Source organism: Ziziphus jujuba, chromosome 12 (genome assembly GCF_031755915.1).
Source record: "Ziziphus jujuba cultivar Dongzao chromosome 12, ASM3175591v1".
Classification (NCBI taxonomy): domain Eukaryota; kingdom Viridiplantae; phylum Streptophyta; class Magnoliopsida; order Rosales; family Rhamnaceae; genus Ziziphus; species Ziziphus jujuba.
In genome coordinates, this window is record NC_083390.1 from 14,241,889 (window position 1) to 14,302,836 (window position 60,948).

The window sequence follows — 60,948 nt, forward strand, 5'->3', positions numbered from 1 at the left end:
AAAAATGTCGTATATTAAGTCTTAAAAAAAAAACAAAAACAAAATGTAATATAACTTAAAATAAGTGAAAATAAGTGATAAGTGAAAAAAAAAAAAAAAAAAAAAAAACAAGCCCTTAGCCACCAAATAACTGGGCTTTTGGTTTAGGATCCCATCAACTGCTGAACTGACCCTTTGTCTTTTGGACTGACACTTTACTCATTTTAAGTCCTAGCGCATATAATAATGATATTGGGACTGGTGGATTCTTCAATCTAAACTTCAATGAAATTCATGTTCAAATCTCTAAGTTTCAAAAATATAATGCAGATATTCTAACTTCAAGTAAATGCTGGTGTTGATCCCTTTATACTACAAAAAGGAAATTTCATGCAAACGTTATCTTATGTGTTCAGAAAATTCTCCAACAAGAATCACTGAAAATTTTCTTCAGTAACTCAAGATATAATCTGATGGAATTTGGTGTAGGTTTATGTTGTTGTACCCTAGAGCACAATCATTCAAGGTGTTAGTCAAGAATGATTGTTGTTGGTTCTTGGTTCTTGATTTTGTTTTTGGGTTTGTTAAGGTTTTGTTTCTGGTTTTAATGGAGGTTTGGGGTTCTTGAGAAGGTTGTTAGCTTTTGGGAAGAAGAAGAAACCAAAAATGTAGTAGTTGAGAGAGAGAGAGCCAAAAATGTTGTTTTTCAAAATCTGTTTTTTTTTAATATTTTCTTTCTCAACGTTTTTCATTACAATTTTCATACTTTTAAATACATCAAAAATACAATAAGGCATGCTGCCATATTGAGCAATAAATACAAAAGCATTAAAAGTAACCAACCAAGCCAAACTACATCAACTAACTCTAATCAATGTGCTAGGCATGTAAGAAACCTTCTTTAATGGGCAGTTCAGCTTGTCTAAGGCATTTGAATTTGAAAACCAGCTCCATTTGACTTGAAAATTGGAGGGAAGCCTTTTTTAATATTAAACTATATTGTAGCCAAAAACCAGATAAAACAAAGTCCATTTACCCATTCAAAAGTAATCAAACCCGAGGCAGTTTTGCCCAGTTTTCTGGGCAACAAAACTGCACAAGGGTCAGCTTGTTTTGGGCTTAACTCAGCCTTCCCAGCTCCAAATTGGGACATTCTTTTTGCTGCTGCTTACTCTGCATATCTAGTTTATCATATCCAAAAATTCAGGTCCAAATCCCAAACCTACTTCAAACGGCATCCAAGGAAGTGGACTTATGTTGCTGGAAATACAATTTCAGCAACTAGACAAAAAAAGGCCTTAAGCTAGATAATGAGCTTAGGGCATTACAAAAAGGATATTTTTCTTAAACATTACAAGATAAAATAAAATGCATAAACATAAATAATGTTTGGTCTTTGATGTTGCAAAACAAAGAGTGCAAGTGTAACCGAACTACCTTGCACATTGTGGCAAGATCACCACATTTCAACACTCCTCCTTGGTGTTCTTGCTTGAAATATTTAGAAGCTTCCTCAAGGTCTCAAATCTTGCTTTTAGAAGTGGCTTGGTGAAAAAATTTGCAAGATTATCTTCGATCTTGATATATTCCAAGCTTACTTCTCCATTTTCTTCAAACTCCCTCAAAGAGTGATACTTCACCAGTATGTGTTTTATCCTTCCATGTTGAACGGGGTTCTTGGCTATTGATATGGCTGAAGTGTTGTCACATTTGATGATGGTTGAACCCTCTTGAGGATAACCAAGGTCCTCCATTAATTTTCTAATCCAAATGCATTGATTTGCACATGAAGAGCAAGCAATGTATTCGGCTTCGGCGGTGCTTTGAGCAGTTGTTGCTTGCTTCTTTGCATTCCATGAGAATGGTCCATTACCAAGTGAGAAAAGATACCCCGAAGTGCTCTTCATATCATCCAAGCATCCAGCCCAATCACTATCCGAGTAGGCCATTAATCTCATCACATCTTGCCTATCATACCAAACTCCAAAGTCTTGTGTTCCTTTTAAGTATCTAAGAATTCTTTTGGCACCTACAAAATGGTTTTGGGATGGTGCTTGCATATATCTAGACAAAACACATGTGGCATGCATAATATCCGGTCTTGATGAACATACATAGAGCAAACTTCCTATCATGCTTCTATATAAGGTCGGGTTTACCTTTGGTGTGCCATCCTCCTTCTTGTATTTGTCTCCTTGGCTCATTGGTGTTGATATTGGCTTGCATTCATCAAGGTTGAACTTTTTCAAAAGATCTTTGATGTATTTCTCTTGAGATATGAAAATACCCCTAGAGCATTGCATCACTTCCACTCCAAGAAAGTAATTCATTTCACCAAGGCTGGACATGTCAAACTCCTTTTCAAGTTCATTTTTCAAAACTTCCACATTTTTTTCATTTGCACCCGTGACCAACAAATCATCCACATAGAGTGAGATAACAATCATGCCTTCTTCATTCCTTATGTATAATGTTGGCTCATTTGGACTCCTCCTAAAGCCTTGGTAGGTCAAGTAACCATCAATCTTGCCATACCAAGCCCTAGGTGCTTGCTTTAACCTGTAAAGTGTCTTGTGTAGATGGTAGACTTTGTCCTCATGTCCTTGAACAATGAAGCCCTCGGGTTGCTTGACATAAACCTCCTCTTGAAGCACACCATTCAAGAAAGCCAACTTTACATCAAGGTGGTACAGCTTCCATGACATTGAGGCCGAGATGGATAGGATGAGCCTTATGGTCTCCATTCTTGCAACCGGTGCAAACGTCTCTCCATAATCTACACCCGCTTGTTGTGCATAGCCTTTTGCCACAAGCCTTGCCTTGTGCTTGCATATTGTTCCATCCGGGTTGAACTTGGTCCTAAATATCCATTTTACACCAATTGGTTTCTTGTTTTTAGGTTTAGAAACCAAAGACCAAGTTTCATTCTTTTCTATCATATCCATTTCGGTTTGCATGGCCTCCATCCACTCTTTCTTTTGCATAGCTTCTTGAGCATTGGTAGGATCACTCAAGGCAACATTGCACCTTTCATATATTTCGGACAATGGCCTTTCTCCTCTAACACCATCTCCAATCTCCAATTCGGCTCCAATGGTCTCAAGTGCATCCTCCTCATCATCTTCATTTTCTTCATTGTCATTGTCATTGGTTTCTTCTTCTTCATCATCCAACCGAGCATTATCTTCATGGACAAGAAGCTCCTCCTTTGTCCAATCCCAAACAGCATCTTCATCAATCCTCACATCCCTTGTTACCACAAGTTTCTTGGTTTCCAAGTTGAAAACCCTAAAACCTTTGGTAACCTCACTAAAGCCGACCAAGATGCCCACATTTGCCCTTTTGTGAAGCTTGTCTCTCATGTGTGGATGAACATGGAGAAAACAAACACTTCCAAAGATTTTTATGTTGTCCAAAGATGGTTTTTCTCCATACCATATCTCATAGGGTGTCTTGGACTCATTGGCTTTGGTGTATGCTCGGTTTTGGATGTAGCTAGCCGTGTATATGGCTTCGGCCCAAAACTTCTTTGGCATGTTCTTCTCATGTATCATGCACTTTGCCATCTCCATCAAGGTCCTATTTTTCCTCTCACAAACACCATTTTGTTGTGGTGTGTATGGTGTTGTGAATTGATGCACCATTCCATTTTCTTTGCAAAAATCTTCCATAGCCAAGCTTGTATATTCTCCACCATTGTCGGTTCTCAAACACTTCATCTTTGCATTGCTTTGGGTTTCCACCATCTTTTTGAATTCCATGAACTTCTCAAGCACTTGTGACTTGGTTGTTAGAAAATATACCCAACACATCCTTGAGTAGTCATCAATGAAGGTTAGGAAGTACTTACATCCTCCAATTGATGACAAACTCATCGGTCCACACACATCCGAATGGACTAGCTCAAGCTTCTCCTTAGCTCTCCATGAACCGGCTTTAGGGAATGGAAGCCGTGTGGATTTCCCTAGTTGGCATACATCACATAGGCTTTTCATCTCCTCAATCTTTGGCATGTCCTTCACAATGGCATTGGTGTTTTTCATGGCACCATAGCTAGAATGCCCAAGCCTTTTATGCCAAAGTTGAGAAATGGACTCCACTTTGGTTTTTAAGGCTTGTTCATTCTTAACTAGGTCCAATCTATAGCTTTTGTCCTTCAATGGTACCTTAAACAGCTTATTACCACAAGCATCATATATGATACATCCATCTTTTGCAAAATTTAAAGCAAAGCCTCTTTCTACCAATTGTGCTACACTAAGCAAGTTTTGACACAAACTAGGAACATATAGCACATCTTTTATAATTTTGGTACCTTCCTTGGTGTTCAAGCACACATCTCCTTTGCCTTCTACTTTTATGAACCGGCCATCACCAATCTTCACTTTGGTTTTGTAGTTTCGGTCAAGCTCCATAAAGCCATCCTTTTGGAAACTCATGTGGTGTGAGCAACCACTATCCACAAGCCAACCGTTCTCGGCTTCTTCATTAACCACATTGGCTTGTTGTCTCCTTTGCTTGCATACTTTGGCAATGTGGCCTTTTCCTCCACATCTTTCACAAGATGCATCTGGCCTCCAAAAACACTTGGATGGTGGATGTCCAAGCTTCTTGCAATGAAGGCAAGGTGGATGCCCTCCTCGGTTTTGATGGCTTTGTTGTTGTTGTTGTTGATTCCATCCACTTTTGTTGTTGTTTGTGTTGTTGTTGGTTGTAAAACCAGTTTGGTTGGTGTTGTTGCTTTTCCTTCCTTTATTCTTCTTTTTGTTGCCGTGGCCACTATAGAATGCACTCTCTATGGTCTCCTCCTTTCTAATGGCTCTCCTTTGTTCGGTTGCTTGAAGAGTATTGATGAGCTCACTCAAGGTTATTTCACTAAGATTTCTAGATTCTTCAAGGGAGGAAATCTTAGCTTCAAACCTTTCGGGTAAGCTTACCAATACTTTTTCTACTACCCTTTGATCGGTCAATTGCTCACCAAGGATCCGAATTTGATTTACCACTTTGAGCATCCTTTCTGTGAAATCCTTGACGAGCTCATTCTCCTTCATCTTCAAGGTCTCAAACTCTCTTTTTAGGTTTAAAACTTGCATTTGTAGAGTTCTAGTATTTCCATGGAACTCCTATTGAAGCTTTATCCAAACCTCTTTAGCACTTGTGCATAACATTATCCTTGTAAAAATGGAATCACTCATGGAGAAGTGCAAGGCAGTGAGGGCCTTGAACCCCTTGGCAACTTCGGCCTCATGTGCATTTCTTTGTGCTTGGGTTGCATTAGCTCTCAACTCTTCCACTACATAACCTTGTTCTATGACTTCCCATAAACCAAAGGCTTGAAGGTAGGCTTTTATTTTTATACTCCAAATGGAATAGTTTTGGCCTTCAAACTTAGGTGGCGTTGGGGTTGTAAAGCATTGTGAGGCCATTTGAAAAAATGATTTTTGAAAAGTTTTGAAAAATGGACACAAGAACAAGCTCTTGGGTGGTGGTGTTTTGGTGAGTTTCAACTAGTCTTTTTGGGAGGTTTTAGTTTCAGTTGGAAGGCTTTAGGTGGGGGATCCTCTCACAAATAAAATGGTCTAGGTTGAAAGCTCACAAGGTCCTAAGAAATTACACTATGCTCTGATACCATGATGGAATTTGGTGTAGGTTTATGTTGTTGTACCCTAGAGCACAATCATTCAAGGTGTTAGTCAAGAATGGTTGTTGTTGGTTCTTGGTTCTTGATTTTGTTTTTGGGTTTGTTAAAGTTTTGTTTCTGGTTTTAATGGAGGTTTTGGGTTCTTGAGAAGGTTGTTAGCTTTTGGGAAGAAGAAGAAACCAAAAATGTAGTAGTTGAGAGAGAGAGAGCCAAAAATGTTGTTTTTCAAAATCTATTTTTTTTTAATATTTTCTTTCTCAACGTTTTTCATTACAATTTTTATACTTTTAAATACATCAAAAATACAATAAGGCATGCTGCCATATTGAGTAATAAATACAAAAGCGTTAAAAGTAACCAACCAAGCCAAACTACCTCAACTAACTCTAATCAATGTGCTGGGCATGCAAGAAACCTTCTTTAATGGGCAGTTCAGCTTGTCTAAGGCATTTGAATTTGAAAACCAGCTCCATTTGACTTGAAAATTGGAGGGAAGCCTTTTTGAATATTAAACTATATTGTAGCCAAAAACCAGATAAAACAAAGTCCATTTACCCATTCAAAAGTAATCAAACCCGAGGCAGTTTTGCCCAGTTTTCTGGGCAACAAAACTGCACAAGGGTCAGATTGTTTTGGGCTTAACTCAGCCTTCCTAACTCCAAATTGGGCCATTCTTTTTGCCACTGCTTCCTCTGCATATCCAGTTTATCATAGCCAAAATTCAGGTCCAAATCCCAAACCTACTTCAAACGGAATCCAAGGAAGTGGACTTATGTTGCTGGAAATACAATTTCAGCAACTAGACAAAAAAAGGCCTTAAGCTAGATAATGAGCTTAGGGCATTACAAAAAGGATATTGTTTTTAAACATTACAAGATAAAATAAAATGCATAAACATAAATAATGTTTGGTCTTTGATGTTGTAAAATAAAGAGTGCAAGTGTAACCGAACTACCTTGCACATTGTGGCAAGATCACCACATTTCAACATAATCAAAATACTGAATTTTGCGCCAAAAACCAACTTTTCCAATGTAATAAAATATAGTAGAGACATAAATCTTCAAAATTTAAAATAAATCTCCAAACTTTTGAAAATCATGTTTGAAATAGATAATCAGCAATTTAATTCCATTAAATCTCCATCAAATGTATCTCTCAATATTTCTTCTAAAAAGAATGCAAAATACTATCAAAACCTCATCTTTAAGTCTTTTTACCTAAAATTAAGAAAATAATCAAATCAATAAAAATTCATCCCAATTAAACACAATTCACTAAGAAAATAGAAAATAATAAACATAAATAAGGGCCATAAAATAGTAATATTTGACACTCATCAACAAGATTTGATACTAATTGAAAACTACAACGACATGCCCCTAAAAAACAACTGGAATTTGAAATTTTTGGTGGTTTAACCAAAATTATCCAAGTTTGACCAAATTAGATTTTTAAGTGGGATCAAATTTGACTTTTTTAAAGCATGGATTTTGAGTTTGGCTCTTATATCATTTCATAGAGGTTATTGACACGATTTTGTAGACTAGTAGAATGCCTAATTTCGAGATACGATTAAAAAAGTTACAGTTCTGAGAAATTTTGATCATCAATATTATATCACTGTCCAAACTAGTCCTAGATTTTTTGCATATTAGTGAACTAAGGGTCTATATATACATGAAAAATTGTGCCTTCATTAAACAACTGAGAAAAATACCTAAAAAGTCTAAAACCCTTCTTAGACTCAACGAGTACCTAAGACCCATTTCCTCACCAAACCGGATCAAGCCAGTTTTGGCCAAATTCTTAGCAGAACAAGCTACACATCATAGCCACATTAAGAGCCCACTTTGCAAAGATCTTGGCTACGAAATTTCATGCCCAGCCACCACCGGAAAAGTCAGGATTAGAACGCCCAAATTCGGTAATGACAAGTCAAAAGTTTTTTTTAGCCATTCCAACTCGACCCATACACCTTTCTCCCTTAATTTGAACCTTTTAAGATCATATTCGACCTTCATTTGTTGAAATTCCTCATGGTTTGAGAGATTCATCAATATTAATTTTGACCATATTTTCCGCTGTGTTTCTGGCCATCCATGAGACTTTTAGATCAAGATGAGTACACCAACACATTTTTTATCGATATAAAGTTTATAAATTTTGAACGTATTTTGATAATTTTTTTTTCTATTTTTAGGTCAATAAGTTAAATATCAGATAAAATTGGATTGTATTTGGACAAAATTGGATAAATTGAGGTTGAATTTGTGTAATTAGGTATTAATAGGACCCATTAGAAGGTTTAATTTCATAAAATTGGCCTTCGAATGAAAATCTAAATTTTGGATACCAGGTCCTAATGGTTCACAGTATAAGTGGACCCTTTAATGTCCAAGTTTTATGATTAAGAGTTATATAAAGTATCATAGGACATTTTGTACGTATCAATGTTTGGATTTGATATAAATGCTTATCATAAACATATGTTTTTATATATATGTGCTATCATAAAAATATATATTTTTATATATATGTGTTATCATTTTAGATGACTTTTGACGAATTTTTAAATCATTTTAAATTCTAATGAGTTCATGATGAACTTGGAAATCTTGGTATTTGAATTGATATTTCAATTTTTTTGGAAAATATTTGGTTTTAAGAAAGAAAGTTGGAACTTGTATATTTTGATGCATATGTAATTTTTTTATATTTCAAAGTGCTTAAAAATGATGGTAAGTTGTATTTTACCATTGGTATTTATGTTATAACATGGAATAAGATTTTGAAACATTTACATAAATGGTTGGGATTGAACATTAAATTTTGGAGTATTAATCTTGAAAGAATTGTTTATGAATAGTGCAATGCTGTTTTAAAGGGTGTACAATATAGCGCCAATGGTTATGCTTTATGTTATTAGCTCCGAGAAATCTTAGCCATCTTATGTATAGTCATGAGATGAGAGAATGATGATTAAATTATGTGTTATTCTTTCACAGTGATGATGAGTTATGTGCTACTCCCTCGCGACCATAGGATGACAGGTTGTCATAATATAAAAAAATAATGATTGAGTTCTATTCTCTCGGAGTGATGATGAGCTGTGTGCTACTTTCTCATTATGTTGGATTCCTTATATTCCTTTACTGTATGGTGGTGTTTTGGGACGCCTTACACAACTAGTAGCATTAGGTATATGGTATGGTTACTTGAATGTTCTTTTTTTTTTTTTTTTCTGATTACATATTGATGGTTTTACTACATTTTCATTATTGCTTCTATGATTTTAATTAATGGGTTATTGTCTTATATTTTAGTTAGTTAATAATATCTTAAATTCTTTAATTATGAAATGCCTATTTTATGATATTTATTTGGAGTACAAGTTGGATTTTGTGAAATAGTTTTAAAAAGGGGGACTTTTCAAAAAAGTGAAAGTAAAATCATAAGTGAAAGATTTTGAAGTAAATGACTATTTTCTTATTATTATTTATTCCATTTATTGAGCTTATTTCATAATTTTATATTTTTAAATTTTTTCCCTAGGCATCGATTGACAAGTTTCGTACATCATTTCGAGGTATGTTCATTGTTCATATGTCATTCCAATGCTGATTTACTATTTTCTCCTTTAATTATGATTATAGTAAATATTATTTTGCTGATTCTAATGTATATAATATATTGACCATTTATGATATTTTACATTTATTCATTTGTACTCTTCAGATGTGCTCTAATGGATTACCTAAAATGTATGACTCTTGTATTATCTTTAATTATTTGATATTTTATCTATATTGTTAGGTTATATTCAAATTGCAAGAAGGTTTCACTAGATTTTTGATAAAAAATTTGGTAGAGTTACCCTAGACAGGACTACTTCAGATGTCCGAGAAGGAGCTGGGAGTAGTCTTGTCACCTAGAAAATACCTAGAAGGGGGGATTGAATAAGTTTTTCAAAGATTGATATCATTTTTGGCAACTGTATCAATCGAAACTTGCAAGAGCTTATGCCTAATTCATAGCGTATCTCTAGACCACATATTACAGTTTCAGATTCAAAATAATGTAGCAATAGTCAAGGACTTAGCTTTTCCATTGCAAATAATTAAGAAACCGTAAGTTATAATAAACGAGTACTTAATCCTCCAATAGCAGATATATAAAGCAAGAAAAATAGAAATCTAAATAATAATAAATTAAAAATTTAACAAACAAATTTTAAAGTGGAAACACTCGATAGGAAAAACCATGGGTGTCAATTACCACATCTAGTCTAAAAATCTACTAAGAAATTAAAATCATATAACTCATAATTTAAGTGTAAAAGATGATACCTAGCACCCCTAGCCATTAATCTAATGAGTGACATGATTTTCAATCCTAGCGTCTATGATTGTGCTTCTAGTATGTCACAACAAATGCTCCTCCCAAAGATGAGCATCGCATTAACTCTCTTCTAGACCTCCCTTACAAAGGCCAAAACTCTAACACTGTTGCAATAATCTTTCTTGTAAAGGTACAGGTCCAACGTCATAGTATTGGTTTTCTTTGTAAGAAAACTCCTATTCCAAAACTTTATTACAAGAAATCTCAAAGAATATCAGCACGAGTGTGGTAAAGCAATTGAATTTAAAAGGATCTAATGGGAAACGACATATGAATTTCTCTCACTAAGTGTGAATGTTAAAAACAAGAAAACAAGATGAAAATCTACAAACAAAACTCACAGAAATGTGGAAAGGATCAAATTAAGACTAAGATAATGAATTAAAAAACTATTTTTGATTTGATTTATAAGGTCCTAACTCACAAAACTAGTGAAAAGCTTTTTCTAGCCAACTAGGGAGTTTTAAGAACTCTCTCTCTCCAAATTTCCAGAGTGAAAATAGGGTTTTGACACAATTAGGGCGTATTGTTTGAACCACTACAAGAAAATGATCATTTAGCGACGAAATTTTTACTGATGAAAATCCATTTTGTCTTGACAGAGATCATTTACCGGCAAAAAAACCATTTCTTGGTAAAATTATTCTTTTAGCGATGAAAAATAAAAATCATCGGCAAATTTTACATTTTTACCAACGAAAACACAAATTTTTCAGTAATGGACTAACTTTTACCGACGACCCCTTAATATTGTCGGCAAAAACATAACTATTACTGACGAAATTACAATTCGTCGGTAAAAGTTAGAAATTTTACCGACAACTTAAAATATTGTCCGTAAAAAGATAACATTTAGTTGGCCAAAATGAACCTTCTAGCGACGATTTGAAATTTTCTCGACAAACAGTTAACATTTGCCTGCAAACATAAATTTCGTTAGGAAAAGTTATACCTTTTATTGACGATTTAAAATTTCTTTGGCAAATGTGACTTTTGCCATTGAATTTTACAATTTTGTCAGCAAAAGTTGTGGATTTTTATTTCAAAAAATGCATTTTTTTGGAAAAAAAAATTCACATATTTAATTTTTTCATCTTTTACATAGGGTTTCTGTGACATATATGTGTAAATCTTTTTATGTTAAAACATATTAAATGCACTACTTATTAGTTACTATTATAATTATATGTAACTATGTATATGTATATATATATTATTATTAGTAGTAGTAGTAGTATTTCAGAATTTATAAGGTATAAATTAAATTGAAGAGCATACATACAAGTTAGTTTATATCTTAACTTACAATTGATTTGTTATATTCTAAATATTTTATTTTTTTATTGGTAATGGAATACATTTGCTAGCAAAATTAGAAATGTCCTCTCCAAATGAGACTTTTGGCAATGAAATTTTAAATTTTGTTGGCAAAAGTTGTGGCCTTTTAATTTCAAAAAATGTATTTCTTGGGGAAAAAAATCCCACATATTATTTTTTCATTTTTGTTTTGGGTTCTTGCTACATGTATGTGTAAATTTTTTATGTTAGAAAAAAATTATATACACTGCTTACCGGTTAGTATTATAATTATATGTAACTATATATATATACATACATTTATAGTATTATTAGTAGTTAGTAGTAGTAGTAGTAGTATTATTCAAAAATGTGTAAGATTTAAATTCAATTGAATGTGCACATGTACAAGCTACTTTCCATCTTAACTTGCAATTTATTGTTAGTGTACCTTATATTTTTGCTGACAAATGTATAAATTTCCTCAGCAAAAGTTGTGGATTTTTTTTTTTTCCAAAAATTGAATCATTTGGAAAAATCTTGTATATTTAATATGTCCATCTTCTCCATAGGATTTTTATGACATATGTGTACATTTTTATATTAAAAACAAATAAACACAATGCTTATTAGTTACTATCATAGTAATATGTAACTATATATATAGTATTATTATCATTATTATTAATAGGAGTATTATTTTAGAATTCGTAAACTATAAATTAAATTGAATCAACATATTTATAAATTACTTTTTATCTTAGCTTAAAATTAATTTTCTAAATTACTTACATCTTATGCTACATGGTAGTGGTGGAGAGCACCTATATTTGTTTCATTGTATGTATATCATTTTTTAAAACACTAGTAAACATTTGTTGATGAAATTTATATTTTATTTACTTGGCAAAGTATTGCTTTTTTTATGTTGTTATTTACATTCTTCTATTACAGAGAAATCCAACAAAGATGTTGTTGGTTCAAAGAGAGATGCAATAAAGGGCATATATATATATATATAGAACATAAATTCAGAGAAAAAAAAAAAAAAAAAAAAAAGGGCTATGTTTGCCGACGAAATATGCCTTTCCTCGGTAAAATTACTATTTGCCACGAAACTAATTTCCTCGGTAAATAGGCTATACCAACAAAATTATAAAATTCCTCGGTAAATAGTGCAATTTTTGGGGAGAATTTGAACAAATTCGTCTGCACCAGTTTTGGCACCCCCAATCCCGCCACACTGTCCTGCCAGTCCTCAAATGGGAAAATAAATAAAAATACAATTATATTTCTCCTTTCTCTTCATTTTTCATCTCTTTATTTTATCTCTTTATTTTTCTTTTGCAATACTTTGGGGTTTTCGACTTTCTCGGTGACCTTTCTCTTCACCTTTATGGGTTTGCATCTGCTTCACCTTTCTCTTTATTTCCACCGCAAGTCAAAACAGCAGCTCTCTGCATCTCCAAAGGTTGAAGCAAATCATTGCTCTCTTTAAATTTCTCTTCGAATTTCTCTTTGATTTTCTTTCTTTTTTCTGCAGGTAGCCAATCTTCTGGACATTTGTGCTGTTCTGGTTGTTGCCGTTCGGGTTGCCCCTTTTTTTTTTTTTTTTGCCCTTCTTTTTTTTTTACCGATCAGGTTCGGGTTGCCGATGAATTTTTTTTTTGACCGTAAATGTTTTACCGACTAATTTTATGTTTTTGCCAGCAAAACAATTTTTGTCGGTAAAAGGTAAATTTTTTGTAGTGAACAAGCTAACAAATTTAGATTTGACATGTGTCCAAAGCATTGTTTGAACAATACTAGATGCACTAGTCTCGAAGTAACACATGACAGCTTGTTTGAACAACACTAAGCATTGTTTGCACAACACTAGATCCACTAGTATTTGAATGGCACGTAGAAGTCTACTGTTCAAACAACATGGTTCATTGTTCGAATAATAAGTCAAACTTTTGCCAAATAAAGTATTTTGCATTCAAAAACTTTGTAAAAATTATTTTAAACCAATGTTAAAATACCCTCAGCATAAATCGCATGAATCTAAGTAATATGATTTAAAAACAATAAAAAACATACTTGAATTTATCAATTAAAAACTATATAAAAAAGTATATGTCTAACCACTTGATAATGTATATCTAACCACCTAATGATCGTGAAATATGGTTTTTAAGTCACTTTTCATTTATAAGTGAAATTTATTTTTAATGCTATGATACAGAATGAAATCGATACACTGAAAATAAGCATTTTCAACCATAAAAAATTGTCGATATATAAAAATTGACTTGACCATATATTGTTCTTCAATTTAATAAATTTATGTTTTTTTTTTTAAATAAATAATAATTGTAGATAAAGGTTTATATTATTATAAAGAGTATGTACTTTTCACCCTTGAAGAGACGAATCAAAGGCAAATTTTACATAGTTGCCCAACCTGAACTACTATAAATGATTCCACCAAGTTTTTTACTATTATTATTATTATTATTGAGAAGGATTAAAAAAAAAAAAAAAAAAAACACAACAATACAAATTAATCGATTAATTATGGACATTGAAATCTAAAACGTTTGCCGAGTAAGAATCATAATGGGCATAAGATTTTACCCAAAAAATTAATAATAATAATGGTGGACATAAGATTGGCCTAAAAAAACACGTATTTCTTTTCTTTTCATATATTTTGGCCCAGGATAAAAAAAGAAAAAAAAAAAGTTTGACCGACTTCCGAGTTACGTGTTTAGCCGAATCACAGATAACCACGTGTCAACTTTTCACTTAGCTGGCGGCGTCATTAGTTTGTCCAATCAAGTCTGATTGGTTAAGGACGTACGAGCCGAGCGTGAACCTCTCCGACTGTTCTCCGCTTTTTCCCGGAACTTATATTTCTCTCCGATAGTAACGAAGGAATCTTCTCTCTCTCTACCCTTCTGCTTCCTACTTCTTAAAGTGAGCCTCTTCAATATAGCAATGGTGGAATCACGGCTAGCAGTATTTCTTTTGGTCGTGGGGTTTCTATCATTTACATCTGAGTCCCTTCGGTTCGACCTGAAATCTGGCCTCACCAAATGCATTTCAGAAGATATAAACAGCAATTCGATGACGGTGGGCAAGTACAGCATCGTCAACCCCAACGAGGGTCATCCTCTTCCCGATTCCCACAAGCTCACAGTCCGGGTATGCTTAAATTCTGAATTTTATTATTTCTTTATTTCGAAAAATTTTTCCCCATTTTTTTTTAATGAAATTTCGTCAACTGGGTGTTGGATAATTTGTTTGGTTGATTGAAATTTATAGGTAACTTCGCAATATGGGAATACCCTTCACTCTGCGGACCACCAGGATTCAGGGCAGTTCTCATTTGCGGCTGCGGAGGCCGGAAGTTACATGACTTGCTTCTTTGCCCCTGATCACAAGCCCGAGACCACGTTGACTGTTGATTTTGATTGGAGGACTGGGGTTTCTACTAAAGATTGGTCCAATGTTGCTAAGAAAGGCTCTGTTGAGGTAAAGTTTTTCTTCTCTGATTTCTGTTTTCCGCAATTGGGTTTGATTTATTGATAGAATTTATATTTGCAATACCCAAAAGGTAAATGCTTTTTATATGTGGGAGCATAAGTTCAAGGCAAAAGAACGGGTTTCCTTAGGCATTTTATATTTTCTTAAGTTATTGGTTTTGTTGTGGGGTTATCAAATTTATTCATGGTTAATAACTGAGGTTTTTGACAAACCCATTTTGTGGTATTTTCATATGATAATTGGGACTGAAAGAGAAAAAGAAAGGTAAAAAGAAAGATTGGAACTTGGCTGTTCTATGTGAAAAATCTTGGGTCCGATGTTATTGTAAGCATTAAGAAATGGTGCAAGTTATCGACATCATGTTTGTCAGTTAGCTGAAGCACTCCGCTATGCCTATTGGTAGAGTGGTAGGTTGGTGATCAACCTTATCCATCTCTCCAAATCAGAATGGACAAATATGGCCATGGCAATCACTGTAATAAACTAGATTTCTAAGGTCTAAAGACAAAAAACATAAGCTTTGCTGCTTGGTCAGAGATAACTGTATATCTTCAGCTAAGGAAATGTGCTAGCATTAGGAAAGGATGATGACAAGCTAGCGAAATCTCCTCAGAGCACTTTTTCTATTATTAAATTATCCTAATTTTGCATAGTTTTGTGCTAGTTAAATAATTTGTTTACTACTGTAACTATGTTAGCTTGTCATATTTCATTTACCAATTACCATACCTTTTAAGAGATATCTTTACTGTCATTAGACAATCTTTACTGTGAAAATCTTCGGAGTACAAAAAGAGCATGCTGCAATTTTTTTTTTTTTTTCCTTCTTTTCGACTATACTTTGGTTAGTGTTGAAACGGTTGAGTGTATGATAACTTGTGAGCTAAGAACAAACCATCCTTTCTTTTGCCTTATTAAGAGTCGCTGTAACTGAGTATGATTTTTAACATAGTTGATATATTTATGATTAATCCTATATGCATTAAATCATTATGTTAGATAAAGAATAAGGAAAATTAGTTCTCAACTTCCCTAAATTCAATTGCTTTGAGAGTTTGAGGTATACTATTTCTCCTCAAGTTGTGTCATTGAATTAAATGCTTCACAAATTTTGCAAGTGGCAAGATGTTGAAACATTCTTATGATTTTATTTTATTTCTTTTGAATGTCAGCTAATGGAATTGGAGCTGAAGAAAATGTTAGATACTGTTACTACCATTCATGAGGAAATGTTCTATCTTCGTTTAAAGTAAGCTATTATTTTTCTTAGCAATTTTTTTAAAAAAAAAAAAAAAATGAGAATTCATTTAAAACTGTTCTTGATGCTCAACGTCTTTCAGAGAGGAAGAAATGCAGGAGCTCAACAAATCAACTAGCACCAAGATGACCGTGTTTACTCTTCTCTCAATTGTTATTTGCTTATCGGTGGCAGGAATGCAGTTATGGCACTTGAAGACCTTTTTTGAGAAAAAGAAGCTCATTTAAATTTGAGTGGGTTTCAAGTTTCATGTCATTTATCTTGTGCTCTTGTAAATTATTTCAGAAGTAAATGTTGTTTGAATACTATATTCCATTGTTAGGTTACATGTGTGTTTCAAAGGGCAACAGTTATAGCCATAAGAATTTCATTGAGGTCTATAAAGCTTTCTCGATCAACTCTGTACTTTACCAGGAATTTATGGAGACTAACAAATTTTGAGTTCAACCGAAATCTAATTATCTTATTAGAATGATGCTAGAAATCTTCAGTATTCAATCCGGTTCTCTCCTCTTGCAGAATTATCAATTGGTAATAGGAAATTTCAACAATATGATTGGCATACATATCTTTTGTTGCCTAAGCAGCTTAAAAGTGGGAAAAGTTGTTTGTCCATTTTGTGCTATAGTATCTATGTTATTAGCCTCTAGGGTGATAGCCAGGGCACATATTGTTCTAGTTCGTTTCACTTTCAGCTTTGGTTAATACCACAAAAAATCGCCCTGCTAAGTGATTTTTATTTTCAATTGATATACCTATTTATTCGTTTGTATTGAGTTTTTCATTTTAATGTTTATTTATTCGTATTTAATATACAATATTTGGTAAATATGTAGCATTACTCCATTTAAGTGCTTGAACATGTATTTCACATGTAAACTCTTTTTTGAGTTGAAACTTCAGAGCCACAGATTCACGGGCTCTCTCTGTTTCTTTTCACGTGGTTTCGAGTTGTAACTCTTATCTGTTTCTCTTTTACGTGGTTTGAAGTCCCAAACAAATTCATGAAGAAAAAAAAGAAGGCAAATTGCAACGCATTGTGTAGCAAAGGATCGTTGATCCAGATACGAATCGCAATGTTTTGCAATGTATCGTTGATCCTGATACAAATTTTAACTTTCCACTCGATAGGAAATCCCAAACAATGATGCTTGATTTGATCTACACGTTCTCTTAGAATTTTGTTTCATCAAAAATAATCTCAAGTGGAACTTGAATATCTATAAATATATGCAATTGAATGGTGGGGAATCTGGCTCTTTGCCTCTACCCAAACCAAACCTCAACGATGAATACCGAATATCCTTCAGTTAACATAATTTTTATTCTATCCATTAATTTCCAATTTATCTATCCCCATTGAAAATAAATAAACCACAAAGAAAAAGAAGAACAAAAACGGAATTGTTTTTGCTTTCCTTTCCTCTTTCTACGTGAGCAAACCCAAACTCTATTGAAAAACTAAAACCTCATGCTCAGCATTTCTTTCCTCTTTCTTGCTCAAGCGAACCCACTCAATTGCAGAAGATCACCTCCTGCTCCCATTCTAATCGACGTTGTAAGCACTATCACCATTTGTCTGAGACGGTTCACCTATTCCCAGATCGGCGACTTGACATTCGACATTAATTATCTTATTCATGCTAGTCAGCTCAGTCACATCTACAAGGCTTCAATTCGGTCAAAGTTGGAATCTTTTTCTTTTCTATCAATTTTACGTAAACTTTTGCAAATTTATTTCCTCTTCATTTTTTATGTATGAATTCTTTGCTAATTTTGCTATATCTATAGCCTTGGATATGTGATTTGTACTGATAGTGTAAAGCTCAAAGGCCATGAAATAATTGCTGAATTAAAATATTTTTTGAGGCTGTTGAATCTTTGTATTCTTTTCTCAAAAAAGCCGTTCCCGGTATTTTTAGAATCGGCCAGCTACTCTCAAAAAGATGTGCTTCTTCGAAAGCCGAAAGCTGGGATATGTATAGCTTCAAAGCGTTCTTAATCAAAATGCTTATATCACCATTAAATCTCTCTTCCAGATCTAGATTCGGATGTGGGTTAATATTCATCATTGATTAGTATAATGCTTGCAGCTTCTTAAGCCTGCTTTCACAATTATACGTGAAAAAGATTCAAAATGCACCTTTTATTGATTCGTGAGACTAATAACATTTAAAAGATACACCAACAGCAGCAACTGGTGTAATGGTACCATTCCACCACTCTGTTTTGCATGACGGTGGGATATGCACATTGTAGGATGGTCGCTGCTGTACGTTGGATTGCTAAGCTCAGCACTCCATTCTTGCTTTTTTTGTCCTGACTAGGAAGTTAAGGTAAACAACATATATTTTATCTGATAAATGATTTAATTTTTTTATTCCAATGCAAATGATCTTGTTTATTATTACGATTAATATAGGTCTATAAGTCAGGTAAACTACAGTGGTTTTGTCTATGAAATTTCACATGCTTGGGCTTGATTGGGTTCCCCCCTTTATGAAAAAATACGTGTGTCAAAGCTATATCTATTGTCATTTAGCACACAATTCTTTCGGTTTCATACATACATTTGAATTCCCTAGTCATTTAATATAATTGAATGGTCAAGAATATATTGGTCTTGATTAAAATGTTCTTTTACTTAATCTTAAATTCGCATTTCCATGTCTTTGGGCATTCACTTGGTGGTGGTACAGCTGCACTACTTGGATACATTCTTTGAGAACAAAAAGAGTTATCATGAAGCACTTGCATTATATTTGCCCCAGGCATGTATTAATCCAGTGTTAGGCCTATATTATCTTTTTTATTGTATTGCTGGATTGACAGGCATATTTTCCTTTAATCTCATTAAGATCTTAAGCCTTATTAGAATTTCACTTATAATATTGAGAAATGGAGGTTGTCAAAGTTGGCACCTTTTTCATTATGCATAGCAAATTAGGTGGTGTTAATTTGGCAGTCAAATTAATGTATTCAACATTCTATTTTCTATTGTCAATCTTAGGAACATGGAGTTGTTAAAAAGTAAATAAATAAATAAAATCATAAGGACAGGGCAAACTTATCATCTTATGGGTGCTTGGTACCGAATTTTTCTGAGGGACCAACTAGGTTTATTTGTGATTTTATTAGTTTATGGTGTTCTTGGCTGAACTATAACTATTGGTCAAATTAATAATTGATCATTGATGGTGCATTCCTGCTTTCGTTTACAGGATGTGTGTGAAGAAAAAACTAATTATTTATATAGATAATAATATCTAGAAAATCAAAAAACTTAAATCGATAATTGATTAAAAGTTTTGTGATATAATATACATATACATATATATATATATATATATATATATATATATATAAGAAATGGCTGAAAATTCATATAACAGTGAAAGTGAACACAAATAGAAATTAAACTTGCAAACAATATGGATTGAAAAATCACAAAACCCAAACCATAACAATTATTGTCAATATAGATATTTCATAGAGTTGACAAATATAGAAGGAATTAAAAGATTATGGCTGAGTAATAAGAACTATCCAAACCAAGTAGAACACAGAACATGAGAAAATGTTAGTGAATCCATGTCATGCAAGTACAGGATACGACGCATCCTGGATGTTGTCATCTGTTGTACAAGGATGGTTCTTCCTAAACAAATAATGAAACTCTTGCAAGTTTGCATATATTCTTAGGGAATTTAGAAAACTCTTTGCCATTTCCCTTAATTATTAGCCACACAAGATCTAGAATGCATTGTGTCCCGTAATTGAAAAGTTGACCAACTTTTCCAACCTCAAAAAAACTGCAAGAATACCAATCTTCAAAAGCCATAGCTAGTAATAAGTTTCCTATGAAGTAAAACCACATAAAAGGCATACAAGGAACCACATGAGCAATGAAAAGTTGAGCAAGGTAAAACATGTATATAAGAAAACATCAATTTGCATGGCAATGACGGTAGCAATATGGATATGATGGAAGGAAAATTGATGAAGTAGACCAAAAAAACAAGAAAATGTGTCAACAACTTGTTGTAATGAATTGCTCAGAAAATAAAAGATTATTTTGGACTTGTAGCATATTGATATACCAGATGAAAGGTTAGGATAAAACTTTTCTAGGAAACATGTATATAGAAATAAGTCTCATGACATGCAAAATTTGTTATTCAACGTTTTTGCTAAAAAATAATTAAGAGACAATAATATGGTTTGGATACTTATTTTATGCATAAGCATATAAATTGAAATTATTAATAAGCTATACTTTTAAGTGTTTACATCTACAATTATTTGAAGTGCTAAGAGTTTCCTTATCATAGGCCTTAATTTTATTGTAATAGATTGTAGCTTAGTGTGGGTTCAAGAATTTCTCAAAATGTGTTAATTTCATCGTTTAGGAAACACTATATATATTTATACATGTATACAAGTAGGTACAATGACTTTTGTAGAAAGAATGAGATAATTGAATATAACAATAATCTCAATTGCTTTAAGCCTTGGAGCTCCATTCAATGACATGATTGCACTTAAATGTTTGATTCCTCTATAAATGACATTGAACCAATGCTTTGGTTTATGGAAAGTTTGCAACTTAATTTGATAATTTTAATTCCAACTTCTATTACTTAAAGTTTTTCTTTTTCTTTTTTTTTGTTTTTTTTGTGATATGCTCTTTGTGAGTCGTTTGGGTCAGATATGAATTTGTCCAAGTGCAATACTTAAACTCTAAATAAAAAATTTCTTTTGCTTATTTGTTTTTCTACTTTCTCCTTTTGTCCCTGGTATTATGGTGCTTGAGAGAGTAATACTTTAACTTTAGTATTATGTTGTTGCTTAGTTTCTCTATATGTGATATTGGTTACATACTGTACTTTAGAATGGCGCTAAGGACAAAGAACCTGCAATCTCATTCAAAAAAGGAAAGAATAAAACTGTAATCCAAGAAGCACAGTGAAAGCACATCACATCTTTGAAACGTCAGTGAACTTTTAAGCTGTAATCCAATCTAAGAAAGAAAACACTAAGTTGCAGTAGTCACAATTCAAAAAAGAAAGCACTAAGCTTCTATCTCAGCCAAAACATTGTGTAAACAAGCCATCACCTTCCTTGAAAAGTCAGCAAACTTCTGAACGCCTTATTTCTCTAACCAAGTTCCCACCCAAAGTCCCCTCTCCCATTTAAGTTGGAAAGTTTGATACTTTTTTATGTATCTCCGTGCATCAGATTTGTTGTTTGGTTCAAGGTTTAGCCTATACATGTTTTACTATATTGATTATAAATATATAAAATTATGAGATTTTGATATGCATTTATGAATTTTGTGTCAGTTATAATGATTTTATTGATAATATGTCTTAAACTATTTATTCATGATGGTTGATACTTTGTGGTAGTCAATTATAAAGCAAACTTTTCCCGATGGTCTTCAATAATTGCCAATAGGCCATCGAAAATATTTTTAGTTTGTTATGACTTGATTACAGAAGGCTTCATCAATAATACTACTTGTTTAATAACTTTAACTGATATGTTGGATTGGTTTGGACAGATTAATATCAAGTTAAGGTAGGAAAATTATATGTAAACAAATGGTTGCCTTTCATTCAATTTATGTGTTCATTATTTTGCAGGCCACTGAAGCTTAAAAATGGAAGTAACATGTTTTCAAAGATTCTAATATATTCAAAGCTAGAGTGCATTCCGTTGCAATTCTTATGAAAGTAAACATAGTAATTGAAAGTATACTTACACTCAATCAATTAAATCTGTATAGAGCAACCTACTTTGGATATTTGCTTGAGTTGAAAAACCTTAAACTCTCTGGTCACTTGGTGCATAATCTATTATGGAGAAGAGTTATGCGTAATGATCTTAAGATTCTCAAGTTCAACTTTGAAGGATTAGAAGTTCGATTCACCAAATGGGAATTTGTGTTTATTATTGGTTTAAAATTTTGCTGCTTTCAAACTGAACTTGAGGTGAGGAATATTGAACCCACCAATTTACATGCAAGGTTTCTAGAAGATAAATATGATCTCAAGTCACCTAATTTGGAATGATTATTCAAATATGCACATTTTGAGAAAGAATGGGATGTAGTTAAGATTGCACTGTTTAATTTTTAGTTTATGGTGTACTTAGAGTGGATTCAATAGTTCAGATTAACAAGATGTATATTGCTAATGTCGATGACATCAATGTTATCAATTCCTACAGTTGGAGCACTGTCTGTGAACTATAAGGAGATTGAAGTCTTTGCACAATGCATTTTTTCATAGGGGAGAAAATGTTAAAAATAAATCTAACTCGTACGATATAAACAATTTACCTTTATCATTTCAGATACATTGTATCATCACATATAAATTTAATTGTAATTTGAAAATTAAATTTAGTTATCAATATTCTATCTTTTATAGGTGTGGAGTTATGAAGCCATTCCTGATCGGTAAATAATTTGTTAAACAACAAAGTATTATTTGTCCTCAAATTATCGGATAGAATGTTATAACTCAAACAAAACATAAAAATGTGAATTCTTGGTTTATCTCGAGTAGCGACATAAGACAAATTTAGTTATACCACATACTGTACTAAATTTAAATTATACGATTTTATTCAAATAATACTAAATTTAACCTGAATGTTATTTCATTTAAGTTATACCATTTTTTTTATTTTAATATGCAATTTTCCCACACATTATAATAGATATAATTTTTTATTTTTTGTTCTTTTTCTTCTCCTTGTAGTACATTATGCATGGGAAGTTCAATATACAAAATCACCATTAGTTCAATATACAACAAATGAAATACATGAAGTTCAATATACAAAACAGCTATTAGTGGAACCAATTGCAACCAAAGTTGATGTTGGTACTTGAGATGCAACAGGAAATAAAAAGCATGCCAATGCTTTATCAAAATCTAATCTTCCCACATTAATGACATCCGTTAATGTAAGTTTATGTAGCAATTACCTTCAAAATATGTACTAGATTAGATTCATTTATGTTGTACTAATATTATTTACTTGTTTTTTATTACTAATGTTTAACAGATGAATTGGGTGGAGACAAAATTAGATGAATTAACGTAAGATATGATTACTAAATTTGATAAAGTAAAATAGGAGATGGTTGCTTTAAGGACGATGTCTGGTTTCCTCATGGACAGACTCAATTATTAGGTATCGTATTACAGTAGCTTTAACACAAATAAAGTTGTTCAGTCACCTATGATTGCATAAATTCATACATAATCTTTGAAGATTATATTATTCTTAAATTATATAATTATTCATCAATACATTTTATTTTGTGAAATTACCAATTAATTATTATGTTATGTAGGCCAAACAAAACGTTTCACCATAGTCACTGCCCTCTCTGTTCCAACGGACATCCCCATTGGCATCTTTCGATTGTAAAAAAAGAAAGAACAAATTGTGACAAAAAGATAATAAATAATGCTTTGGTGAAGGATGTTCGTGGTACAAAGGAAGATGATGAATATCATACATAATTTGATACAGCTATATTTGATGACTCCCATTTAGATAATTCATTAGCATTAGTAATATATAATACTGAATATCAAGCTCTGTATATGGAAAAAAAGATTATTGATTTGATCGATAGAATAAAAAAATGAACTATTACTGTGGCTGATGGTTCATAAAATTTGGAGATTCTGACACATGGTTTTTTGGATGAAAATCACTTTGGAAAAGTTTATCAACAATCACAATGATTATATATTATTTGCAATTGGACAAACAGTTTTTCAAAGTTTTACTTTCTCATGCTGAATGGTTAACTTCCAATGTAAATAATATAGCTTATAATCATATAAGTATATATGCACAATTTTGTTTGTTATTATCATTATACATTTGCACATGATATAATTTTGTATTGTTTGCAGAGAAGGCGGCTTTAGCATCGTAATATATTCACTCAACATTGTGTCATAATGGATATTTATTTTAGATAACATTTTGCAAAACCTACATTGTTGCTATTTATTATTGAAAACATACTTTATTGGATTTGAAATTTTACTGTATCCATTTGATTTCATGTCAAGTATTAATAAAAGAGCATTACCCTACAATTAATAAATCCCCTAATACATATGTATGTGATTCGAAACTACTAAACTATGTACATGATACTTTATCAAGATATAGCGCACCATAGTGGAATTTTGATTATGTAAGTACATATATGTTGCAAATGTGAATTTCATTATTACTATTGTGGACAATGAAGTTTTCTTGATCATTTCAGTTGTACATCCCATAAATAATGGAGACTTTAATTGGTTTGTTGCATGTGTTGATTGGAAAACATGCCACATAGATTTTTATGATTCAAATATTAGAAACAAATATTCTCAAAACAAAGAACTTAACAATGCCAAATGCATCAAATATGTTCTAATTTGCTTGTTAAACGATAAGAAATATTATGACAACAAACTAGAGGTGCATGCGAATTTGAATCCATTCACCATGACAATCATCAGTGATGCACCCCATCAATACAATGGGAATGAATTTGTTCTTTTGAAATTTTAGTTTGTTGATAATATTATTTTGTAGGTGAAAAAAAAAAAAAAGAGAGAAAGAAAAGAGATGTTTTTCGTGGAGTTTTGGTTTCATCTATAGGCTCTTTGTCTTCTAATATATTGCATTCATTTTTTAATATTTAAACATCTTTTTTTAACTTTCTTGACCCTATATGTTTTTTGAAAACTACAAAGGTGATTGTGGGGTGTTTGCTTTGAAGTATAACGAGTATAAAAATAATGCTGAAGCTTTTTTATTTGAACAGAATGACATAGATTGGTTTAAGATAAAATATGTCATAGAGTTATATTTTAATAATGTTTCATTTTACATACTATATTTTCAACTTTTTCCATCTAAATACCTTAATATAAGTTTCATTTAATGATATAAGGTTTGATTATGGAGGCCAAAGTTACATTTGCAAGCTTTGTTTATTTACTAATGTATAATTTGTACTAATATATTTAATCACAACTAATGGAATGAATCAAAAGAAAAGGAAATTATAAAAATAATAACCAAATTAACACCATTATATTTGTTTCTACCGATAAGTTTCATTAATATTTTCTAGCTAGTATATTTATCTCTAGAAAAATAAGTACAAAGGTAATTGTGGAGTGTTTGCTTTGAAGTATATCGAGTATAACAGCAGTGTTGAAGCTTTTTTATTTGAGCAGAATAACATGGATTGGTTTAAGAAAACATATGTTATAGAGTTATATTTTAATAATGTTTCACTTTAGATACTATATTTTCCACTTTAACTATCTAAATACCTTAATGTAAGTTTCATTTAATGATATAAGGTTTGGTTATGGAGGCCAAAGTTACATTTGCAAGTCTGTTTATTTAATGATGTATAATTTGTACTATTATATTTAATCACAACTAATAGAATGAATCAAAAGAAAAGGAAATTATAAAAAAAAAAAAAAAAAAAAAAAAAACCAAATTAACACCTTTATTTGTGTTTCTACCAATAGTTTTCATTAATATTTTCTAGCTAGTATATTTCTCTCTTGAAAAATTACAAGCAAATGCTATTGTTATTACCAACAGGGCATTGATAATTTTGGTTGCACAAATTTTTTTTTTGTTAATTGGGTTAATTTTTTTTATAATTTCCATTTCTTTTTATTCATTTTATTAATTGTGATTAAATATATTGGTATAAATTATACATCATTAAATAAACAAAGCTTGCAAATGTAATTTTGGTCCTATAACCAAACCCTATATCATCATATGTATCTTACATTAATGTATTTGGATGGAAAAAATGGAAAACATTGTATCTGAAGTGAAAAATTATTAAAATACAACTCCACAGCATATTTTTTCCTAAACCAATTCATGTCATTCTATTTAAATAAAAGAGTTTCACCACTGCTTTTGTACTCGATATACTTCAAAGCAAACACTCCATAATCACCACTAGCTTTTAAAAACATATAGGGTCAAGGAAGTAGAATAAAAAAAAAAAAAGTATGTTAAAGTATTGCAAAATGGATGCGATATATAAGAGGGCAAATAGTTTATAGATGAAATTAAAGCTTTATTAAAAGCATCTTTTTTTTTCTCCACAATATTGTTAACAAACTGAAATTCAAAGTAAAACATATTCATACTCATTGTCTTGCTAGGATGTGTTATTGATGATTGTCATGGTGAATGGATCTAAACTCGCAAGCCCCTCCGATTGTTGTCATAATATTTCTCATCCTTCAATATTAACAAGTAAGGTAGTATATACTTGATACATTTGGCATCATCAAGTTCTTTGTTTTGAGAATATTTATTTATAATATTTGAATTATACAAATCTATGTGGTATGCTTTCAAATCAATATATGCAGTAAGACACTGGAAGCCTCCATTATTGATGGGGATGTACAATTGAAATGATCAAGCAAACCTCATTGTCTACCATAATAATAATGAAATTCATATTTTGCAACATATATGTACTTACATAATCACAATTCCACCATAATATGTTGTATCTTGATGAGATCTCATATACGTAACTTAGTAGTATCGAATCATAGACGTATGTGTTAAGGAATTTTTTAAACATAAGGTAATGTTCTTTTATTGATACCTGCCAAGAAATCAAATAAATACAATAAACTTTCAAATTCAATAAAGCATATTTTCAATAATACATAGCAATGATGTAGATTTACATCATGCGCAAATGTGTAGTGATAATAACAATAAACAAAATAATGCACATGTACTTGTGTGATTATAAGCTATATTATTTATATCGAAAGTTAACCATCTAATATGAGTAAGTAAAATGTCAAAAAACAGTTTGTCCAACTGCAAATAATCGATAATCACATTTGATTCGCTTGTTATTGTTTTATAATATTCATCAAATATCCTCTCCTTGGCTAAACCAATTAGTTGTCAAAGATTCAACCTCATTTTCTTTTTGCATGGGCTGGTGTATAGTGAGATAATATGTTGTGACTATTGATAAACTCTACCAAAGCAGCTTTTATCTAGAAAATCATGTGTCAAAATCTCCAAACTCTATAAACCATCAGCCACAACAATATTCTGGTCCACATGCAGATTTTCACTTTGTGAACCATCAACCAAATCAATAATCTCCTTTTCGATATGCAGAGTTTGATATCAACCATCATATGTCACTAATGAAATGAATTATCTTCATGGGAGTCATCAAATATGACTGGATCAAATAATGTATGACATTCATCAACACCTTACTTTGTACCACAAACATTCTCCACTGGACTATGATTTATTCTTTCTTTTTGCAATCCGTTCTTTCTTTTTCACAATGGGAAGGTACAAATAGGGATGACCGTCAGACTAAAGAAGATGGTTGGCTATGGCAAAACGTTTTGTTTATCCTACATAGCACAATAGTTAATTAGTAATTTCACAAAATAAAAGGCATTGATGAATAATTATACAATTTAAGAATAATATAACCCTAAAAAATTATGTATATGCAATCACTGGTGTTATTTATGTTGAAACTAGTGTAATACGATACCTAATAAATGAGTATGTCCATGAGAGAACCAAATATCGTCCTCAAGGCAACCAGCTCTTGTTTTACTTCATCAAATTTGGCAACCACATTTTGCTTTAATTCATCTAATTTGACTCATCCAATCAATTTATTCAACATTAGTAACTGAAAACAAATAAATAATATTAATATAATACAAATGAATATAATGTAGTATAAATTTTAAAGGTAATTGCTACATAAACTTACATTATCATATGTCATCTATGTGGGAGGGTTGGATTTGGATAAGGCATTGAAATTCTCTTTAATTACAACTGCATCTTGCGTATTGACATCTACTTTAAGTGCAACTGGTTCCATAAATAGTGGTTTTCTATATTGAACTTCATGTACTTCATTTGTTGAGGTTTGCTAGTAATATATATTTGTCTCCTCTTTAGTAGCATATACCTTCTAATGCACAACATAGTACAAGAAAAAGAAAAACAGCAAAAAATAAAAAATCATATATGTCCATACTAGAACAAAAAAATGATATAACTTGAATGAAGTAACATTCAAGCTAAATTTGGTATAACTGAAATAAAATCATATAACTTAAATTTGTTACAATTTGTGGTACAACTAAATTTACTTATGTCGTTATTCGAGATAAATTAAGACTTCGCAATTTTATGCTCTGGTTGAGTTATAACATTCCATTTGATAATCCGAGAATAAATAGTGCTATGTTGTTCATTAAACTGTTTGCCACAATTAGGAATGACTTCATAATGACTTGTAAAAGATAGAATATAGGTAACCAAATTAAATTTTCAAATTACAATTAACTTTATGTGATAATACAATGTACATGAAACGCTAAAGGCAAACCCTTTAATTCATACAAGATAGATTTATTTTTAACTTCTTCTCCCCTATGATAAAATGCATTATGCAAAGATTTTACTGTCTCCTTATAACTCATAGTGCTCCAATGGTAAGGATTGAAAACATTGATTTCATTGATAATATCAACATACTTCTTGTTAATATGAACCCTTGGATCCACTCCAAGTATACCATAAATTAAGAAATAAAGTAGTGAAATCTTGACTACATCCCAATCTTTCTCAAAATATGCATATTTGAACAATCATTCCATATCGGGTGGCTTGAGGTCATTTTTTTTTTTTTTTTTAACAATCTCACATGTAAGTTAGTGGATTCAATATTTTTCACCTCAAGTTCAGTTGGAAACCAATAAAATTTTTAAACCAGTAATGAGCATAAATTCCCACCTAGTAAACGAGCTCATAATTCTCCAAAGTTGAACTCGAGAACCTTCATATCGTTACACATAATTCTTCTCCATAACACATTATGCACCAAGTGACCAAAGAATTTAAGGTTTTTCAACTCAAGTAAAGGTCTAAAGCATATTGTTCTGTACAAATTTAATTGATCAAGCATAAGTACACTCTTGATTACTATGTTTGGTTCCATTAGAGTTACAAAGGAATACATCCTAGTTTTGAATATATTAAAATTATTGGAATCTTTGAAATTACATTCCTTCCATTTAGGAGCTGCAGTGGCCTATAAAGTAATGTGCGCATAAATTGAATGGAAATCAACCATTTGTTCACACTATTTTCCACCCAAACTTAATATTAATATATTCAAACCAATCCAACATATAAGTTAAAATTATTAAATAAGTAGTATTATCGATGAAGTCTTCGGTAATCAAGCCACAACAAACTAAAGCCCTCGGTAATCATATCAGTTAAAATTATTAAATAACTGGTATTATCGATGAATCCTTCAGTAATCAAGTCACAACAAACTAAAGTTTTCAATAATCAAGCCACAACAAACTAAAAAAAAATTTCAATGGCTTATCGGCAATTTTCAAAAACCATCGAGAGAAGTTTGTTTTATAATTAACTACCATGAGTTATCGATACTCATGAATAAATAGTTTAAAACATATGATCAATAAAACTAATATAACTCACATAGAATTCATAAATACATATCAAAATCTCATAACGTTGTATATGTGTAATAAATATAGTAAAACATGCATGGGCTAAGCCTCGAACCAAACCACACATTCGACGCACCAAATTACATAAAAAAGTATCAAACTTACTAACTTAAATGGGAGAAAGGGCATTAGGACATCAGCTGGGAGTTTGGTTGGAGGAATAAGTTCAAAAGTTTGCTGACTTTTTGAGAAAGGTGGTGGCGTGCTTAAATAAAGTTTCGATTGATATCGCAGCTTAGTGCTTTCTTTTTTAAATTGGGATTGCAGCTTAATGCTTTTTTTCTAGGATTGGGATTGTAACTTAGAAGTTCACTGACATTTCAAGAAAGGTAGTGATGTGCTTTCACGACACTTCTTAGGTTACAGCTTCATACTTTTCTTCTTTGAATCGGATTGTAGGTTCTTCTTCCTTAGTACCATTTAGAGTATACTATTTAACCAATGTTACATATAGAGAAACCAAACAACAACATAATACTAGAACTTAAATATTACTGTCTCAATAACAACATAATACTAAGGACAAAAGGAGAAAAGAGATAAGTAAAAGAATTTTTTTAGAGCCTAAATATTGCACTTGGACAAATTAAGGAGATAAGTAAAAGAATTTTTTTAATTAGAGCCTAAATATTGCACTTGGAAAAATTCATATCTAACTAAAATGCTTAACAAAGAGCTTATCATAAAAAAAAATAAAAAATTTAAAAAAAAAATACTTTTAAGTAATAGAAAGTTGAAAGTAAGATTATCAAATTAAGTTGCAAAATTTCTATAAACCAAAACGTTGGTTCAATGTCATATATAGATGAACCAAACATCTAAGTGCAGTTATATCATTAAATGGAGCTCCAATGTTTAAGCAGTTGAGATTGTTGTTACATTCAGTTATCTCATCCCAGCTGCAAAAGTCATTGTACCTACTCGTATACATGTATAAAAATATATAATGTGTTTCCTAAATGATGAAATTAACACATTTTTTGAAATTCTTAATCCCCAATAAGGTACAACCTATTGCAATAAAATTAACGGCTATGATAAGAAAATTGTTAACACCCCAAGTAATTGTAAATGTAAACATTTAAAAGTATAACTTATTTATAATCTTAATATATATGCTTATGTATAAAATAAGTAGTCAACCCATATTATTGTCTCTTAATTATTTGTGAGAAAAAACTTTGAATAACATATTTTCCATGTCATGAGACTTATTCTTATATACATGCTTTTTTGAAAAGTTGAATCCAAACTTTTCATCTGATATATCAATATTCCAAACTTTCCATCTGGTATATCATATGACACAATTCCAACATAATATTCGAGTTTCTTAGCAATTCATTGCATCAAGTCTTTGACACATTTTCTTGTTTATTTGGTCTACTTCATCAATTTTCCTTCCATCATATCCATACTGCCATTATCATTGTCATGCAAATTGATGTTTTATTGTATACATGTTTTACCTTGCACAACTTTTCATTGCTCATGTGGTTCCTTGTATGCCTTTTATTTGGCTTTTATTTAATAAAAAACTTATTACTAGCTATGGCTTTTAAACATTTGTACTCTTGCAGTTTCTTTTAGGTCGGAAAAGTTGGTCAAATTTTTTTATTACGGGACACAATGCATTCTAGATCTTGTGTGGCTGATCATTAAAGGAAAGGGAAAAAAGTTTTCCAAATTCCCTAGGAATACATGCAAACCTACAATAGGTTCATTATTAAGGTCTTCGAATATATTTTCTATCAAATTGTTTAGGAAGAACCACCCTTGTACAACAGATGATGGTTCTAACATCTAGGATGCATTATATCCTACTTGTATGACATGGATTCACTAACATTTTCTCATGTTCTATGTTCTACATGGTTTGGATAGTCCTTATTATTTGGCTACACTCTTTTAATTCATTCTATATTTATCTACTATATGAAATATCTATATTGAAAATAGTTCTTATGGTTTGTCTTTTGTGATTTTTCAATCCATATTGTTTGTAAGTTAAGTTCTATTTGAGTCCACTTTCATTGTTATATGAATTTTCAACCATTTCTTATCTATATATATATATATATATATATATATGTGTGTGTGTGTGTGTGTGTGTGTGTGTGTGTATTATATCATAAAACTTTTAATCAATTATCAATCTTAGTTTGTTGTTTTAATCAATTATCAATCTTAGTTTTGTTGATTTTCCAAATGTTATTATTATCAGTATAGATATGAATATATATATATATATATATATATATATAGTCCGTCTATGGTGCGGACGGTCCTTATGCGGACCACAGTATTGGTGACAGTTTTTCATAGTATTGGTGACGATTTTCTAAAAAACCGTCGTTAATACTATGAAAAACTATCACTACTACTGCAGTCCTTATGCGGACCGTCCTCACTATAGAATTTCTATATATATATATATATATATATGTTATTATTATCAGTATATATACATATATATATAAATTTTTTCTTCCTACACATCCTGTAAAGGAAAGAAGGAATGTACTATCAATGATCAACGATTAATTTGACCAATACTTAATAGTTCAACCAAGCACATCATAAACTAATAAAATCACAAATAAGGCCACTAAGAAAATCTAGTTGTTCCCTCAGAAAAATTCTATACCAAGCATCCATAAGATGATAAGTTTGCACTGTCCTTAAGATGATAAAAATTCAAACAGAAAAATAAAAAAGACATAAATTTGAGAAAGTTTTCATAAAATTAATAGAAAAAAAGATTCCAACTTAGTTTGAATTGAAGCCTTGTAGATGCGACTGAGGTGACTAACCTACCTCCTAATAAGACAGCTAATGTCAACTGCCAATCGCTGATCTCGGAGTAGGTGAACCTGAGAGTCTCTAACAAATGGTGATGACACTTACAATGTCATTTAGACTGGGAGCGGGAGGCCTTCTTCTGCAGTTGATTGGGCTCGCTCGAGGGAAAAAGAGGAAAGGAAAGCTGACCAGGAGGTCTTAATTTTTCAACGGGGTTGTTGGTTCGCTCAAGGAAGGAAGAAAGGAAAGCGAAAACAAAATTTTTGTTTTTTTTTTTTTTTTTAATTTATTTTCAATGGAAGCAAAATGGGAACTGATGGATAGAATAAAAATTATGTTAAGCAAAGGGGTATTCATCGTTGAAGCTTGGTTTGGATGAGCAATGGACCAAATTCGCGTTGAATGGTCCCCTTATCCACAGATGAAACTGTTTTCTATGCTCGTCCAGCAAATCCATCTTTTATGAAACAACATGAACAGCTTTAATAAGGATATGAAGGCAAAATTCATTCTAACATTAGAAGTTCAGTTAAATAATCTCTCTGCATTAATTTATTTTGGACCCAAAAAAAAAAAAAGAAAATGCATACATATAAATGTTTAACTTGAATATAATTTTCTGGACAAACTGGTTATCAAAAATCAAAATACAAGACTCTAGTCTGAAAAAGAAAACAAAAACGAAAACAAAAAAGGAAAACTTAAATTTAAATAAATAAAATAAAATAAAATTGGAAAAGAAAAAAAAAAAAAAACATTACTACATTCTTAATAAGAATTTCAACAGAAAAGTTTAAAAAAAAAAAAAAAGAAAAAAAAAAAAGAAAAGAAGAAGTGATTGAATCTCTCAAGCTTTCTGAGTTTAGAATACACAATCCAATCTGCACAATTGTGTGTAAAAGCTGACTGAAGGTTATGGCAAATACATCATCTATGTAACTGATAATGTCAATGCTTTTAAGAACTTTATGCATTAAATATGTTCCAATGATGATCTGAAGGCAGATTTTCCTTTATCTTCTCAAGCCTTTTGAGAATTTCCAAGAAAGAAGGTCTTTGGTTCATGTCAGTAGCCCAACACTGCTCTGTTAACCTAAAACACGTTCAAAAAAGGTAATCAGTTTCATCCACTTATTCTAGTTATAATAATCATTCAGACTTACTCCTTCAGCTCAGTGATTAATCCTTTGGAGCGGAAAAAAGGCCTATGTCCTTCTGCCACATATTTCGCTGCCTCGTAAGGCTCATAAGTTGAAAGTGGAGGATCCCCTTCAAGCATCTGCACCAATTGAGGATTTGTATATCAGAACTAGTATATATATAATGTTCTGACCTTATTCCCAATCATTTAGCAACCAGCATTACCTCATAAAGTATCATTGCAAAGGAGAACACATCAACCTTCTTATCATATTTCCGGTGCTTAAAAACTTCAGGAGCCATATACCGGTCTTTTGTTTTGTTCCCATGCAAAAAAGGAAAGTAAGTTCTTTTGTACAATTATCTTACTATCACAATAGAAACTTTATAAGGGACACATACAACTTCCAGTCTCGCCGGTCATTTTGTACACATCATGAGAATTCTGAACTTTGATAAGCTTGCTCAGCCCAAAATCTCCTACTTTTAAATGGTCTGCACTGGAATTGACCAAAAGAACATTCCTGATACACGGATACAAATTTCATCAGGTCTAGCGAAAAGGACAATGCAAAGGTAAACTACATTTTCTCAATGAACAAAGCAAGATAAAGGGAAAGAAAATAAAATGAATAAAAATAAATAAAAATTCATGTCCTATTCAAGAAATGTCTATATGGCATACACTGCAATTATCAAATAAAAGAAAAAAAGTTGTTATAATTTTTACAAGTTACAAGAAGACAACATTACATGCCCAGCTTATCCTCACACATAACTAACTTACCTTGGTTTAAGGTCTCGGTGAATTATCACATTTGGCTCATTGTGAAGGTAAGCCATGCCTCTGGTCACATAAAATTAACAGAACTCATTAGTATAAAAACGAATTGGATGAAGGAAGCATGCTTGAATGTTAATTAAGCAAAAGGCAATGCTTTTAGAGAACCTCAATAGCTACATGCTTGGTTTTCTAACATGACTGGAAATTCATCACAAATGCAACTTAAAATACGACTGGAAATGCTTGGTTTTGTTCCAGCAACTTTAAAATAACAAGAAAACTTTATAGTTCAATAATCAAGAAAAGGCAAAGACTGTGGGATAACTACCATACAAAACAACAGAAGTGTTGATAAATAAAATTGCTCAAACCACAGTTTGCAAGTGGAGTTTTGTCTGAAATTAATAAATAGTAACAGTTCCTGATTCCTGAGAATTTAAAATAGTATGGAAGAAGGTTAGATATGTCTTGCTTCCCCAGGAAAATATTCAGGAATTCATGTAAAATTTTCTCATGAAACCTCGAGAAGAGTGCAAAAGACAAAGTTAATACAACAATGGCAAAGAAGTTACATATGCAACAATCATTATCAGCTGAGAAGGCCTTTATGGTTGTTTTTTAATAATTAGTTTGGAATGTTACAGAAACTCTAAAGTACCTAGCAATGTCCAAAGCAAAATTGACAGCTGTTGAAGGACTAAGTGAACCCTTTTCCTTGAGGTACTGATGAAGATCACCCTACAAAAGCACATTACTTAACAAACAGTACCTTGGAAATAATCTTTTAAGACAACTGTCCAGGAATTAAAGGATAAAAATAGGTCATAAATCAAATATGTCTCAATATACCCCTCGTAAATATTCTGTGATTAGCATAAGTGGCTTCTTGTCAGTTACAGCTCCTAGAAATTGAACTATGTTAGGATGACGAAGCTTCACTAGTAAATTAACTTCATGCCTGAAATCCTGACTGAATAAAAAAGACAAAGAACAGGTAAGCAATTTGCATTTTAAATTTAATAAGGACATTTGCATAGATAAATAATTCTGACTACAGCTAAAATATCATTTTTAGAGGATTGTACTATCCCACAGAATGTAATATATGAAAAGTGAAAAGTTTCTGATCTAATACACTAATTATCTTTCTATAGTTGAAAAAATGCTGCATAAATAGTATTTTGGGCTCAAACGAAAATTAAATTCATTTATCAATGTGGTCGTGTCCAAATTTTCACCTCATTGTTAATTATAATTACAAAAATTGATAAAAATAGGAACAAACTGATGCATTATTCTGCCCAGAAGAAGCTCCTATAACCTATAAGTTGTAACTACAATACGAGAAACTGTCATTTAGCAATAAATTAATATGGGGCTTACATAACCAATCTATCATCTGAAAGAGATGGAAGGATGCGTTTGACAGCTACTGGTGTTCCACGCCAATGCGCTTTTAAGATCTCACCAAAAGAGCCCTAGAAGCACCGTTTATCATGAGTGAAATCATCTTTTAAAAAAAAAAAAAATATATATATATATATATATTAAGAATACATAGCATGACCTTGTACCTAACATACCTAATAACCAAAGTAAACTATAAACAAAATAATAACATATCAACGGCACAGAACAAAGAGCGTGAGACCAAATCACAGTGAACAGTGAATGAATAAGGGGGTATATCAGCACAGAGTAAATATCAACTGCAAATTATATTCTAAATTCAGTAGTGTTGGATTAGTCATCTTAATGGAACACTTAAACTAAGTATAACTACAGAATATAGGTGGGACAGTTAAAAGAAAACCAAACAAAACATGTGAATTGTGAATTTGTGACTAGTAGCTTTGTGATTTCCAAGCACTGCAAGAGATAAAATCGTCATAATGCCAACAGACTAAAAGGTACATATCAGTTCTTCCCATAAGATAATTTTTTACTTGTCAGAGACAATTTTTGAACTCTGAACCATTGCTTCCTGATGATTATCAGATACAGCCCAAGTAACGGCAATAAAAGGTAAGAGTAGCTAAACTATTACCTCTTATGAGTTTATTACAAAAAGCACATCTAAAGACAACTAAAACCACAGCCACATATATGAACCAAGTGAGAAATTGATTACTTGCACCACATATAGTAAATTTCAGACAAATGATATCCCATATCATACTGAACTGTTCATACTAGTTTGCATAATTTTCCTCACAACCACATAAACGAACCAAGGACAAAATTGATTAATTGCAGCTCATATTGTAAATTTCGAACAAATGATATCCCGAATCATATTGAACTGTTCAGAGTAGTTTGCATAATTTTCCTCCCACCACTGACAACCACATAAATGAAAAGTAAAAAATTGATTACTTGCACCACATAATGTAAATTTCAAATAAATGATATCCCAAATAATATTGAACTTTTCGAAGAATTTTGCATAATTTTCCTTTCATAATTACATTGTTTCAAATCTCAAAATAAGTAAATAAATAAATTTGCACCTTTCCAATGATGGCTGAGTTTGAGAAATCCAGCTCGGAAGGTTCAATTTCCCAGTCACACTTATTGGGCAGTGGGGGTGGAACAGGCTTAGGTTCAAAATGACTTCCATTTTGGCCCTGCAGCATGAAAACTAGAAAAATTAATGTCCACAGAATCAAATTGGCGTACAAGAGATACCTTACATGATTAAATCACAAAACAACCCAGAAATACATTTCCACAATACAGTTTGTAGAAAGGCCATTTTCAGTGATCTAAAGTCGGGGTTAAGCACTCAATTAGCTATGGAGTTTCTTCATCTTATGCAATAAAAAAATAAAATAAAATAAACACCAAGACAATGAAATGATTAGAAAGTTACAATTATCACTCCTTAGAAGCAAAAGCCACTTATTTAACATGCAGAACCATCATGAGAAAAACATATTAAAAAATAATAATAATAATAATAATAATAAATGCAATAGTTTTGTATTTAACTACTTTTCTATCACACACACACACACACACACACACACACACACACACAACCAGAGGGAGTATAATGGACTTACATAAGACAAGCCACCATAGGACTTTAACAACTCAATCATGCTATGCTTCTTGGCTCCTTCTGCATCTGCTAGAGGCTGTCATTCACCCAAAACCTTTGGTTCAGATATTTGTCAGTACAGCAGATTGGAAAATTCCATAGGGTACGGATATCAAATCCAACAGAGTAAAACCCAGCACACTTACTGACAGGCTACGCCTTATCAAGTCATTGCATTTACAAACCTCCATAACTCATTGCGCAGAAAAAGCGAAAGATAATAATAATAATAAAAAGAGCTATACGCGAAACACCAGAACAAGACCAAGACCAAGACCAAGCATTAGCAGCGCTACTTATTAATTTCCTACTAACTCAGCCTCTTTCTTTAAACGACAACAATAAACAGAAACAAAAACTACAACCAAAACCGATGCAAATTTCAATTAAATCAGCAAAAAAAAGATTTTAAAAAAAATGCAAGAAAATACCGTGTTCTTCCATCGATCCTGAGCGTTGATATCTGCGCCATACTCGATCAAACACTTAGCAACGTCGATCCAACCGTGAAGTGAAGCAACATGAAGCGGCGTTCGCTTATCGTAGTCCCTAGCCTGGACAAGAGAGCGATCTTCCTCGAGAAGCTTACGAACTGCAGCGGCGTCGTTTTGATGGGCGTGCCAGAGTATGAGAGAAGTCCTATTCACCCTCGCTTTCTCTTTCTGTTTATCCTTGTCGGAGGAGGCCGAACAGGATGCGGATGCCGCCGATTCAGGTGCGTCGGAGCTCATCAGCAGAGTCAGATCGATCGGATCCGAAACTTTGTTTCCTTTTGGACTTTTCTGGTTGTTTTTGTTTTTGTTGTTAATATATTATTTAATTTAATCTATACAGATTACAGATAGATTTTTGTTTGGGAGGAAAGAAAAAAACGAAAAGGAAAATGTGGATCAGAGCAAGAAAATTTGTGTGGGGACTATCAGTGAGAAACTGAGAAAATAAGTGTTTTATAGCAGTCCACGCTAAATGAGGAAAAGGGGTCTAAATGTAAAAAGCTGTGGGGTTTTCGTGTCCGTTAATCGGCTTTTACTATTTCAACCAAATATGATTCTCTTTCTTCTTTTCGCTTCCCCTTTTTTGCTTTCCTTGTGCATGTGAATCATTAATCAATGGATTTCTTTTTTTTTTTTTTTTTTCTTCTTCTTCTTCTTCTTCTTCTTCTTCTTTTTTTAAATTTTTTTTTAATTTATAAAATAAAAAAGTTGTTTCTGCATAAATTACAAATTAGTCTATATATAATTTTGTTTTGACTTTTGATTCATTGAAGCATTTTTTTCTCGTCAACTATGGAATAATATCAAGTTGGCTACCATTAAAATAGTCTTTATTGCAATTTGACTAAATTGATTATTTACAATCATTTATAAACTAAAAAAGTAGAAGCTTACTACTACACCAACTTCATTTATCTTTTGATAATCGATATTTCTATAAGTTAAAAAATTGCATATGTCATAACATGTTTTAAAAGAAATTGATAAAAATAATTATAATAATATTTTGGATTATTTGCACTTTTACTCCTTTAATTTTAGAGTGCTTGAAACTCCTCTGCCTGTAATACTTTTACTCCTTTAATTTTATAGTTGTTTTTAGAGTGTTTGTAACACTTTTAAGCATGATATTTTGTCGCATTGTTATGTCCCTAACCCAATTTTGTTCCAAATATGTAAATAAAATCAAAATTTAATTTTAAAAGAATGACATGCATATAATAGTTATATGAGGTTTGAAACTTTTTTTAAGAAAAATTCTCATATTCTTGGCATATGTATTGTTTGACAAATTTGGAGTGGAATTTGGTTAAGAACATAACAGTGAAACAAATACCATAATTGAAAGGAAAAAAAATTTTATTTGCAATGGTTTACGGATGACATGAAGTTATATTCCACTCACAATCAAATATGTAATATTTTTCTACGTAAGAGCCATATTATTGATTTATTTTATTACCTTATGACATTGAGAATGATTATAACTTATTAAATTTATATTGTACTGGATAATTGAAAAGGACACAAATGACATAAATGTTATTTAATATTCAAAGTGCCAAAAGAAAATATATATAGACACTTTTTAAAGAGACATTTCATTAACAAATTTGAAATGAAATTGGATTAAGGATGTAAAAATGCAACAAAAGACTATAATTAAGGGATACAAGTCTTAAAAAAATAAAATTAAAGGGTAGAAATGCCAAAACTCTAAAGATAAAGAGATTAAAGTGCATATAACTTAATTTTTTTCTACTTCCATGTCACAACCTACAATCATTTAAGTGTGAATATAAAATTTATTTAAGTGTGAATGTAAATTTTATACTAATTGAGTTAACCTCATTTCATATAATTTTAATCTTTTAAAGATGATAATATTTTGAATTCTTTTTCTATTTTGATTTGAAAATGAGTTATAACCGACACAAATACAATTTAACTTGAATACTAAATGGGCAATTTTGTCAAAAGACAAGAAAAGAATATTAGAAAATTGTGCTGTTTTTAATTTGGCTCCATAATTTATAGTTTTTATTTAGTATGGTCAATAGAAGTAATTTTTCTCTTGCTCATGGCGGCCACGATTATAAGAACTTAGGTGGGGACCAATTTAGTGGACAACATGTTAGGCAAATAGGCTGCAGTTGTCGTTGTTTGGATCTGGGTATGTCTCAAAATGTAAATCTACGATTTGGTACATTGCTGGTTTCTAATGCACTGCACCCAGCAGGAATATATCTCTTTTTACTTTGTGCATGTATATCTGCTGCCACCTGAAGAATAGAGAGCTTAGCTAAACACGGAAGATCCAGCAAGGACTTCTGCCCCCTTGGAGATAAGTGATTTTGACTGCATATCTTGTGAATATTGAGATTGTGTCAAATATCAAAATTCTCAATGTGAAAGAGGAATTGAGGGAGATTCTGATGAAAATGGAGTCATGGATTTGAATACTAGAAATCCTTTCTCCATGCTACAAATGGCAGTTTTTAGAAGTTGGAATCTTTAAAAAGGAAATTCTCTTTCCTGATTGGAAGAGAAGGTCTATTATCGTGGACTTGGAGATTCAATAATCATTGCGGCGGCCCCAGAATTTTATTTTATTTTATTTTTAGTATGAAATCAAATTAATAGATTGCGCCGTTTACATGAACAGTATTATTTAGCCCTTACACGGTCAACAAGGCTTAACTGTTACATGTAATATTTTTTTACACCCCCAAGTTTCCCTTACTGTAATATTGCAAATTAGCTCTCTTAAATCTATGGTTTTTTTTTTCTCTTTTATCCCACACCTTTTCTATTTTGGTAAATTTACATCCTTAATAATTTGTCTGTGGAACTATTGTGAGCATTGGACGTAATCAGGTATATTCTATTTTCTTTGGGTTACATAATTCATGAATGAGTTTATACATATTACAGATATGCAAGTATCTATTTTATAGCCTTCTCCTTGAATAGCATGATTTCTCATACATTTTTTAGCAATTTCAACCTTTAAGAGCTTCATATCAAATCCTCTTGGTCTTCTAGGGATCGCTTGCGGGCTTTCAGATTTAGCTCAAGGCTTTGTGGTAAAGGAGGTGTCCTCCCTCTACGAAACAAAACTGCAAGAGCTCTCATTTTCTGGCAAAGATCAAATACCTGGAAAAGTACAGAGTAAATACAGAGAGACTTATTGAAAACAATCAATGCTAATATACACTGCTCTGTTTCTTACTGATGAAGCTTCTATCTCTGCAACCCCTTCACAACCTTGACCTCCTCCTTGCAATAGGTCGCAATATCTTACAGCTTCAGTCTCATCTTCAAAAATCTGTAACACCAACAAAACTTTTTACAATGCAACATAAATGAAATTAAAAAAAGATGTCTGTCAGAACCATCTGGCTTGCTATTGAAGCTCTCATTTCACAGGAATGGGTTCTTGTGGCAATATTTCTAAAATTTGACTATAGAAACGTAGGGAAGAGTATATTACCACTAATCTGTGATTCATCTTCAAGTAAAACATTAAGCGAAATGAATCTAAGGTTTCTCTTATGTACTATATCATATATTCATATTATATATTTTCTTCTTTGGTAAAAGAAGAATTCGTAATATATATATTCACATTCGAATGCTCGAACCAGATCAACTATTCAGAGAAAACATGACAACTAAATACATTTAAGGACTTACTAGCACGCCCTCCCTAATATCCTCCACGAGCATCTGAAACTTTGATCCACTTCTTGATTGTTTAGCCTGATTTCCAATTCCTGACTTCCATTTTCCTCCTTTAGAAAACAATAATCCAAGCTCCCTTTCTACTTCACTGTCGCAGATATGCAAAAATTAAGTTGGGAGACAGCAACACTTGTATAAGTTAGAAGAGAAAACATAAGATCATAAGGACCTGCGATTTCTTCGGGTTTTCATTGTACAGAGCTGGTTTTCCTGCTGGGTTAGTACATATACAGGCTTGGAAGTTTCTCTCCATGGGTTAGCTTCCAACACTAACAAGAATAAAATGGGTCAGAAAACTAGAAACTCTGTATGAGAAGCATATATCACATCAAATAACCATAAATTTTGTTGAAACCATATATGGATGAAACCCATCCAATAACTAATCATAAGTATCAGCACTGCTACAAAAAGAGAATGATGAATGACCAACTTATAACAATGTGTATGGCTATTGGGAAAAGAAGGGAAAAAAAAAGGAAGCAAGAAAGAAAGAAGAGCAATGCATTCAATTGTAAATGGACAAGGTGCCACACAGACATGAGTGAGTAAGAGGGTGTATAACTCAACCAGCTGGATAGAATAGAGGTCGAGAGAAAATAACAGTGTGCATCTCATACCCAATGACTTACTTTTTAATTCTACATATCAAAAGGATGAAATGTGTTAATCTCTAATCAGATTAGCACATAGATTATCAAGGCTTGGCAAAAGATTACATTACAAAAGAAAGAATTGACATCATCCCACCTAACTTCATGCATATTGAAATGTCAAAATCCTGATTTTTTTAATTAAAGAAAATAAGATAATATAGAAATGTCCATTCCTTCACGGGCTTTGGCTCAAATCAAATAGCATAAGGTAAACCAACTTAATGCGCATCTCACACCACGGGCTTTGGCTCAATTCCTACAGCCTTCTCAAACAAAAATGCCTTAAAATGAACAAAAAATACGGGTTTGGATATAATTTTAGAGTAAACCAGTAACGCATGCCTCAGTTTTTATCTAATCTAATTAGCCACTACTTTCTTCCAGTAAAACTTGAAAAGAACGAAGGGAAACAAGTGGTTGAATTCTCAAATACGCATATTGCGATGTCCAATTAACCAGATCACACGAAGAACCAAATATTTACAACAAAATAGAAAAAAATAAAAATAAAAAGAAACAAATTGCCAGAAGGTAATGAAAGAAATTCCATTCTTTAACCAACATCAACAGCAAGAAATTCAAAAATATAGAAACCAACTGTATCACTTATCCGTACCATCATAGCTACTGCTATCAAATGACTGCTGCAGTCGTCGACGCATATCGTAGGCACGGGAGGAAACCCTCTTCACGAACTCGTCCGAAGTGCCCGGAATATTCCCGTCTAAATGAAGCGCCCTCTCCACATCCTCACTTCCAGCGTCACCGTCCTCCTCTGCAGCCCCACCGCCGTCCAATTTACAAGAAGCTCTCCATCTCCTCTTGGAAGGCTCTGGAGAGCACGGAAGGTGGAACATAGAACAGAGACGCGGACTGCGATTGCTTAAACCACGAGAAAAGAGAGCGAGATGTCGCCTCCGTGGTCGAAGAGCGTTACTAGGGGGTAGAACTAAGGAGGGAGAGACCGAAGAGAGCGAATCCATGGTGACCGGCTCGTTTGCTTTTTGATGTCTAAGCTATTTTCTAACGGGTATTGTTTGAGTAATATAGACAAACAGTTGGTGGGCAGAAACAAGAGAAGTTCTCTGCGTGACAGACTGCGAAACTTGGGAGCTTGGAGTTGGAGGGTGGAAGAAGGAAAGTTGGCCTTGTGAATCCAATGTGAATCTGGTCTGTGGATATTTTTTGCAAGTCCATGGTGGGACCCACGGAATTGGTTCGGTGAAACGGACGGGTCAAACCCGGACCTCAAAAAAAATTGGGAAATGGGGTTAATATTGGAGAGGCCAAACGTCCACGTGTCTTTAAAACCAGAGGATTTATTAATCTAAAAATTAAAAAATTCTAGAGGATTTACTATTGAATTTTTTATTAGAGATCATATTTTTAGCAAAGCCTAAAACAGTTATTGATGATTGCAATTATATTAGAATCATTAAATTTTATTTTTATTTTAATAATATTAGAGTCATTAAATTTATTTATTAAATAGTGGACATCTAATATCCTGGGAAACATCATTACTCTCTTAATTATTAAAAGATGAGAGAGAAAAAAAATTGAAAGAGTTGGAAAGGATAATAAATATGCTAGAAAATATGATGGTTAAAAATCGTCAAATTTTAAATTAATTTTCTATACCAGAACCAATAATGGTTAGATTGAATTTTTATTTGATTTTTACAGCCTTACCTGTTAGCTTCCTTGGTCAATTTTCTGTGTACATTTTTAGAAAAATTAAAAATTACAGAAACAACAAACGTTTAGCTGATCATATTTTCACTACTTTCAGCTGTGCCTATAAACAAGATATTAATTAATCAACACTCTTTCAACAATTTCAGTTCTCAAAAAAAAAAATAATAATAATAATAAATAAATAAATAAATAAAATCAAATAAAACAAACAAACAATTACAATTTACTACAAAATGTCGATTGAACGGGTCTCAAACGTGTATCAGTGCCATGCTTACAAACCAAAACTTTCTACACGTTGACAAAAAGCCTAAAAATACAAACAGTATTATTTATTTATTATATTTTCTTTGGTAAAATGTTTATTTATTATATAGATAGACACCAAATCATAGAAGTAATCAACAGAAACAACAAGCTGAATTAGAAAAACAATATATATATATATATATATATATATAATGACATCGCATATTAACAACATAAAAAAATAGCCACTTCTCTTATTAGATTTGTTTTTCTGAAAATATTTCATACTTCCATTGACTGCTTCACCCAGTGATTCTACCAGAAGCATATATGCAACACGAAATCATACATACACAGAACACTGACTTGAATAGTATAATTACAGAATCATAAAAACACATTGAAACAGACAAAGCATAAACGGGAGATATGGCAATGATACCATCCATAAGTCTTTACAAAGCGCTCGAACAACTTGCCATGTATACTCCACCACAGACGAGGTCATGTAGTAATCAATGAAAGAGCTTGAAATATAGAATCAAGATGACTGCCAAAATGAGAGCCCCAATCACCGAGCCAATGATCCATTTGTGTTTCGTCATCCTCCTTGACATAGCAGTTAAAACTTTTTTACTCTTGTCAATGGCATCGTCTACTCCATGAAGCTGCAAAAGAGACCGAACAGAATTAGGCACTGCAGAGGCCGCAACTACATCATGCCCATGTTAGATTTTTGACCCTTCAGATAGAACACATTAAGTGATAGTATTTAAGAGAGGTTCCTTCTTAAGGTTATGTTTGGTAGGATTTTTAAGTCACTTGGCTGTTTGGTAGGAAAGAGATAAGAGCGATGGATAAGGGGAATGAATGGTAAATCCATCCAAAACAATCGATGGATAGTAAATCCATCTGAAAGAATCCCTCCATGGACGGAGCATGGAAATATTTGCAGCTAACAAACTAAGCTAAGAGAGAGAAAAAAAATATATATATATATATATATATATTAAATTCAAGTAAGACTTCAAATTCAAGTGATGATGAATTATTAGCCAAAGAGAAAAACAAAATATATTAAAACCAGGTAAGCAAGATACTTTATTATGCGAGTGCAGAAGAGTTTCACGCTGTTGATGCAGATCTTGGAGAATTGAGACACCAAGTTCTTCAGTTTCAAAAATGGTTCTTCTACTCTGCATAATTCTTTCACTCGACTCATTTAATCTCTCAACTGACATTGCCATTCTCTCTCTTTGATCGGCAGATACCTGTATTGTTGCACACAATTAGATAAAAAAAATTCCAGAAAATAAATTATACACATCTATATTTAACATGTAGAGGGAAAAATATCTATAGAAAAAACATTTAAGTGACAAAAAGGTTATAAGAGATGTCCCAGTTCAGTTCCCATAGGATACTATTGCCCTCTCATTGTTATAGGTGCCATTTTGCTGAGCTATGGACTAAATTTAGGACGAATTAAGTCAAATAACAGCAAGAAAAGGATCACAATTGGAGTAAAATTGATGCCCAATCCCGAATTAACATACTGTAGAACACACAATGCTTCCATTAAGTGTAAGAGGTACTGACCAGTCAAAAAGATCTGAATACATGTCTTTAATTCAAACAATATGTTGGATGTTGCCTTAATGTAGGACAGGACCAAAAATGTCAAATCTCAATACAAATAGGACATGCAACAATTACATATAGAGACTTGAAACTCGGGAAAAACCCTTAGTTTAAACAAATTCATATGGGGAAGAATAGGAAATTATTGGCATAAAACTCAAATTCCAAGACATCTTAGTACTTAGAAGTTACAAAAACAACAAATAATAAGATATGTATGAATCTAAGACTTACCGAATGCAAATCTACAACTCCAGACTCCAACAACTCTTCACGAGCAGCCTGACTAGCAGTTGGTGATGTTATTCTTTTGAATTCCTTTTTCAACTGATTTAGATCAGATTTATATTCCCGTAACTTAGCAAGAAGCACAGCCTTCACACTTGGCTGCAAACTTCTAGCTTCGAGGTCCATTTTCCGAATCTAGCAGAACCCCACGAGAGAAATATGCATCAGCATTTCAGAACTTAAGACAAAGAAACATAAAAGATTAGCAGCAAAAAAAAAAAACAGTGGCATTCCAAAGTACCAGAACATCAGCATCGTCCAATCCTGCCTTAATCTCAGAAAGCTTTTGCTGCTTCTGCTCTGCTTTTTTCATATTCCATTACAAAAAGAAGGAATTCAATCCTTTAATCATAACAAATAGGAAAAACCAACATAACCCAGAATGCAAAATGCTACATTTTACAAAAATAGCACAATAAAAGAATCCATGGAAGAGTAAAGATTTAAATTCCAATTAAATTTGCATAAGTATCAAACCCAATTCAAAACAAGAATAATTAGGAACTCCCAAAAAAATAAAATAATATAAAATAATAATAAAAACCATTACCTTGGTCGGTAAGAAGCGCAGTAGAATTACATTTTCGTGAAAGATTAGCGGAGAGCTCGCAGTACTGCCGCTCGTATCCTTCAAAGACATCACTCATCTCTGTCAAACACCCGAAACGCTCTTCCTATCTGCTTTTCCTTGTCCAGTGGAGGTCTCGAAACCCTAGGCCGTAATCAAAATTAAGGACAACCCGAAACGGAAGCCGACGAAACGCAAAAAGAAACGCAAAGACCAATCAAAAGAAACGATCTTGACGGCAATATATCGTCGTTGCTCTAGCCGTCGTCGATCTAAAGAGAAGTTTGGGGGCTGTTTGCAGGCGAGTAAAGGTGTTGAGAATACGAACTGAAAGAACCGTAAAGTAGAAGCAGATTCCCGTCCTGTTCGGGGTGACTATATTTTCTCCATCTATTGTGCAGACACATAATAGATTTTTATTTTTACCAAATAAACTGTTCATTTTTATTTTTATTAAAATGGGCGAAATTCATTTATGCCAGTTTTGTTATAATTATATTTAGATACATGATTTTGTAAAATCACCTTTAATTTTGTTTTCATTTTTTACATCTATTGAAGCAAACTTATTTTCAATTTTATTAGTTAATTTTTTAACAATAAAGATTAAAAGTTGTTAAAAATCCATATTGTATCATTTTAAAATTTTAGTTAATAAATTAATTAGTAAAAATTGATACATAATAGATTGATGATAATTTTCAAGCAATATTAAGGAGGTATTGAATTCGGATTTTTTTTAAAAAAAATTTATTTACTTTTTCTAATGACTAGTTTTTACAGAATTTATTAAACTTCTAATGATTTTTATGCAATTTATAGAATTATGATAGATTTTTATAGAATTTCATTTTAACAAACTTTGATCACATAGACTTTCATATATAAAGAGATTCTATAATCAGGTCAGTACTAATCGTTTCTATCCGAACTAAAAAATGAAAAATTTGCATCCTACCACATAACTATCTTTTTACTTTTTAATTTTTTTCAATTTTCATTTTTCATATTGGATTCTATATTATCAAAATCATAAATTAATTTATGATTTTGATAATATAGAATCCAATATGAAAATTGAAAATTAAAAAAAAAAAAAAAGAAAGTAAAAAGATAGTTATGTGGTAGGATGTAAATTAGTTATTTTCTTTATTTTTTTTCTTTATTATGAAGAAATAAGCACCAATTAATGGGTAATATCGGAGTACTATAATTTTTTTTCTAATAAGGAGGAGAAGCCACAAAAATGGTTTGTAGGATAAATATATTTGAAGTTATTTCAAAAGTTTTAAGATAAATAAATGGAGAATTTTTAAAGAGTTATTTTCCTTTTTTGACTTAAAAGTCAATAAAAATCTAGGATTTTTAAAATTAATAAAAGTCTAAAAGGTTTTTGACATTTTGAATACTTCATGACTTTTATAGATTTTTAAAAAAATTTAATCAATACCCCTAACATTTAATTTTTATAGATTTTAAAAAAAAAATTTAAATTTAAATTAAATACTTCAAAATTTTTATATAATCTTTAAAATCTGTATTGAATATATCTAAACTTTTAAATTCTAAAAACATCATTTAAAATCCTAATTGAATATTGAGACTGAATTTAGGCTTTGCATTTACAAAAATCTATCTAACTTTAGTTGTTATATTATGCAGCGTGATCAACTGAAATAATTTTTAGGTTCCTCAATGACAAAATGGGTCCACATCCTTTTTGGAATAGAACACGAAATAGAGATTTAAGCTATCAAGGACAAGCTGAATCTATGTTCCCAAACAAGAATCACTCAAAGAGAAAAACAATTAGCGATTGAATTATAAATTGTCGAGGTAAATTGTAAATGAATTTGTATAAAGTTATATTGTGTTTAGTGCATGATTGTACTATATTGTTTAATTTTTTTATTTTTCCTTAAAAATAAATAAATTTATAATATTTTGTTTATGTAGTCTTTTATAGGAGTGGGCAAAATCCAATCCAACCTGTTTAAATCAATCAATCCAATCCATTTTTAGTGGTTTGGATTGGATGTCTTACATAAATAGATTGGATTGGGTTCAAAATATCATAAATCTTATAGATTGGATTGGTTATTGGATTGAAAATACAAACCCGGATTGCATTGGTTATTGGATTGAAAATACAAACCCAATCCAATCTAAATCATATATTATATGATTAAAAAATTATATATTTTGTATATATTTTTTTATTTTTATATATCAATTTTTAATAGAGATTTTTTAACATATCCCCAAAATCCCCAAATGAAATGAAACCCTAAATAATAGCCTGCCTTATCATTATGTTGCCTTGCTGCCGCCACCATCACTATAACCATTAACCAAGTTTCGACCATCATAGCCATCAAAACACATGACACAACACGCTATCAATTGCTGCTCATTCTTCATTTCTTCATTTCTTTACTTCAATACTCAACTATCAGTTGCTCATTCTTCATTCTCTGCTTCAAGACTCACAGTAGCTTCACAAGCAACACTCATTCTTTGCTTCAATACTCATCATCAGTTTGCTATTCTTTCTCAGTTTCAAGACTCACAGCTTCACAAGCAATACTCATTCTTTGCTTCAATACTCGGCATTAGCTTGCTGTTTCAAACCGATTATCCAATCCAAACCAAACTTATCATAAATGGTTTGGATTGGTTTAGGTTTAAAGCTTCAATGGTTTGGATTGGATTCTTCTATTAGGTAAATCGAACGTATGGATTGGGTTGTATTTTGGTTCAAAACCGAACCAACCCAATCCATGCTCATCCTACTCTTTTATCCTATATTTTTAATCCATTATTTTTAATACAACATTTTAAAAAAATTCTTCTCCATGATGGAAAAATAATTAAAACCTATAAGGGAAATTACTATTATTATTAATAAAAATCAATATTTTTTTATTATTCAACCAATAAAATAGAAAATGAAATATTACAATTGACATGAACTTTTCAAAAGACAAATAATCATAACAAATTTATTTATTCTTCTCATATGATGAACATACTAAATAACAATGCATAACTAATAATTTTTAACAAATAAATCTGATTTTATTTCTGAGAGAAAATTTTGGATAAAAAAAATTGAATTGAACCGATGGATTATTCATAAGGTAGAAGGAGAAAAAAAAGTTTGAGGGAAGTTTGAAGGATCAAAGTTAGTATTGAATAAAGAAAGTGAACCGAATAGATGGATTATTCTAAAAAACTCTTATAATCCATAATGACAAAAATTAAAAACAAAAGAGGAAAAAAAAAATGAACAAGATGAACAAGAAAGAAGTGTTAGTCCCATCATAATATAAACAATTTAATATGTATCAATTATAGCACTATAATCTCAAGATCTTCACATACATAATTACAAAACTGTATTTAATTAAATTACTATATTTAAACACAGCCATTGATTTATGAAATCTACCTACAAAACAGAACACAGGAGTAACTAGAAGCAGTGTATAATAGAAACACTACTCTCTAACCTTTCTCCCTCAGGTTTTCACAGAATAGGCATCATAGATACCTCAAAACCCTAATGTCAATTGTACATGTTGTATTATAACACTTGTGACTTATTTCCAATTTATTTATATATATACCAAATAATAATAGTAGTAGTAGTAATAATAATAATAATAATATATTTATACAATAAATAATAATATAATAAAATAGGGAATAAGTCAATTGGGTTTTTAGAAAGAATAGACCCTTCAGTTCAATGGGCCAATTGAAGTAGTACAGAGAGTGTATGGCCAAGGGCTCTATTGAAAAGTTGAATAAACAAGCTAGTCTCATTACTGGTATAAACAAGCCCTATAAGTGAATCACATTATTATTGCTAGTCCACACAAAATATCCAACAGTCTCCCACTTGGACTGCATAATCATTACAAACAACAACAAACCCACTTACTATAGAATCTTCTAAAACAAAATACCATTTCATCTAACTATATAGCATGCCAACATGGCACAACAATATACCAAACTAGGTAGTAGAGATTCTCTTAGTAAATCTCTCAAAAGTACATATCATTTCAACTGAGTATTTTGCATGCCATAAACTCAATCTAAGTAATAAAAATTTATCTTACCATGTACAATTCTCCAACACACGATACCATTTCATTCAAGCATATTACATACCGATAGGGTACGACAACGTACTCAAACTATGTAATAGGGACTCACCATGGTACTTATAGATCGATGTACACATATACACAGATATTAAAGTCTCATACAGGCCTGCTAACATAAGGAGCAACAATATGTGCAACAAACATCATATTATAATGATCCACATACATACATGTATTACTCACAAGGCAATACTCAATTATATACTACGTACAACATGGACATTATTGCAGATTACAAAACTTCCACTGAGCTATAGCAATCTTAACTGCTACACACTCATACAGAGATATATGATCCTCAAACAAGTCTATAGGTTAGCCTTTATTAGTGGATCTGCCACCATATTGTAACAGGCATGTACACGATAAAATGAGACTCTTATCAAAATGATACAGCTGTGGAATTACCACAACAATATTATTGGCCATATTACAAAAGTGCACTTAAAAGTATGTATCATTGTCTTAAAACATGCCATATACTCTGCATTTTCAATCAATGAAGCTATAAGTGTTTGTCTAACACTAATTCATAAAACAACTTCTACTACCATGATAAATAACATTCCCGGTATTAAACATTTAAACATCTTTATATATATAACCATTATAATCAACTCACAAAACCCCACTGCATTAAAGTAGTGGTGCACTGATCTCAAAACCAAAAATGGTTGTTTCATAGTACCCATAACTAGGACTACTCAAGCATTTATAATAACACACCCACAACATAAACAATTTCAATGATGTGCAATCTTGATTGAACAACAAATTGATATTGGATTATTATAATTTTTCCCTTTTATCACTCTGTCATTCTTGGGACACAGATCCGTAGAGATCTTATTACCAATACCACTGATACCATATTAGGAGAATATTGTACATTAAAACTCAACATAATCCTTCAACATAGGCTCTAACTAAGACAATTACAATATACAATTAGTCTTGTCTCAAAGAATCTTTATTTCTAGTGCCAATGAAACCATTTTAAGATCTTTCATATTAAAATGGCTAAACAACAACAAATTTGTCTTAGTCAATAGATCAGTATCACTGAAAACTAATAGTATGTCTTTAACATACAATATTATAAATATTAAAATGCTTCCACTGACCCTCAAATATATATATATAAATTAACAACATTTTCTTTATAACCATTTTAGGTGACAACTCCATCAAAAATGAGATACTACTTCCACGAGACTTATTTAAGATCATAAGTAAATGTCTTAAACTTACCAAAAAAAATTTCATTCCCCATTATCGAAAGTCAACTGGATGGACCACATATATACACAATTGAATACAAAATTCTTTTTAACAAAGTAGTTCCAACATCCATATATTATAACTTCAAAACAAATTAGCCACAATTGCCTTAATGATGCTAAAAGAATCTTTTGTGAATATATGAGAGAACGTCTCTTTATAGACAATTTCCTACTTCTAACTAAACCCTTTGATAACAAGTCTAACTTTATAGATGTTCACTTGACCATTGGAGTCTCGTTTGTTCTAATAGACCCATTTGCACTCATTAAGTTTGCTAAGTTCATGTAATAAACCAAAAGAAACACTGAACTACTTATTGGCTTATTCATAAGTGACTAGATTCAATTTATCATTTATATTAAACTCATGTTCTGCAAATAAACCTCATAGTTATAAGGTATAATAAAATTTTTGAAACCTCTGTGACCTTCTCAAAAGGCACATATAAGCAACAACTGTAACCAAAATATCTTATTCTATCTCAATGGGTTCAATCCTAATTGACTACTAATTCCATAATTATTGGATCAACAATATCTCTAGCAGGGACAAACAGTGGGAATCAATACATTTTCCTCTCTCAAAACAAGAACCTTTGGACCCTTGCTCTCACCAAAACTGAGACATCCTTAAAATAATAGCCATCTTGGGCTTAAGGATTGTGAAAGATGAATAATAAAATCCAAGAACCCTATATCCTTTACAAGACCCAACAAAATAACTACTAAAGGTCTTAGGGTCTAACATCTTAATATTGAAATTATACATCATGAGATCTGCTTTAGAATCCCATACACAAGAAAAAGGTGTAGACTAGTTATAATTTGTCACCCATAAGGAAAAATGCAAATTAAAATTTGCAAACACACACACACCTACAGTGAGGTTTAGTTTGTGTTATTTATGGGTGTCAACTTGAATTTGGCATAGTGGATAGGATGCTGAGTATATACCTATCGTAAAACTTAGCTTATCTATTTCATAAAATTACCAATGTAACTCATATTCTCTCCCACTTATGAACCAGGTTCATACGGGTGATTAAGCTATACTGTTGGTGGTTTGATTACTTGGTAGGATGCTTGGAATGGCAATGAAAGTTGATTGAATACCATGAATCGCAGGTTCTAAGTTACCCTGTTGGTAACTTAGTTCAATGCATTTGATTGTGGTGAATTGGTTAACTGTCCCTAGCCCATGTATGCATATCCTTTGTGTTACGAGGACCCTAGCGATATTATATGTTTTGATATGACTGATGAGGGGGTTGGGAAGATAGCATTTGCATAGTCCTTTATGATGTGATGCATTCTTGTTATTTGCTATTTCACAGCTGGGAGCACCCCTAATACTTTGCCTATGAATGCCATAATAAAATTAAATAAACTAATTGTGACAGCCCTGACCACCCGCATGTGATATTGTCCTCTTTGGGCCTAGAGAATTCTCTTACAACCCAGCCCTTAAAGTTTTAAAAGGCCTCACAAGGAAAAGGTATCCACACGCTTACAAGTCATGCTTCGTTCCATTTTCCAACCGATGTGGGACTTCACAATCCTCCCCCCTTGAGGCCCAGTGTCCTCGCTGGCACACCGATCCGGATCCGGCTATGATACTATCTGTGACAGCCCAGACCATCTGCATATGATATTATCCTCTTTGGGTCTGGGGAATCCTCTTACAACCCAGCCCTTAAGGTTTTAAAATGTCTCGCAAGGTAAAGGTATCCACATGCTTATAAGCCATGCTTCGGTCCCCTTTTCAACCGATGTGGGACTTCACAGTAATTGTCAAAAGTGGTGAAAGTTACTGATAATATTTGACTCTCATAAAGCTAGATATGACTTTAAAAATTGGACCACTAAAGATACCATATATTTGTAATACTACAGAGGTTAAATGTTGTATAAGGACCTTAAGTACTTATATAAGTGTTAAGTGATGGTCATGGAAAATCACTTACATGATTCTATATTTTATGTATTATGTTCTATAAATATTGTTCATACGCTCTTTTGAGATTAGTAGGAAATTTATCAATTTGCTAAATTAAGAAACACCACTATTTGAATTTATTGAATTTTATTGTGTACGATAGAGTTAGTCGTGTGAATTTTGAAACTTTACTCTTATTATATCGATCTCATAGACCTTAATAAGGATTCTAGATGACATCAAATGGTGCAACTTTTGACTGTAATTTGGTCAACTATTGGAAATTGATGGCTTAATAGGAGATGACAAGGAATTGTAAGTCGCTTAAGACTTTATATGTTATTTTATCATGATTTGACTTATGAGTTATTGTTTATATTAATTTTCTTATTTTTTTGTTGTTACTCCTATAGTTGCTTTTGTATGTGCCAGAATTTTATAATAATTCTTTATGTTGTGGTATTGATTTTTATATTTTCTGTACACTACCTGCTTTGAAAGACTACAGATATTTTATTACCTATTTTAATTATTTATCCTATTTTATATATATATATATATATTGAGATTATTTGTGAGAAATTAGATATTTTGGTTGTCTTTAAAGAGTTCAATTAAAGGCCAACAAAAAACGAAGCATTCAATTAATAAAATCTAAAAAAATTAATTTCGATAAAGCCACCATCAATCACTATATATGTAGGAATAGAATCTAAATCTTCCACAATATACAACACATGAAATACACATAAAGACACAATTTATGAATTTGTATAATTTGGCTCCGATAGCAATTGTTAGTACCATCATAATATAAACAATTTAATATGCATTGATTATAGCACTATAATCCCAATATTTTCACATACATAATTACAAAACAGTATTTAATTAAATTACTAACGTTTAAGCTTAACCATTGATTTATCAAATCTACTTGCAAAACAAAACACAACAGTAACCAGAAATAGAGCCTAATGGACACGCCACTGTCTAATATTTTTTTCTTAGGTTTTCACAAAATAGGCATTAGAGATACCTCAAAACCCTAATTTCAATTGTATATGTCGTATTATAACACTTGTGACTTATTCACAATTTATTTATATATATACAAAATAATAATAGTAGTAGTAATAATAATACTAATATATTTATATAATAAATAATAACATAATAAAACAGGGAATAAGTCAATTAAGCTTTTAGAAAAAATAGGTCCTTCAGTCCAATGAGCCAACTAAAATATTACAGAGAGTGTGTGGTCAATGGCTCTACTGAAAAGTTCAATAAGCAAGCCAGTCCCATTACTGGTATAAACAAGCCCTGTAAGTAAATTACGTGATCGTGGCTAGTCCACACAAAATATCCAACAAAAGGCCCATAAAAATATGAAAAAGTTGAAAAAGAAAAAACCCGGAAGAGTTAAAACTCAGCAAAGAAGATGAAGATGAAGAAGAAGAAGAAGAAGTAACCCAAAAAATAAAATCTAGCAAACGAAACCTCAAAATAAATAAAAAAATAAAAAAAAGGAAAGAAAAAGGAACCTAAGCAATAAGAAACCAAAAAAAAAAAAAAAGTAAAATATGAATAACAAAACCCACAAAAATGCAAATAAAACTATAAAATAAAAATAAAAAAAATAAAAAAAATAATAAGAGGAGTAGGAAACCTAAAAAGAAAAACCAAAACTCAACAAAAGGAAAAGAAAAAAAAGAATAAGAATATTTGTTTTCTTTTTTTTTGTTTTTATATATTATATAAAACATAAATGTAAACATTTTCAAATTTTTTGAAATACTTACTCTTTTTTACTCTTATCTAAGTAAAATTTAATGCAAAGTTGCTAGCGGTAAGGAATATTTCAAAAATCTTTCAAACCTCTAGATGTAATTTGAAATAGAGGTAAACCTTAGGAAATCTAAATGACATTATCCCAAATTATTTTTGTTACAATTTTTTTTTTTAACATTTTAGAAATTTTAAATTATTATTTATTTAAAATTGATTATATTTTTTTTAACATTTTAGATATTTTCAATTATTATTTATATAAAATTGATTATAAGATATTTTAGAAAGTTATATTTGATTTATTAAATATTACAAATTATTTTATTTAAAAGTTATGGGGTATATTTGTTTTTATCCATGCTACATATGGGAAAAAAAAATTAACATTGATGGACTTTAACAACAAGGAGTATATTTGATATTTTAAAAACTTGAAAGATCTATTTGTCATAATGCAAAACATCAGGAATGTCTAAAGAAAATTTTTTTATTTTTTATTACATAGTAAGTGTTTTTATAGTACAAATATGTGCTTTCTTTAATAGTTTTTCTTTAAAATTCTATTAAACTTTTGAATTTGATTGCTTATTTCTTGAGGTGAATTATTAAATTATTTCATTATTAAAAAATTTATTTTGGCCATTTTTTGTTCTGGATTTGAGCTTTTTTAGCCTACATGTATCATTATTTTCTACTAATAACTTGTTTGACCCCTTTTTAGCATATATAGAATATGCATATTTAGAGCCCTTGTCTCATTTAATCTTGTTTGCCTACCTATTATGAACTTAAATATTTATTTTTTTAACCTTTTACATATTATAAAGAGAGCTTAAATTTAAATTGATATGAATGTATGTTTATTAATATGTTATTAGATGAAATAAGGTAAGAAATAAAGTTAAGGGATATGATTTATTTATGGTTTTGGGGTTTTGATATGCATTAAAAAATTTGAGTGATATAAAAATCAAAAAGTTGAAAGTACTAGTGGTTATCATCATAAGGAAAAAAATAAAAAAAAAATGAAAAAATGAAAAAAAAATTAAATAAAATATATATGAAGAAAAAGATCAAATGAAACGAAAAAATGTGATGATGATCCACAGGAAAAAAATTTGAATTTTTGATTTTGAAAGAAGAAAAAATGTTGCATTGAAAGTGAATAAAGTGATAGAATGGTTGTGTTTTATGAGTGATGTGAAGTTGAAGGATGAAAATAGAAAAGAATTGTTTGAAGAAAGAAAGCAATGTTCTGTTAAGCATATTATTTACTTATATTTAATTTAAGTTGTTTTTTTCTTGTGATTATATTATCATATCCTTTTATTTTTTATTTTTTTAGCCAATGCCAATTAATCATTACATTATAAGCATAATAATAAACCTATTCTATTGACTTAAAGTAATACATCATTCTATATTAGTGCATACTGATTAATTATGTCATAAGCTTATGGTAGTTCATATTTTATTCTCAATCTCTAATTAGTGTAGATTTATTTAATTACATGATATTGGCTGTTAATATTAATTTCATATGCACACTTTGAAAGTAATAATTAGGATAAATTACATGATTGATCTCCAAACTGTACCACTATTTACAAACTGGTCCCTAAAGAATTTTTTTCGCATTTTAGTCTTGAACTCATCAAAACATTACATTGTTAGTCTCTCCATCCAAGATATTGGGGATCAATTAATAACTCCGGACATAATTTGAGGATTTAATATGATAATAGGTTAACCATACATTTAATTTTTAAATTATATGCAGCATTACATATTGATCCCCAAACCATATTTTATGTTACAAACTGATCTCTAACACAAGATTCACACATGTATCTAATGGTAGATTTTGGACGGACTAATCGACTAATGGTGCAACATTTTAACTAGTTCAGGGATTAAAATGCCAAAAAAAAGTTGTTTAGAGACCGACTTGTAAATATCTGTATAGTCTAAGTAATTATGTTGAATAAAAAATAACATGTGGAGTTGCATAATTACTTGGAAATTATTTTTGAATTGATAACAAAGGAAATCTTTAAGTTAACAATGCCATATTCTTATCTTGGTTTAATGGTTTTAAAAGTTTTGTAAGCTTATTTTTTGCCTTTAGTCTTTTTATTTGTTAGGGACTAACAAATATTAAGTTGAGGTATTGTTAAGCATAAAATTTATCCAGTTTAAAGTATATATTTATACTTATTATTTCTTATTTTCTTAGTAATTTGTTATTATATTGAATGAAAATCTATTGATTTAGTATTTTTTTTCTTTATTTTCTTTTTTTTTTTTCCCTTTTTTGTAAAAAATCTAAAAGGTGGAGTTTTTGCATGAAAATTGTATTCTTTTTAGCACAAATAAAAAGAGATGTATTTTATAGAGCTTTAATGGCATCAAATTGATGGAGGTCTCTTTTGAACATATTTTTTCTAAAGTTTGAAGATTAATTCTTTATCATTTATTTTCAAGGTTTTTAAAAGTTTGTTGGAATTCTGCGCAATATTCATCGTTTAGTTCATATCTTGAATTATAAATGAAATTTTAAGATGATTCTAATTGGAGAATTTTTTTATTACATTGAGAATCATCTCTACAAAATTTCATTTTTGATAAACCAATTAGCATCATTTTTTATTTGAAGTCAACACATATGCACACTTCGGCAAACTTGCAGTCTTATAAGAAAATCGAGTTTTAAATGCTTTCTTGATGTCAAAATGACAAGCCAAGGCATTGTGCTAAGAATAGTTATAACCGTAAAGGCCTGAAGAACAAGAAGTGGAAGACTGCTCATTCTAGTGTCACATAAGTTGAAGATCTTTCCAATGATATTAGAGAGACAAATCTATCTGTTGCCCTTTTTTACATCAACTTGATAAGGAATCTGAGATCAAAGTGGTCGAACATTGGGATAACTCGCCATATATGTTATGACAAGAATATATTTATTACTTATCGATTTCCAAATCACGATGAAAAGCAACTTTTCATGGGGAATTCTTCTACTTCTAAAGTTTATGGAAATAAAATGTTGTGCTTAAGACTTTGATGCTTGCTAATAATACAATTTATTTTTCTTATTTGATTGAGTCTTCAAATATTTGGCATGGTAAATTGAGACATGTTAGTTATATTAGTATGAAAAGATTAATTAATTTAAATTGAATATCGTGTTTTACAATCTATTAAATTATAAATGTGCAACTTATGTTTAATCTAAATTATCAAAGGTACATTTTCAGTCTATTGATAGAAGTACTCAATCTTTACACTTAATTCATAGTTGTAATTTAAAATTTGAATAAACAAGATATGGTAAAAAAAAATTATTTTATAATGTTTATTGAAGATTAGACACATTATTATTATGTGTACTTATTGAGATTCAAAGATGAGGCTTTGGATGCATTTAAACTTTATAAAAGTAAGGTTGAAAATCAACTTAGTAAAATGAGTAAGGTGTTAAGAAGTGATAAAGGTGGTGAATATTGTTCTCCTTTCGATTTGTTTTGTTTTGTTTTTTTTTGTTTTTTTTTTTTTTGTTTTGAATAAGAAATTATTAACCAAACTACCATTCCATATTGGCCTCAATTTAAAAGTGTTATTGAATGTAAAAATATAACTTTAAAAGAGATGATACTAGCTATGTTGATAAACTTTAGTATACCTCGAAATATGTGGGGTGGAAGCATTGCATTTTGCAAATTTGCTCCTTACTAAAATACCTTACATGAAAACTAATTTGACACCTCATGGGTTATGAAAAATTAGAAGCCTACCTATAAATACATAAAAGTATGGGGATGTCTTGCCAAGATAATAATACTCAAACACTAAAAGAATTAAAATATGCCATAAAGCTATTGATTGTATATGTATTAGATATGATGCATAAAATCTAAGATCCAAAGATCCTAACACCCTATTTGTTTCATGGGATAAGGATAGGCTGGGACAATAAAAGATTGAATCCTAGTGAAGCATTTGGGAGGTGCAAAATAGAAAGGAACAACTTTGTCCCAAAGAAAAAAATAGTCCCCTTCTCATGGGACACATCAAACCCCTAGAAAGACGTGGGTTATGAATAGGACTCACTTATGCGAGTCAAAGCATGATGAATGAACGAATAAAACCTATCCTTACAAACTCCCTCGATGTGAACTTTCTCGACGAAGAAAATAAGCTCTCTCTCTCTCTCTCTCTCAACTGTGAACTCTCTTTATGCAAAGCCCGGATGCCAATTTCCTTCTCTCTTGACTCAACCCAATCATTATTCACTCTCTCGTACTACTTCTCTCTCTATTCAACCTAATCCTCCATCTTTGGTAGTAGTAAGGTGGAATTCTTTTCTTTCTTTTTGGTCAAGGTGAAATTGTTTCTCTCTTTTTGGTTTTGATTTTGTGCATTTTAACTTGATTGTTGTTATTGTTATGCAATTTTTGTTTATATACAATCTTGAGTTCACTGATTTTGAATAGATTTAAATGCCCTAGATCACTAATTTCTATTCTTACCTCTTCCACAATTGTCTTTTGGTTTTGATAATGTGAAAAGTGTTGTTTGGTTTATGTGGATAATGCTTTTTGTTTACAAACTATGAACTAATTTTCTATTTTTATTTTATTATTTTTTGCCTTGGCAACGTTGTGCTTGGATTCAGTAATATAGAATTCAATACAAGTGGTTCAGTTGTTATGAGTTCCTTAGCTTTCGATTTTCATTGTATTTTTAGATTCTTAGATTCCTTTCCTTTTTTATTTTTTATTAGCTTTGGATTGCAGAAGTAGACACATGGATTATTCATGCAACTTGAACTATGAAGAGGAGAT

At 31.3% G+C, this 60,948-nt stretch overlaps 4 protein-coding genes across 6 annotated transcripts; 1 reads left to right on the forward strand and 3 right to left on the reverse strand.

Moving 5' to 3' along the window:
• Nucleotides 1-14,143: 14,143 nt before the first annotated feature.
• Nucleotides 14,144-16,553, forward strand: LOC107428927 (transmembrane emp24 domain-containing protein p24delta9). The gene is made up of 4 exons (XM_048463102.2): nucleotides 14,144-14,506; nucleotides 14,627-14,836; nucleotides 16,021-16,097; nucleotides 16,189-16,553. The coding sequence occupies exons 1-4, from the start codon at nucleotides 14,300-14,302 to the stop codon at nucleotides 16,331-16,333; spliced, it is 639 nt and encodes a 212-aa protein (XP_048319059.1). The 5' UTR covers nucleotides 14,144-14,299; the 3' UTR covers nucleotides 16,334-16,553.
• A 16,814-nt stretch (nucleotides 16,554-33,367) lies between these two features.
• LOC107428906 (serine/threonine-protein kinase VIK) lies at nucleotides 33,368-38,688 on the reverse strand. Its single transcript, XM_016039505.4, has 11 exons — nucleotides 38,010-38,688; nucleotides 37,541-37,615; nucleotides 36,986-37,102; nucleotides 35,859-35,953; nucleotides 35,325-35,445; nucleotides 35,134-35,213; nucleotides 34,479-34,538; nucleotides 34,094-34,215; nucleotides 33,917-34,002; nucleotides 33,715-33,830; nucleotides 33,368-33,644 (listed from the first exon to the last, which is right to left on the reverse strand). Exons 1-11 carry the CDS (start codon nucleotides 38,307-38,309, stop codon nucleotides 33,518-33,520), a joined length of 1,299 nt encoding a protein of 432 aa, XP_015894991.2. The 5' UTR covers nucleotides 38,310-38,688; the 3' UTR covers nucleotides 33,368-33,517.
• A 2,247-nt stretch (nucleotides 38,689-40,935) lies between these two features.
• Nucleotides 40,936-43,621, reverse strand: LOC107428962 (uncharacterized). Its single transcript, XM_016039567.4, has 5 exons — nucleotides 43,089-43,621; nucleotides 41,986-42,085; nucleotides 41,769-41,904; nucleotides 41,305-41,400; nucleotides 40,936-41,228 (listed from the first exon to the last, which is right to left on the reverse strand). Exons 1-5 carry the CDS (start codon nucleotides 43,453-43,455, stop codon nucleotides 41,091-41,093), a joined length of 837 nt encoding a protein of 278 aa, XP_015895053.2. The 5' UTR covers nucleotides 43,456-43,621; the 3' UTR covers nucleotides 40,936-41,090.
• A 1,023-nt stretch (nucleotides 43,622-44,644) lies between these two features.
• LOC107428936 (vesicle transport v-SNARE 12) lies at nucleotides 44,645-47,301 on the reverse strand. Of its 3 annotated transcripts, none has more exons than XM_016039534.4 (5): nucleotides 46,899-47,301; nucleotides 46,590-46,651; nucleotides 46,295-46,483; nucleotides 45,520-45,690; nucleotides 44,645-45,087 (listed from the first exon to the last, which is right to left on the reverse strand). In XM_016039534.4, exons 1-5 carry the CDS (start codon nucleotides 46,993-46,995, stop codon nucleotides 44,935-44,937), a joined length of 672 nt encoding a protein of 223 aa, XP_015895020.3. In that variant the 5' UTR covers nucleotides 46,996-47,301; the 3' UTR covers nucleotides 44,645-44,934. The 3 variants fall into 3 exon arrangements, with proteins under 3 accessions (XP_015895020.3, XP_015895022.3, XP_060669423.1); XM_016039536.4 differs by having other exon boundaries at nucleotides 46,590-46,648; nucleotides 46,899-47,298; XM_060813440.1 differs by lacking the exon at nucleotides 46,590-46,651.
• Between the last annotated feature and the right edge of the window lie 13,647 nt (nucleotides 47,302-60,948).

Coding starts and splice junctions, on each gene's coding strand:
- LOC107428927 (XM_048463102.2), top strand. CDS start 14,300: ATGGTGGAATCACGGCTAGCAGTATTTCTTTTGGTCGTGGGGTTTCTA. Junction 14,507..14,626: donor CCCACAAGCTCACAGTCCGG/GTATGCTTAAAT, acceptor TGAAATTTATAG/GTAACTTCGCAATATGGGAA. Junction 14,837..16,020: donor CTAAGAAAGGCTCTGTTGAG/GTAAAGTTTTTC, acceptor TTTGAATGTCAG/CTAATGGAATTGGAGCTGAA.
- LOC107428906 (XM_016039505.4), bottom strand. CDS start 38,309: ATGAGCTCCGACGCACCTGAATCGGCGGCATCCGCATCCTGTTCGGCC. Junction 37,103..37,540: donor CCTATGGTGGCTTGTCTTAT/GTAAGTCCATTA, acceptor TTCATGCTGCAG/GGCCAAAATGGAAGTCATTT. Junction 34,216..34,478: donor CACCGAGACCTTAAACCAAG/GTAAGTTAGTTA, acceptor TCCGTGTATCAG/GAATGTTCTTTTGGTCAATT.
- LOC107428962 (XM_016039567.4), bottom strand. CDS start 43,455: ATGGATTCGCTCTCTTCGGTCTCTCCCTCCTTAGTTCTACCCCCTAGT. Junction 42,086..43,088: donor TGATAGCAGTAGCTATGATG/GTACGGATAAGT, acceptor TATTCTTGTTAG/TGTTGGAAGCTAACCCATGG. Junction 41,905..41,985: donor AAAACCCGAAGAAATCGCAG/GTCCTTATGATC, acceptor TATCTGCGACAG/TGAAGTAGAAAGGGAGCTTG.
- LOC107428936 (XM_016039534.4), bottom strand. CDS start 46,995: ATGAGTGATGTCTTTGAAGGATACGAGCGGCAGTACTGCGAGCTCTCC. Junction 46,652..46,898: donor TGCGCTTCTTACCGACCAAG/GTAATGGTTTTT, acceptor ATATGAAAAAAG/CAGAGCAGAAGCAGCAAAAG. Junction 45,691..46,294: donor GAGTTGTAGATTTGCATTCG/GTAAGTCTTAGA, acceptor GCAACAATACAG/GTATCTGCCGATCAAAGAGA.